The sequence below is a fragment of the Lynx rufus genome, unplaced genomic scaffold (genome assembly GCF_022079265.1).
Source record: "Lynx rufus isolate CCGP_SWC_20201006 ecotype Redwood Valley unplaced genomic scaffold, mLynRuf1.p SCAF_9, whole genome shotgun sequence".
NCBI classification, from domain to species: domain Eukaryota; kingdom Metazoa; phylum Chordata; class Mammalia; order Carnivora; family Felidae; genus Lynx; species Lynx rufus.
Genome location: NW_025814897.1, coordinates 111,694,075 through 111,762,998, shown reverse-complemented (window position 1 = coordinate 111,762,998; position 68,924 = coordinate 111,694,075). Strand labels below are relative to the sequence as shown.

Here is a 68,924-nt window from a genome sequence, read left to right as displayed (position 1 = left end):
GAAAGACTTCCGCTCCCCAAACAACGCCATTAACAAAATGAGAAGACAAGCCAGCGGCTGGGAGAAATATTTGAAAAAATACGCATCTGATCAATATCTTAGGTCCAACATATACAAAGAGTTCTCAGGACTCAATAAGACAAAACAACCCAGTTTTCTAAGGGAGTGTCACCGAAGAAGGAAACTGGGCGTCACATAGGCAAGTGAGCGATGCGGGAAGCATCGTTCGATCGCAGGAGATACTTAGGAAGGTGGCTAAAGTTTGAGGCGGACGACATCAAGTGCTGACAAGATGTGGGGGGAGTGGGGCTCTCAGACGTTGCTGGCGGGAATTAAATGCGGTGGCCGCGTCGGGAGAGTTTGGCAGTGTCTTATCAAGTTGAACATTCATCCCGCCTTCTAGCGCGTACCCGAGAGAAAGGAGCCCACGTCCGCTAAGACCTGGATCCCGATGTTCGTAGCTGCCTTATTCGCATTAGCCACAACTGGAAACGACTCAAGTGTCCAAAAGCAAATTACCGTGTGTTCATATGACTCAGCATCCAGGCAACATTCAGGAATGTTCAGGAATGTTCAGGAACGTTCAGGAACGTTCAGGAATGTTCAGGAACGTTCAGCAGTAAGAGGAACTAAGCACAGACACGAGGACTCAGATGCATTATGCTAAGTGACAGGAGCCAGACAGCAAAGGCTGTGAACTTACACCTGCATGAAATTCTGGAAAAGGCAAAAACACAGACACAGAAAACAGCCCTGTGCTCTTCAGGGGCTGGGTGGGGAGAGGCCTCGCCTGCACCTTTGGGGGCAAGGGTCCGGTCCGATCCCCTGATTGTAGTGGTGTGTACCTTTATCGAAAGTCATCAGGGGCGCCTGGGGGGCTCGGTCGGTTGAGCGTCCGGCGTCGGCTCAGGTCGTGATCTCGCAGTTCGTGGCTTCGAGCCCCGCGTCGGGCTCTGTGCTGACGGCTCGGAGCCTGGAGCCCGCTTCCGATTCTGTGTCTCCCTCTCTCTCCGCTCCTCCCCTGCTCTTGGTCTCTCTTTCTCTCTCTCAAAAATAAACATTTCAGGGGCGCCTGTGTGGCTCAGTCCGTTAAACGTCCGACTTCAACTCAGGTCACGATCTCGCGGTCCGTGAGTTCGAGCCCCGTGTTGGGCCCTGTGCTGGCAGCTCAGAGCCTGGAGCCTGCTTCCGATTCTGTGTCTCCCTCTCTCTGCCCGTCCCCTGTTCATGCTCTGTCTCTGTCTCAAAAATAAATAAACGTTAAAAAAACAATTTTTTTTAAATAAACATTTCAATAAACTTTTAAAAAGACATTAAGCCATCAAAAGGGTGACTTTTCCCCTATGCGAAGTACATACAGCTTGAGAACTTCCCCCCCCCCCCAAAATTCATCGCCCTCTTCACTGGAAGTCATAAAGTCGCGGTAAGAAGACGACCACGTCCCGTGTGGCACACGCAGTGCTGAACGACGGATGTTCTGTGTCCCCAGCGGTCACCTATCCCACGGGGCCCGTGTTCTCCCCATTTTACAGAAGAGCAAAGGGAGGCCTGGGGAAGTGCAGTGGGCGGGCATCACCAGCAAGGATGTGACGGAGTCAGGCTTTCTATGCCGGCCTGACTCCAGTATCCACACCCTAAACCGCTGAGGCCGTCCCCGGGGGACTCCTCCCCTCGTTCGCCAAGCTGCCTGTCAGCTTCGCCCACTTTCCAGACGCAGGGAGGAGGCCTCAGGGGGAGAGAGGGAGCCGGGTCTCAGCCGGGTCAGCAAACACTCTTCCCCCCACAACAACCTTGAGGATGGAAAAGACCCGAGACTCGGCAGGAGTGAGGCCTGGGGAGAGCCAGGCTCTGCCCGCAGGAAGCTCACGGCTCCCTCTGGCCCAAGGTCACATCCTAGACCAGGGCGTGTGGCTGCCCAGACCACTTCCACGGGGGCCCAGTGGAACGGAGGCCGGCGGGGAGAGAGGGGGGTTCGTGGCCACAGCTCAGGTCGGGGGGGGGGGTTGGAAGAGGACAGGGGTGTTGCCTCCACCCTGCACCCCGCGGCGTGGCCGAGGGGTCTGCAGGAACAGGCTAACAGCCCCCAGCAGTTCTGGAAGCCCGGCCACTCGGTGAATGCCCGGCTCGGGGTTCAAAGCTGCACGTGCAGAACGCCCCATCTAGAGGCAGGAATGCGCCGCGTCCCCGTGGCTTTGGGGGGGGGGGGCGTCCCTGGGGGACAAGACCCTCTCCTCCCCAGTTGCCTCAGAACGGCCTCCTCGGGACTCGCGCCCCGGCTGCGCCCCCCACGGGCCAGCCAGCAGCCGCTCTGCGCCTCGGGTCCCTCCCCTGCAAGGTGAGAACTGAAATCCTGTCTGCACCCCCGTGTCTCCGAGCGGCGTCAGGGCGACCGAATGTGCACGGCGCGGTGACGGAGGCCGGGCGCACCTGTAGCCCCAGCTCCACCCCGTGAAGGCCGAACAGCGGTGCCAGGAGGCCGAGGTGGCCCGGCCCGGAACCGCTCCGAGCGGCCGCGGGCGGCCGGACGGCACTTTGCCCCCCTGCTGGCACGTTCCAGGGCGCACACAAGTCCATCTCGGTGGGAGACGCAGGGGACGGCCTCCTGGGTCTCCACGCAGGGCCAGCACAGCGCTGAGCTGACCGTGAGGAGGACCTACAGGGATGGGGACCCCAAGCCGGTCAGGAGGCGGGAGGACATCCGTTCAGACCCGCACAGGTGGAAGGAGGGCGGCTCTCTCCCAACGGGGATGGAAAACGCCACGGGGCCTCCCGTTCCGGCCTCCGATTCCCCCAGCCTCAACCCCGCCCGGATATCGGGGTCCATTCGCTCAGGAAGCCCCCGGCGTGGGCCCCCCCACGGCCCCCAGGCCGGGAGCTGAGTTCCTGGAAGAAGGACGGGGCCGGTCGCCTTGAATTAAGACTCGTGGGCCTTTGGGGCCTTTGCTCTCAAGGGTTCCTTCTCCCATCAAATGCTAACGCTGCTAATAATTTATATTTACAAGTGCATTGCAATGAAGACAAATTAATCTACTTTGCGTTCCATTCCCAGGGGCTGCCGTAACACAACACAGAGACCAGAAATTCATTCCCTCCCGGCTCTGGAGACCAGAAGTCAGAAATCAAGACGTGGGCAGGGCCGCGCCCTTCGAGCTTCTGGGGCTCCAGGCGCTCCTGGGCGGTGGCCGTGCCCCTCGGTCTCTGCCTCCGAGTCTCTGCTGGGCCTTCTTAGAAGGACACCAGTCATTGGAGCAGGGCCCAACCCTCGTCCCCCGTGACCTCACCGTAGCGAATTACTTCTGCAAAAGGCCCTGTTTCCAAGTAACAGCACAGCCTGGGGGCCCCAGTGGACGTGAGTTTTAGGGGGACACTGTTCAACCCAGTACATCCATTAAAACGTTTTCTGCGACCCAAAAGTTAGCTTTCAAAATTCTGACTTTAAAAGAAATTAGGAAGTTTTCGCGGGCCCTCTGGAGACGCCACCTGGGTACCTGGCCACCCCCAGCAGCTGGCACGGTCCCGGTGGGCGTGCGGTAGGACGGGCACTGGCCCCGGGCCCCGGGCCGCGTGGGCTCGGCCGCTGCTGAGGGAGGGGTCAGGCCCGGCCCGCGTTCTCCGTTCTCGGTTAGTCCCTTCTGCCTCCTCCCGGGTGCTGGGTGGATTGCTGTGGTCTGTCCCGTCCCCGGGCGCCTTCCACTGGCCGCCCTGCCCGAACGGCTTCACTCGGGCAGCCACCGGCCCGGCTCCAGGATCCCGATGTGAACGCGGAGGTTAGAGTTTCCTGACACGGCTTTAATTTTTCAAATAGCAATCCGGTTACCAAGCACATTGGCACCTGGGCCCAGTTCCCCCACGACTTGGCAGGGCCCGCGGGAGCCGCTGGCAGTGATGGATGCCGGGGGGCCCCGTCACCCACCCGCCCGGCCACCCGCGCCAGCCCGGGGACCGCGCGCGGCCAGCCCCCGGCAGCTGCGAGGCCTGAGTGCCAAGAGGCAGAACGGCTTCTCCCGGCGTCGGGATCCGGCTGGGCAGGCTGCCTGGCCTGGCCTCCGGGAGCCGTGTGCAGGGAGGGCCTCTCCCCGCCCCCCGCGTCTCACGCTCCCTCAGCCCCCGTCACCGAAGTAAAATCACTTCGAAACCAGAAAACAGGAAGGGATTCAGAGACCCAGAAGTGGAGGGAATGTCACCGTTAGAGGGTCCGATCCTCTCAAAGTACGGGTGGGGACGCCGAGGCCAGGGCCGGGACGGGACCCGGGGTTCTGGCCGTCAGTGGAGACGAGTACTCAGCCGTCCCCAGGAGGGTGGGAGCCAGCCTGGCTGGGGTCAGAGTCCACCTCTGCGACTCTGGGCGATTCTGGGCCTCGGTCTTCCCACCCGCGAAATGGGGGCGGTGCAGCACCAGCTCCCCAGGGGCACCATCAGGATGACAGTGTTCAACGCGAGCCCAGACAGAGGCAAGCCCCGGGGACTGGCCCGCGTCGCCCACAGGGGGGACGCGCAAGCCCGGGACGGGGGAGGTCCCGGAGGAAGGTCGGTCAGGCCCCTGTGGCAGGAAAAAGAAAAGGCGGTGCCAGGCAAGCCCATCTGGTGAGACCATCACCTTGCCCTGTCCGTGCACCAAGCTTCTATTAAGTGCCGTCTGGACGTAAGCCCCCGTCTTGGTGCCACCAGCCTCCCAGAGGCGGTCCCTGGCTAAATCGAAGACTTCGACTTCCGGGAGAGACCCCAGGGGGGACGCAGCCAGCTCCGGGACACAGACCCCACTCGGGCCCGTGCCCTTCTCGTCACACCCCAGCAGGGCGACGGGGCTCCAAAGGGCGACATATCCTCCCCCCTGCCCGCCTCCCACGTAGCCTGGAGACCACCCCTCGGATGCCTCCAAACCTCCATCCTACAACAGGTGGGGCCACCCAGGCCAGACAGGAGGGGACTGGACAGGCAAAAGGAGGAGGTCCAGATGCTTCTAGACCCGGCGCGTCCCCTGGCCGCACGCGGCCGTTCAACGCTGGCATGTGAGACCCCCGAGGTGTGGGGGCTTTTAATGGATTTCACGTTGGTCAGTGTAAATTTAAAAACCGAAGCCGCGTAAAACGGTTTTCTGTTGACCGTAACTTGATGGCTTTGGCGGGACGTTTATTGATTTAGCATCTGAATGGAGATGTGCCGTCAGTATAAAAATAACACCTCGGACTTGGGAGAACGAAGTCCGTGCAGAAGAATGGAAAATATCTTGTTAATAATTTTGACATGGGGGCGCCTGGGTGGCTCAGTGGGTTGAGTGTCCAACTCTTCTGTTTTTTTTAACGTTTATTTATTTTTGAGACAGAGAGAGACAGAGCATGAACGGGGGGAGGGGCAGAGAGAGAGGGAGACACAGAATCGGAAGCAGGCTCCAGGCTCTGAGCCATCAGCCCAGAGCCCGATGCGGGGCTCAAACTCACGGACCGCGAGATCGTGACCTGAGCCAAAGTCGGACGCCCAACCGGCTGAGCCACCCAGGCGCCCCGAGTGTCCGACTCTTGATATCGACTCAGGTCCTGATCCCAGGGTCATGGGATTGAGCCCCACGTCGGGCTCTGGGCTGAGCTTAGAGCCTGCTTAAGATCCTCTCCCTCTCTCTCTCTCTCTCTCTCTCTCTCTCTCTCTCTCCTCCCCCCAAATAAAATTTAGGAAAATAATTTTGATTTGATTGTATGCTGAAATGATATTTGGGATAGATCGAGTTAAATGAAATGTGATTCAAATGCATTTTACCTGTTTCTTTTTACTTTCTTAACGTGGCTACCAAAATTATGTATTTCACCCACAGATCCTATTAACAAGGGCCTCCCCGCAGGTCCACAGGGTGCAGGCAGCCACAAGGGGCCCACAGCTGGACCTCTGGAGTCTTCCTACAACACTCGCTAGTCTGTTCCCCTTGGGGACGCCTGTGAAGTAATGACATCGAGTAATAGGGGAACCTCACCCAGCACCCTTTGGGGACGCCTGTAATGACATCGAGTAATAGGGGAACCTCACCCAGCACCGGGCTCCGTGCAAAGCGCTAGCTGACTCTCCTGCCTGCCCCCAGCACCCTGACAAGATAGGTCCCATCGACCCCCTCTCAGAGCCCAGAGAGTTGAAGTTACTTGCCCTGGGCCACACAGCAAGCCTTCAGGACCTCCAATCCAACAGCCTTTGCGTCGGAAGGCAGGGAAGCTGGTGGTCCTGGCCTCTCCCTCCGTCCAGGATTTTCAGGCCACCATCCGCGCCCCTCAGTTCCCCCAAACCCAGGAGAGTCTCCGCGGACCACTCTCCATGGAGCACGGGAGCACGATGGCGGAACAAAGGGGCCCCTGGAGTCCTTTGGGATGGGGAGAAGGCAAAGGCAAGAGTGGGTGACAGGTGAGCCGGTCAGGGGAGTGAGGGGAGGGGCCGGAAAGCGGAAGGGAGGGCCGTCGGCTCCGAGGGATCCGGGAGCTCGGCTCTTGCACAAGAAAGGAGGAGCGAGACGAGGGGCAACAGGGACCCCACAACACCCACCCGCAGTCGGCAAAGGGCTTCTCCAGCACCTTCCACGCGCCAGGCTCTGAACTCGCACAAACACCCGCGTCCTTGACCCCACGGAGCCGGCTTCCGGCAGGGGGCACGGGTGCCAACAACCTCGTGTTTCGGTGGCAGGGTTGCAGAATCCGGGGTCCTGACGGCCAGGGTTCAAATCCCCGCGGGGGCCCAACCTTGACCTTGCGCTGCAGCGGGGTGCAGCGGGTCAGCGTGGGGAGCGACCTCGACGACTGCCCGCTGGAGGTGATTCAGGGGCCCCGGCGGCACAGGACCTCAAGAGCCGACTCTGCTCTCCGCCAGCCCCCCGCCCCCCGATTCAACCAGAGCGTCCAGCTCAGCCGTCTGGACTGGGACCGCACAGAAGAGGCCAGCAGCAGCGGGGCCCTGGCCACCAGGGAAGCGGCTTGATTCGCCCCGGTCGGTAGCCAGCAGGAGCAGGTGGGGGGCTCCGGGGCCCCCCGTGCCCCACCCCACCGTGGGTCTGGAGGAGAATGGAGGAGAACTTCCAGGGGAGGCCCAGAGGCACAGCCATCAGCATTTCTGAGGGCCCAGAAACGGGCGCACGCCGTCACCACGGAGGGGCATGTGGAGGATGATGGGTGTCTCTTGGGGGCCCCAAACGCGTCCTCCTCGGGGCACGGGGCCCCGCCCTGTCATCCGCCAGCGCAGAGAGCCCCGCTGCGGGGTGAGGGTTCGGAGGGTTTACAGGACGCATGGCAGAGCCGTGAGTCAGCTGAAGCCGAGAGAAGGCGGACTCGGCCGGGCTGGAGGGTGGGGGGCGGACGTGAGGTCAAACCCTCCATGCAGAGCCGGGGTAAACAGCAGCCTGGAGCCGGTCCTCTGGCATCGTCGCCCACAGCCCGGCCAGGCACGGTCTGAGCGGTGCCCAGAGGAGGAAGCGCACGCCAGGAGGGGAAGGCACTCCTCGCACAGTGCTCTCCCTCCGCCACCTAGCGCCGCCCGGGCATGGCCGTCTTTGTATGCAAACTGAACTTTGTACATTAAACAGCATTTTAGCCGCCCAGGGGCGGGGGGGGGGGGGCCGGGCCGGCTGCTCGGAGGGAGTGTCATGCCACGGAACGTGGGGTCAGATAAACCTGTTCCAGGACCTGCCCGGCCTCGCGCCGGCTGCGTGACCTGGGGCAGATGCCCGCCACGTTGGAGACGCGTTCCCCGCTGCGGGGCTCCCCGAGGGCCCCGGGATCACCTTTCCGCCTGTCCCCGAAACCCAGCTCGACTCCTACTTGCTTCCCAAAGCCTCAGAGCCACCTCCTCCCGGGAGCCTTCCCTGATCTCCCACCACCAAAGCCCAGACAGAATCGCTTGAGTCCAAATTCTCCCGCCTCGAGGAATCATTCTTTTCCTTGACAGCCCAGGGGCTGGTCCGGCTGCCGTGTGAGCGGGGACGCGGTCGAGACGGACGGGCGGGGGCTCACTTCCCGCCAGCTGCTTCTTGGCTCCTGCCATGGCCATGCCTCTCTCAGCTGACCTTGCCCCCTGCTGGACAAAAGTCACGAACAGCAAAGGGCAGAGGGCAGAGGGCAGACACGAGGAGCTAAGGACACAGAGAGAAGCTGTGGGAACAGAGGGCTTGGCAAGACCAGGGCGTGGGGGCCTGAGACAAGAGTGTCCCTAAACGTCCCCACGGGGACGGAGATGCGACCGCGAGGTCCAGGCCAACGGAGACGGCGGGGACCAAGCGCAGGTTCGTAGAGCGGCGAGGGCGAGAGGACCAGGGAGAGTTTGCTGATGGAGGAGGAGGGGACAACAGGTGTCTAGGGCAGGGAGGGCTCCGGGGACCGAGGTCACGGCCCAGTGCCGCGTGGGGAGACAGGCCAGGGCCACACGACTCGCCCGAGGACCCTTCCTGCTTGTTCCCTTCAAGGAAGATGAGGCCGCTGTCAGGGAGGAAGGTCACCACGCCCCTGGGGAGAAGCCCCAGGGGTGACGGTTCCTCGGCAGACCCACGGGGCACAACCGCGAAGGGCAGGGCAGAGGGGAAGGTCCCCACAGCCCCGGACCGGCCAACTCCACCTGTTCAGACCTTGGTCTCCCCTCCAGCGAAGCTGCGGGAATGACGCGGCCCTCCTGCCGGCTAGAGTGTCCTTTTTGCATGTTATTTAAAACTGTTTCGCATTTATTTATTTTTGAGAGACGGAGCACAAGCAGGGGAGGGGCGGAGAGAGGGGGAGACACAGAATCGGCAGCCGGCTCCAGGGTCCGAGCTGTCAGCGCAGAGCCCGACACGGGGCTCGAACTCACGCACCGTGAGATCGTGACCTGAGCCCAAGTCGGACGCGTCACCGACCGAGCCACCCAGACGCCCAAGATTGTCCTTTTTTTAATGTTTATGTATTTATTTTTGAGAGAGAGAGAGGGAGGGAGAGAGAGAACCCCAATTAGCACAGGTCCCAATGCGGGGCTCGAACCCACCACCCCGGGATCGTGACCTGAGTCGAAAACAGGGGTTGGATGCTCAACCAACTGGGCCACCCACCCAGGCGCCCCCAGAGTGTCCTTTCGGGGGTCAAGATAATAAACGTAACCTAACTCTGAGAGGGGCCGACCCCCACGACTCCGGCTAGGGTCCACTCACTGTCAGCCACCTGAGGACGGGCCACGTTCTCCGCCCGTGTAGGTCGCCTCATCCCCCCCCCCACCCCAGGAGGCCCCACTGTGACTCACTTGACAAAGAAACTGAGGCAAAGGGAGGGAAGTACCTGTCACTGGCACAGAGCCCGCGAGCAGCCGGCCAGGACCGGAGCCCGGAGTCTTGGCTCCTACGACCCCACCTGCACCAGCAGTCAGGTCCCACTCCGTGCAGCGCTCTGACTTCTGGGGTCTCGGGGCTCGTCCGGCGCAGGCAGGGACTCGGAGACTATCTGGTGGGGGGCAGCGAGCGAGGGGGGACAAGCAGGTGGCGGTGTCCCTCTGCTTCCCCGAGCACGTCCCACGTCCCCAGAGACGGCTCGAGGTCGCGCCCTGTGCCTACGGTCCCCGCACAAGCAGGTAGGGACCTTCCGGACCGTGTTTTGATAGCAAACATGTCCCTTTCCGCAGCCTGACATCGGCCCTCCCGGGAACATGTCACCGGCTGAATTGTGTCTCCCCAAAAATTCCTGTGTTGAATGAAGTCCTAACCCCTTAGTGCCTCAGTCTTTAAAAAGGAAATTCAGGTAAAGTGAGGTCACGGGGGGGGGGGGGGGGCCCTGATCCCACGTGACTCAGGTTCTTATGACAAGAGATCAGGACACCGACACGCGCGGAGGGACGACCCCGTGAGGACGCAGGGGGAGGACGGCCGTCCACACACAGGGAGAGAGGCCTCGGGAGACCCCGGCCCCACCCACGCCTGGGCCTCGGGCTCCGGCTTCCAGGACGAGGGGACAGCCCGTCCCGTTGTGTGAGCCCCGGGGCTTTGGGAGTTCGTTACACTGGCCGAGCCGCCACAGGGCACATGAGGCCAGCGCCCCTCGGAGCTGCTAATGTAGCCACACGAGGAATCCTGGCCGCAGCCCCGTGCAGGGCCCGCAGGTCACGGCCGAGGAACGGGTCACCGCGGGGGAGCGGCCCCAGCACGGTGGGGCACCCGTGTCCCCACTCCACAGGTGAGACCCAGGCCCCGAGCGCACAGCACATTTGCTCCACGTTCGTTACCCAGCAAACAGGTCGCTCACGCGCACGCTGCCCCCGGGGAGACCCCCGGGCCTTCCCAGCAAGGCTGCCCTCGCCCAGTCCTGCCTCGGCGCCGGAGCCACATCCCCAAGGGGCCGAGGGTGCTCGCGAGGGCCAGCCCGTGTCCGAGCCCGTGCGAAGTGCAGAAAGTCTGCTCTGCTCACACCGTCTCACCCCCTCAGCCCCAAGGAGCCCGGCCCCCTTCGAGCCGCCCTCTTCCCTGGCTTCGAGCTCGTCCCCGGGACACCCAGGCAGCACTGAGAGTCAGCTCAAACCCTCACGCTCTGGGAGACGGGAGCCTCTGCCAAATGCGTCAGTTACAATGAAACGGGACCACACGTAACTCTCGTATCCTGTGAGACAAGCCCACGGACAGGCAGGCCAAGGCTCTGAGGAGTCGGCCAGATGCCAGCCTCCTTTGCACTCGCCGATTCGTCACCCCGAGGGTGTGGCTCTCGTCCTCAGCCTACGATGGCTGCAGGAGCTCCAGCCCTCACATCCACATTCCAAGCAGCAGGATGGAGGAAGGGAGGAAAGGGGGAGCCCTTTAAGGACACTTCCCGGAAGTCCCGCTCTGCTTAGACCTGCTTGACCGGAACTGAGGCGCACGTTCAGCGGTAGAATGCGGCTGTATGCATAGCAACTTGACCTTGTCACCTGTCCCGGGAAGGGGTGAAGTCTATCTCTCCAGCCCTGAATCTGGGCTTGGCCCTGTGACCTGCGTCGTCCTACCTACCCCCAGACAGGAAGAGGGATACAAGCAGAGGTTTGAGACATTCTTACGCGTTCAGGCTTGCTCCCGGTGCTGGGACCCCTCTGGCAGCACGTGAACAAGCCCAGGCTCGTCTTCTGGAAGGTGAGAGCCTGGGGGGGGGAGGGGGGAGCATCAGCCATCTCCAGCGTTCCTGCCATCCTAGCCGATGCCCCGAAAATAGGCCATCCTGGATCGCCCAGCCCCAACCAGGCGAGCTCACATCAGAAAAGCCCCCCAGCCAGCTCACAGAACCACAGGAAGTAATAAATCCTTGTTGGGTTAAGCCACACGGTCTACACAGTCCGGGGTGCTTTGTTACACAGCAAACACTAGCCGATACACTTCTCCAGCTGCGGGAGGCTGTTAACTGGGCCACAAAGTCCCACGCAGGGTTTCCGTGTCTAACAGGAAGGACAGAGTGAACATCGGGACGGGCCGGGTAGCAGCCCCTGCGGCTGGCAGAGTGGCCTGCTCCCCAGGGCCCAGAAGACAGGCACGGCCCCACCCGCCCACCTCCACCGCGTTGCTGACGGATTCGGTCCCTGTGCCACCAGGACGTGAGGCCACGGTTAGGAAGGAGGCCCTGAGCTGGCCGGGCCGTGGCCCCGCCACCCGCCTCCCTCTGAGTGTTCGGTGGGGCGGCCGCTCGCCCACAGGTACCCTGTCTGTCCACAAGGCACCGTCCATTCGGGGCTCAGAGCCCGCCCAGGTCCTGCCCACAGCTGTCCCCGACGGCCCCGGCCACTGCCCGGCCGGCCCCGCACGCCCAGCAAGCACCTAGAGCCCCGACCTCCCGGGCAGCACGCGGCAAGCAGCTCCCGGGGCCGCCCGACGCCCACCGCTCAGGGCCGGCCGCGGAAACCCTTCCCACCTTGCGTCTCAGGGTCACGCACGCGACAGGGGCGCGCAAACAGAGGAAACTAGCAAATGAGCTCTGGGGGCTTCGAAGGATGCGTGGGGCGCAGCTGAGGAGGGAGACGGAGCGTCGCGGACGTGTCTTTCTCCGGTTTCCAAAACGTGTCCACGTTCTCTCACTCGGCCTCAGATCAACACCGCTGGGGAAGGAGCGGCTGCGGGACCCCAAAGACACGGGCCCACGCTCGATCACCCTGCGGCGTTACCAGCCCAACGGCAGCTCGCCTTGGGGACGGGGAGCAGGGATCCTACCCACGGAGCCTGCGGTGACAGCGTGGCCCCGACTGACCTCGGAACGTCCTCCCTGACTGACCTCTGGTCTCCAGCCTGGGAAACTCTGACTTCTGCTGTCCTGAGCCACCCCATTCGCGGTCCTTTGTTACGGCGGCCCCAGGACACTGACACATCTCCCGGACACACACGTGCCCTGGCTCATTTCTTTTATTATTACTACAGGAACCAACGTGCCCACATCGGCGGCCCCCTCGCCCTGGGGGCCCTGTCGGCGGGGCCGGGACTCCAGACCACGGTGCCCAGGGAACCGTGTGACCTTGGGGGTAACTCAGTCCCCAGAGCCTCACGCCGCCCTTTCCCTAACGTGGAGCTAGACCGTGGCCACGGCTCCTCCGTGGGGCAGCCACAGGGCCACTGGAGGGGACCCGGCCGCGGAAACGGTGAAGCGCATCTCCCGGTAAACGGCGGGAGTTACAAAAAGGCATCCGGGTCCCTGCGCCTTGAGTGCGGCGAAGCCCCTGCGCCCGCCCCTCCCGCCGCCTCCCCCACCCCCACCCCCCGCCCCGCTCCCTCGACCAGAAACGGCAGGTGTGGGCACAGAGGCCGGGCCCGGAAGGGTCAGCAGACGCGGGCACCCCGCCGGCTGCGCCAGCCTGCCCGGAGCGCAGCGGCCGTCACATGTCCAAGGTGCCAAGCTGGTGAAAGGCCGCCGCCCGCCCCCGGCACCGCCGCCCTCCGCAAACGCCCGGCCCGAGTTGGTGCCGAGCAGCTTGCGCGGTCACGTGCCCAGGCCGCTGGCGGCAGGCCGGTCAAGGGGCCCTGCCCTCCCTCTCCCCCTTGGCGCACCTCTGATTCGAAGGAATGTGTGTGTGTGTGCTTCTGACTCCTTCAAGGGGAAAAAGCTCGCTCTCGGCAGAATTCCTCCCGGGACCCCGGCCGCTGGCCGCCGGTGAGGGATCCTGGGGGGCAGGGGCCGAGGCAGGGACCGCGGCCCCTCAGCCCTCCCGCCAGCGCCCCCTGAAACCACCGGCGCCCTCGGAGGCATCCCCTCGCTCGGGAAGGTGCGCAGGTCGGGGTCACGGGCAGGCTGGAGAGTCGGCCCCCACCGGCTTCAGATGCCACCCGTGGGATTTGAAATCCTAGGAGCCAGCCGTCGACCTGGGGCAAGTCCTCCCCCCCCCCAGCCTCAGATTGCTCATCCACAGAATGGGAACGTTCCCCAGGGCTCTGCCAGGGGCTGCACACGGGGAAACCACCTCCTTCTCCTTCACTCCCCAGGGGGACAGCTGACGGTGACACCAGATGGCGGGTGTCACCGCGGCTTTCGGGCAGGCCCGGGGGGAGTGGCAGCCTCCACTTAGATAAGGTGGCTCTCGGCTCGGGTCGCCTGGGACAAACCCTTGATAAACTGGCACCGGGAGCTCCCGTTTTCTCCAAAGCTCGGCCGTGCGCCCGGCCGCCCCGCAGCCCCGTCAGAAGGGAGCGGGGTCACAGCCTCCCCCCAGCATCGCGTGGAGGTGCGCCCTGCCCAGAGCCGGGGTCCCACGAAGGAAAGACAGCTTCCTTAATTCGGCGTGGAGCAATCCCGCTTTCGGGCCCCCCTGACACAGCCTTTTTGTTTCTGGCACTTTCCCTCCGACCCAAAGTTTGGTGTCATCGACTCCTGTTGGGGCCACGTTCCCAGGTAGGGGGGGTGTCTGTGATCGGGCCATCGTTCCGGGGGACCTGGAGGTTTTGCTGCGGTCACACAGTGGCCGAGGGACTGCCTGACCCGAGACCCTGGAAGGCCCCACCGTGTCCCCGACGGCAGCTCCCAGGGAGCCCCAAGAGCACGGACGCGGCTCCCTCCTGGAAAAGTGAAGACAGAGGCCCGAGGGGCCAGGCTCCGGCCCCTAGTCACCCAGCAACAGGGGGGCAGCAGACAGGAACCCAGTGCCTGACACAGGTCCCCCCCATCCTGTGTGAGGGCTCAAGGGAAACAAGACAGCATCTTCCCACAACAGCGCCCCCCGGGGACTGGGTCTGTCTTTACTCCCATCCTGGGCCCCATCCTCCACCAGGACCCCCGGCCACCACATTCCCTGAGCGCTCGCCAGCTGGGCACAGGCCAGCGACTTGTCAGTCCCTCTGGACGTGCTGCTGTTTCCGCGAGTAAAAAGCCGGGTTCAGAGAGGTTAGGTGACTTGCCCGAGGTCACACAGCCCAGGCCTGGCTGCTCCCCTGCCCGCCTCTGCCCGTGCACGCTTGGCCCCCGGCGCCGGCCGCCTCTGGGTCCATCTCCCCCGGGAAGTGGCACGTGTGTTCCCGGCACCGTAAGCCCGAGGAGCGTCCGCACGCCGCCATGCCCGCGACCACCCGTCCGTCCTCAGCAAAGGTGCTCAGAGCCGACTCTGGCCCCCAAACACACAGAAGAGGAGGGACGCCTGGGGGCGCACAGGCGGCGGGGACGACGGGGCCCAGGGAAGATGCGTCGCCAGAACCCGCTTCCCGAAGAGGGGGTGTCCCGGCCAGGTGGGAGCAGGGTGGCGATGCCATGCCCAGGGATGTCCTTGGAGCCACCTCGTGACAGGGGCGGGGAGAGAAGGAACGGGCTGCGTAGGACCTTTTAGGATCGAACCAGAGGCTGGAGGCTGAGACTCTTCCCCTTGAGGAGCCATAGGAAGTTCCAAGCCCCTGGTGAGTGACGGACGTGCCATCTGGAAGTGTCCCCTGGAGACCAAGGTGCCCCAGAAGGAGAAGAGGTGGGGAGCGGGGAGGCCCGGCAGGGAGCTGAGCCACGGGTGCTTGTCTTGAGGACAGAGAGTTGGTGGAACGAGCCGGGAGTGGTCTCGGGGGCACATTTTTTTAATGCCTGGCAATTGCCTTTGGCTTCTGCAAGAAAAGGACGTTTCTGGAAGCTTGGCAGAGAATTCGGTGAATGCAAAAAATGAGCATCTAATTACGAGTGGGCCCCCCCCCAACTCCCACCTGGACCGATGGCCCCCACTCTGGTATTCAAGAAGCCGTCGGGGAGACCTTCAACCCCACCAACGGCTGCACCGTGTCAGGAACCTTCTGTAGGAGAGAACATCCACACGTGGCTGCATCCCCGGCCAGGCCTGGCGGCCAAGCCGTGGAGGGGAGGGCGCCCAGGCCCCGGAGCGAGCATGGCCATGGCCTTAGGAGGACGGCGGGGCGGCGGGGCTCGAGGGGCGGCGGGACCCCAAAAGGGCAGGTGAGCATTGGTGCCGGGGCCCGAGCCCCGGCTTCGGGGAATGCGCCCCACCCGCCTCCAGCCATGGCCCAATGGGTAGGCGGAATCAGCACGCTGGACTGAGCTATCTTGGGCCAGAATTTGGAATGCCACACGTAGCAAACAGTTAATGATCAACTATCCAAAAGGCCTAGAACTAATAGCACTATAAAATGCGTCAAATATCTGCCCCTGACCAGACTAGACATGACAGCCAGGGAGGGAGCACCTCTGGGTTTCCCCTCCCCATAACCTTGCTCTGCGAGGCGGGCCTGTGGGGGAAGTTCCCCTCGGCAAGCCATCTATCTGGAAACGACTCCCACGTGCTCGGTCACACCTCCCCGCCTCACGGCCGAGACCCCTCTCCCCTTGTGGCCTTCGCTGAGGGGACACATGTTCCTTCCCGAGTTGCATAGCTTGGGAGAAAGCCTGGAGTTTTTCTCAACAGAGCGTGTCTGTGCCCCCTTGAGGGAGAACAGGGGTGGGACGGCGGGTTTGTCCTCGAGGGGTCCCCCACCCCCACCCCCGCCATCGGGCCCTGACGCCCAGGGAAAGCACCTTCTCCAGAGCTGCTGACTTTTGACAATTTATATGCTAATTCCCAAAATGATTCTTCCTACATTAAATGAAAGCTGAGGAATGTTCCAAAGGTCTGAACAGATTGTACCATTAACAGACAGAGGAAAGCAACGCAAATCTGCCCACAGGAGTTGTGAGCGTGTGAACTCGCTCTCAGCACACACACACTTGCCTAATTTTAGGCCCACGTGCTCCTTCAGCTGACTCGGTCCAAGTAAAACTGCTTCGGCATCCAAAGCCTCCCAGTGCCCATCTTGACCTTGACGTCCCCTCCCCGAGCAACCTTTTGAGAGTGCAGAAGAAGGCGGAGGTCCCACATTGAGCCCGCGCCCCCCAGAGCGATCGTCTGCCTTGGATCGCGTCAGTGCCGTCCAGGACCTAGGCCCCCCCCCCACCGCCGATCCAGGACCGAGGCCCCCCGCCTCCTGGCCAGCCTCCTCGCGGCGTCCCACCGCCCCCCAAACACACTGGTTCTCTAGACGCTCCTCCCGCTTCAGCAAGACCTTCTTGCGTCAGAGGCTTTTGCACATTCTGTTCCCCCTGCCGGGGTGGCTCTTTCCCACTCCCTCGAGCAGGTTACCCCAACTCATCTCAGCTTAGAGCAGCCCACCCTGATCATCAGATGAAGCGAGGCCCCAGCTATACACACAGCGGGCACTACATTTCTGTCCCTGGTGCTCCTGACAATTCTAGTGGGATTAGCTGTATAATACTTTGTTCAGGGTCTGTGGCCATCATTCAGGTCTATCCTATATCCCCAGCCTAGAAGAATGCTTGCCATAGAATACAGGGATGGGGGGGAGAGATGGAGGGAGAGAAGGAGACGGACATTTGGATGGATGGACAGAAGGAAGGATGGGTAGATGGATGTTGGCTGGATGGAAGGAAGGGTGAATGGATGGATGGATGGATGGACGGACGATGGATGGATGGATGGATGGATGGGTGGAAGGCTGTTGCATGGATGAATGGATGAATAACACGAGTTATCCTCCAAAAAGACAATTGTCGTGGTGGGGTAGTTTGCATTTTCTGGAGCCAAGCAGACCCCAGGAGGCCACGTCTCCCTCTCCCGACCCCGGAGGCAGACGTTCTGAGCAGGCCGCCCTCTTGGCCTCGTTTCTCCATCGCTGGGCACTGTTCCCATAGCTTCCCCCTTAGAATGTCTGTATCCCCACATCAAACCCCACCTCCAGCTCAAGGCCTCCTGTCCAGGGACCCTGATCTCCCCCAACACCCGGAGGCTGGGGTGCCCCAGCCTATCTTCCTTTCCTGCCAGGACAGGTGCACTGAGGGGGGCAGAGTTGGGCATAGAGACACATAGTAGCTGTGCCCTTGAACACACGCAGGCCCAGCGCCAGGCTCGGCCGCTTCCCAGAGTCGGAACTTTCCTCCCAAACAGTAAGGATTGAGTCTGATAAAGTGTGCGGTACCTGGTGCACACTCAACAAGTACTCGACAGGCAAGTTAACTGACCGATTACTTGGTGCCTCTAAAGGAGCGGCCGTTCTCGGGGGAAACCAAGCCAGATTCCTTTCCAACGGCAGAGCCCTGTGAACAGAGCCCCCTCCGTCCGCATGACCACATCTCCGCTCTTGGCTGGTGGCTCAGCCTTATCCCGCCTCTGAGTGGATGAGAAGGACCACCCCTCCAGGCTTTGTTTTCCGTATTTTATGGTGCCTCATCAAAGGGGGGGTTGCTCTGGTGTCTCCCCGAAATCCCTGCAAACTCTGAAACATTCTGGAGCCCAAGGCCAGGAGTGGTTCCCGTGAATGCTCGTTTCCAGACCGTCTGGCTCAAAGGCGACGGGTGCCACAGACATCGGGGCAAGGCTTAACCACGGGCGTCTCCTCTCATCCCTCCTCTGCTCGAGCCTGCAGGGGCCCAACTCCCTCACACACGAGCAAAGTCCTTACGCCGGTCTACAAGGCCCCCAGCGCCTGGCCACATACCCCCCTCCCCTGAGCACCCTGATGCGGCCTCCCGAGCAAGCCTGAGCACCCAGGGCGGGCTCCCCTCAGGACCTTTGCACATGCCGCTCACTCTGCCCGCAAGGCTTTTCCCCCAGATCCCCACATGGCTTCCCCATCCCTTCCTTCCTACAGGTCTCTGCAGAAATGGCCCTTCATCCAAGAGGCTTTCCCTGACCCACTACAAACGGCAGCTTCCCTGCCCCAACCTGAACCCCCACTGCCAGCACCACCGCCAATCGGCACAGCAGTGACGCTTCTCCCGCTCAAGCTCTGTTCTCTTGTTCTTGGTCCCCAGTGGGCGCCCAATTAGTGGCGATTGAGTGGATGGAGGGATGGGGAGGCATTCATTCACCTATCAATAATAACAATCAACGGTAATCATCATCATCGATAAGTGACTGTGCATGAATCAATACGGGATCAATGAGTGCAAGGTCGTGCGTTGTAGCGGGGTTCCTACAGGGGCAGGAGCAGGCGCTCCGATGGGCGTCGGGGACCTCCTCTCTCAGGAAGCAAAAAGAAGTTGCCGCCTGAAAGATGTGTGAGGGTAGGGAGCACATCAGGCAGAAAGAATGTGTGCAAGGGTCCTGGGGCAGCGGTAACAGATGAGCACACAGAAATGCGTCCTCTCCCCGTCTGGGGGCCCGAAGCCAGAAGTCAAGGTGCCGGCAGGGCCGCGCTCCCTCTGCAGGCGCTGGGGGAGGCTCCCTCCTGCTCTCCCAGCTCCTGGGGCTCCAGCGTCCCTGGGCTCCGTGGCCACGTGGCCTCTCTGTATGTTCTCTCTTCTCCTAAGGACACTTGCCCTTGGATTTAGGGCCCACGTGGGTAATCAAAGATGGTCACATCTCGTGATCTCTTAACTCGATTACACCTGCAAAGACCCTCTTTCCTAAATAAGGTCACACTCACAGACGCTGGGGGTTGGGACTCGGACAGATCTTTCCGGAGCCACGACAAACATCCTGATGGGGTGCTGTCTGGGTGTGACCAGATGGGGAAGCTGGGCGTGAGCGGGTGTGACCGCCCCACCGCGCCGAGAAGTGGGGGCCGCAGGTGCCCTCACAGCCGTGGGCTGACCCGGAGGAGGCTGAGTGGCCTACGTCCCCGGGCCAGCGGAGCGCTCGGCAGGCCCCCGGTGCTCAGCAAACACATCAGCGTGAATCCCCCGGGCCCCGAGGTACGCTCTGTGAGGGACCCGAGGTGCCCCCCAAACGAGCCCAGGGTGCTCCTTGCCTCGATGGATTCCCCAAGACAAGAGGGTCCAGCGTGAAGGTCTCCACGGGCCCTTCCTGGGAAAAGCTCTCCAAACACACTGAGGGGCCTACCCGTCTGGTCATCCGCTCACTGGGCAGCAGGTGCCTCAGCCCATTACCGCCTCTGCACGTCACCACCCCAGCCACACACACACACACACACACACACACACACACACACCAGGGCCCCCTTCTTCCTCTCCTCCTGGACACACCCTTTGCAACATCCCCGCTCCGGAACCCTTTCTTCCGCCCAGAGGCTGTGATCCCTGAAACCCCCAGAGCTGCCATTCGCTGTCCCCGCCTGTCTACGGCCAGGTCCCTGTGTCACCAGACACTGCTCCTGCCCGCACCCTGCCAGCTCAGCAGAGGTCTGGCCCAAGAGAGAGGCGGCCTCCAAGTGGCCCCCAGCGGGAAGACAGAGAGGAGGAGGCCGGTCCCCACCGCAGGCTCAGAGAATCACCCAGAGGCGCCTTCCCACAAACGCCTCCCTAGGCGGACGGGCCCGGGAGGCAGGGCCAGCAGGCCTCGGGGGAGATGGACAGTTGGTTTTGCTCCGCGGATCTAGACAAACTGGAAATGCAAAGGCCCGCGCCGGGCGTCCCTAGCCGGGGAGACTGGAGGTGCTTCAAAGAGCCGGGCACGGCCAGTTCACACGGCCGCGGCCAAGCCCAGCTCGGTCGCCCATGCCGCTCACCCCCGGGCCCGGGCGCCCGCCCCGCCGCCAGCCGCAGCTCCCCAGACCCTGCACGCAGAGCGAGGCATCTGACCGCCAGCACCAAGGCCTCCTTCTACGTCAGATATTAATCAAACGCATCCTGACAACGATCAACGGAGGCGGCTTGGCAGTCCAGCTACAGGAAAGACGAGGCTGACAGAAGCGGTCCTTGGCAAGGGACGGCACATTGTCCCACAGCTGTGGGAACGTGCTCTGTGCGCAAACATTTCCTTAAAACGAGCTTACGAGGAAATGTTCGCGACGGCCTTAGTAGAGACCATCAGCCTGGCTGAGCGGGGCGAGAGGAACGTCAAGCCCCGGCCACGTCCCAGACTCCAAGGGCCATGCGAGCGGCCTGGGGGGGGGATGGCTACACCGCGGCGGCGGCCGGGGAGGGCCCTGCGGCACTCTGAGAGGCTTTGTGGCTGGCACACGCTTCCAAGTTGGCTGGGGGGGGAGGGGGGGGGGGAGGGGAGGGGGGAGGGAACCCAGGCCCCTCCCGCCTCCAGTGCACTGGAAACTCATGAGGACTCGGGGCTGGCAGAGCTGGGGAGTGGGCTGGGGCGGTGGGGGGCCTCGGGGCCGCCCTGCAGGAATGTCGGGGCCTGGCTCGCTTTCTGAACCTGCCATATGGCCCCGCGTCCTGGGACCCAGGCTGGGAGCCAAGGAGAAGCCCTGTGGCTGGGTCCACGGCCCTCCTGGCCGCTGCATGAAGCCATTTGTCAAAGGTGTTTCCCAGAAGCCCCTCTGGAAGGCGCTGCCCTTCGCGAAGCTGGCTTGGGCTTCGGCAAGGCGGAGACGTCTGGGGGCTCTTGGCCAAAGTGCCAGCCGTCCCGAGATCAAAAGTCCCTCTCCTGGTTATGCTTGGCTCTCGGCGGCAGGCGAGCTCGCCGCGGGGTCACCGACGGCTGGGCGAGTCCGGGGCCGCCTCTCCCAGACGACGGCGTGGCCGCGGGGGGCTGACCGCAGGCGTGCCCTGCTGATCCCCACATCGCAAAAGGCCCGCGGCGGGGAGCTCCCCCCGGACACCCGTGTTTGTTCAGGGATCATTAGCTGTTTGACAGACAGGCCCAGAGCAGGGATACGAGACGCCAGAGGGAGGACAGGTCCTGCCAGCTGACACGATGTCGGCACCTGGAAGGAAACAGGGTCCACGCGGGCCCACAGCCGAGAAGTCAGCGCCCCTCCACGGAACCCGCTTTCTGGAAAAGGAGCGCCTTCTAAACAAACGCACGCCTCTCGCTGGGCAGTGGAGGTAGACCGTCTGTCCGCTCACGGCGGGAGGAGCTGGAGGAGGCTCCGTGGGCGTGGGCGTGGACGCCCCGCGGCCCCGGCATCTGAGACGAAGACGCGGGACGTTGCTTTTGCCGTGAAGCCCTGCGTGTCCCAGTCCCGACTCACCCGCCGCCGACCGCGACAGCCGTGGCAGGACATCTCCAGATGCGGCTGATGACCATACCCGTTACGGTTGCCCTCGATGGCAACTGCCGTTATCAAAGCCAAGAAGATGTGAGTTGGGACCGAAGCCGGGGGTGGGGGATGGGGCGCGTGCAAAATCCGCAAGACTTCCCTTGACCACCAGAGCCACGCGCCCCGCGGGGCTGAGCTGCGCTGACGGCCGGCCCCGCACTCGCCTTCCGGCCGGCCTCCCACCCGCCCTCACTGCAAGCTGGCCGGGTGGGGACCACCCTGTTCTGCGGGTCAGGCAGCCGAGGTGGAAAGAGTTTGTGCGGCCGGCGGGCAGCACGGGGACCCTCGGCCGTTCCCAAAGACTCAGCTCCGGGTCTCCCTAGGATGGTCTCTTGCCGGCCCCTCCATCCGCGTCAGAGAATCGGCAACTGACACCGGTGGGGTGCCGGGGAACAACAGACCCATTTTACAGACGCACACGCCAAGGCCCACGTGGCTTCGCTAAGTCGCCTGAGGCCAAACGGCCACCAACCGGCAAGACCAGGACTGGAACCCGAATGGGACACCTGAGTCCCCCCCCGCCGCGGTCACGTCCCCCTAATGTCTAGCGACGGGGCCCCCGGAGACACGGCTGTGTTCAGGCGCCCACCGGAGAAGCCGAGAGAAGAGCTTCCGTTGGCCGGTGCTTGTAGGAGAGAAAACCCCTCTGCTGGGCTGGACTGTGTCCCCCAAAGTTCATGTCCCCCTGGAACCTCAGGGTGTGAGCTCGTGTGGAAACAGGGTCTTTGCACGGGAGTAGGGTGGGCCCTAAATCGAATGACTGGGGAGGAGCCCACGTGACCATGGAGATGGGGTCCATGGGGCCCCAAGACCAGGGACGACTGGGGGGGCGGCCCCGAAAGCCAGAAAAGCAGGAAGGACCCTCCTCTGGAGCCTCCGGAGGCCCTGCTGACCCCTTGATCTTGGTTGGACTTCTCTCCGTCCCTCAAACTGGGAGAGAACTAATTTCTGCCGTTTAAACTCACCTCGCTTGCGGCCCCTTGTTTCAGCCCCCCCAGGAAATTGTTCCAGCCCCCCCGGGGATGGGGTTGAATTTTGTTCTGGGAGCAAAAAGAGAACGGGTGCCAGAACTCTCCGGCAAGGGCACAGACCCCAGAGCCTTGGAGAACGGCCGCTCTGGGGCGGGCTCCCTGCTCGCAGCCGGCCGAGCGTGGCGTTCCCGCCAGGAGGGGCCCCTCTCTCCTCCCCACCCCCCGGCCCCGTTTCCCTGCCAGTGTCCGGCCTGGAGTCCCCGTCCCCTGGCCGCTGTCCACCACCGCGGGGCCGGAGCAGAGATCCTGTCCCCTGTACCTTCACCGCCGCATGGTCAGAGTCACTGCCCTTCGGAAACGTAGCCAAACTATGTGGCCGGTGGAAAGCAAGACCTTTGGGTCCCGAGTGCCCCCAAACACATTCTTTGCATCTCTAAAAAAATGCCAACGGCATCAGATCAGAACGAGACTGTCTGCCAGGCCGATGGCCGGGGCGTGCGAGGCCTTCCTCAAGCCCGAGAGCGGATGATTCTTCCCTGTGTCGGGCCTGTCTCCTGCCTGTGGCCAGCCCGCGTGGGGCCCGTCACCATGTGCCACCTTCAGACACCTCCGCTGGCGATCAGATGCCCCCGGCTCTGAGCTAAAAGCAGTCTCCCCGTCCTCCATCAGGTGACTCTCAACCCCGGACTGTCCCTGAAAGAAACACAATCCCTTTCGTCCATCGGAGGGGCCAGCGCTTTGGTTTCTGGAAGCAGCGAGCACAGACGTGCACGAGGCCTAGAGGGTGGGGCAGGGGTGAATGCTGGGGGGCGGGGGTGTATTCCAGAATGTTCTGAACCTCAGTCGCCCCCTGTGAGACAGAAAAGAGAATGATGAATGTGCATGGCTCACTGCCACACAGAGAGGACAGGAGCAGGGGTCCCTCAAGGTCTGCTCTGATGGTGGCCCCGCGCCCGGAGGTTTATTTGGCCATTGTTTCCAAGGACGTGGTTTTAGGCCCTTCTACCCCCCTCCTTGTGGGTGCCCCTGCAGCACCTGGCCTCAGAGAGAGAAAAGGTGGGATCTGGATGGCCTGCAGAGGACAAGGACAGCAGCCGAGCCAGCCAGGCTACGGTCAGACGCCCTCCCCCAGCGTCTCCTGGACCACCTGTGGTCCGACACCGTCCCTCTGCTAACCAGGCGTGATGGCGTTTGAGCCCCAGGTCCCCTGACAACAAGCCCCTTCGGCAAGAGACTTCGCGGACCCCGCATCTGAGTGCAGGGTGCACAGCCTTGGCGGATGACCAGCGGCCCTCCCTGGGTCAGGTGGCCACACAGCCCACAGTGGGGGACCCGGGAAAGGAAGGTACGGGGGTGGGGGGGCTCTGCCCTCTCACCCCCACCCACTGGCTGCCCAGAGGTAGAACGAGGCCTCGGGGGCTGGGCACAGGGTCGGGCATCCACTCATTCGCCTGTTTACTTAACCAGGCACCTACTACGTGCCAGGCAGTACTCTGAACCCCTGGAACTCAGCAGTGAATCCAATAAAGTCCTTGCCCTCCCGAAGTTTATATTCCAGTGAGGGAAACAGAGCGTATGCTGCACCAGACAATCAGACAGGGAACGGACACGGAGAAAGTCAAGGCAGTGGGTGAGGGCGGGGCGGGGTCTGACCTACCTAGCGTGGGGGGCATGGCACGTGTAAAGGCCCCGGGGCACACGTTTGAGGAGCTGTGGGGAGGGGTCACGCTGAGGAGATGTGGGCTGGCGGGGTGGCCCACTAAGAGTCAGACTTCCGGGGAAATAGGGCCATGTGAACACAGCATCCATAGAAGTGCAAGGTCTCCCGGGCCACGCCAGCCACCCCAGCACCCAGGTCCTCGCTGTAGGCGTCAGATGTGGACACATCTTGTGCCCAAGGAGACGGAAATGTCCCCCCATCCTGGGAAGAAGGGACCCCAAGCTGCCTTCGTGGCGGCCAGCAGGCGGGGCCGGGACGGAGACCACTCCAGACCCAGCCGGAAGGGTCCCCCCAGCCAGACAGGGCCAAGCCACGGCTCTGCCCCGAGAAGCTCTGCTGGCTGTCTCCATGGGGACTTGGCCCCCCGCGTTAGCGCTGCCACACCGCCTGCCCACCAGGCCGGGCTGTCTTCCGTCCCAGAACCTACAGGTCAGCAGAAGCCCGTGCGAACTCAGCAGCCCCAGGGCACTGCAGGCACACAGGTCTCACGGCAATGACGGAGCCCTGCCGGAGGCGACCCGAGGAAGTTCCCTGCACCGGCCTTGGGGTCTGTGGGAGGAGGAGACACCTTTGCAGAGAAGGGAGGGACGGGAGTTCCACGGGGGCGACTGCCCACCCCCACCCCGCCCTCCGCCTGGCCTGGTGTAGGAGCTGGGAGGGAGGGTAGGTCCAGGCTGGGCCTAAGGGGACACCTGCTGCTGGAGCTCTGCTGCCCCCCGCTGGCTATCCCCGGTACTGCATGTGCGTGCCGGGCAGCCTCCCTCCAGGTGTGTGCGTCCCACCCGGCCCTGCCTCCCGGGCACCCAGGCACCCAGGCCTTCAGTCTTGGGTCCTCACCTGTATGCAAATCAGCTCTGGGGCCCCCAGCCCACTGCCAGCAGGGGCAGCGTGAAGAACCCGCATCCCCTGTCCCCGAGGCCGGCCGGCAGCTGTCCGGTGGACCGACAAGGTGGCCCCTCCGGGACCCCAGGAAGCCCGTCAGGTGCCGCCCCCCGCCCCCGTGCACCCCTCCCCCAGGGGCGTGTGAGTGGATGTTGCTCGGAGCCAGCCCAGGGCGTCCTCAGAAGGCGCCACCTCGGCCTGGAAACAAGGAGAGCACCAGGGCCGGGCACCCAGTGGGGAGGGAGACCAGCCCGTTGGGAAGTGCAGGGAGCCGCGCAGGGGCACCCAGGAGCCTGTCGGTAGGGCCGGCTACTCCCTCTGCACCAGCACGTCGTGGGGAAATGCCAGGCACGGCACGAGCCACCTCCACTTGTCCCCAACCCCTCTAAGTCCTGCAACCCCTCAAGGCTGCTTCCGTCCTGTGTCACACACCGGGACACTGAGGCCAGAGGCGAGAAGGGGCCGCCCCCCTAAGCGGGGTTCTGGAGAGCTGGGGCCAAGCCCATGTGACCTCCAAGCCCACTTGCCATCGCTCCGATCAATCAGCAAACCTGTTAGTCAGTCAGTCAGTCAGTCAGTGGCCTCCCGGGAGCCCGCCAGGCCACCTCGGCTCCCGGGGTCACACCAGGATGGCCGGTGGCCCCAAGGGGGCTGGACCACTCCCCACCTTGCAGCCACCTGCCTCCCCACGGACCCCCGCCCTCTGGGCCCAGAGCAGGCTGTTAGGATCGTGCCACGGCCCCAAGGAAAGTCACCGCCCGGATGGCATCCCCAGCACAAACCCCCCCCCCCCGGTAGGCATCCCCAGCACAAACCAAAGACGGATGCCCTCTCCGGCAGCCCCGGACCCAGGCAGCAGGTGCCTGGGTGTGTTCCCGAAGCTGCTCGGGGTCACCTCATGGAGGACAGCAGGAAACAGGAGCACGACCCCGTCCACACTGCTTTCTCCCTGGAGCACTGGTCCCACTGGACGGGCCTGGAGCTTGGCAACTGAGGCCCAGCTGGGCTCCGCAAAATCAAGAACCACCACTAATCACCACTTGTCAGGGGCTGTGTGAGTGCCCTGGGGCCGCTGTGACCAATGACCACAAACAGGCAGCTCTGAACAGCAAATGGATTCCCTCCCACTTCCGGCCCGAAGTCAAGGTGGGGGCGGGGCGCTCCCTGCAGGCTCTGGGGCAGGGCCCTTCCTGCCCCAGCATCTGGGGCCTCCAGGGTCCCTGGACTCATGGCCACTCCCCTCCAACCGCTGCCTCCGTGGTCACGTGGCCCCTCCCGCATCTGTGTCCTCTCCTCTTCTTACAGGGACACCTGTCATTCTATTTAGAGCCCACTCTAAGGACAGAACGATCTCGTCTCAAGATCCTTGACGTAATTGCACCTGCCGAACCTATTTCCACGTACGCTCACGTTCAAGGTACGGGGGTTAGGGCCTGGACTTTGGGGGCTCCCATCGATCCCCCACAGCGGCACGAGGGGAGGGGCACCCTCGGTGACTGTCACCTAGCCAGCCGTGTGAGCCTCACCTGCGGACGGGCTACAAATGCACATTCCCAGGCTGGCCCCCCGGGCCTGCTGTTTCTGAACCTCTAGCGGGGCCCAGCCACCTGGGTTCCCCAAGCCCTCCAGGGGCTCTGATGCAGGCTCACGTCTGAGAGCCACCGAAACGATACCAGAAAATGTCCCTTCTTGACTCCCACATCCATATGTACTATGGGCTCAGTTTGCACTGGATGGGGCATCACATCCATGGGGATTGATTCATTTATTGGGGTTGAGGAGGCCTGAGACCCTCCGGGATGTTGGGCGCTCATAGGCCCACCCGCCTGTGACTCAGCGCTAAAGCAAATAGAGAAGGGGGGGATGGGGGCCAGCAGGGGCACCAGGGAAGCCTCCTGGGGGTGAGCCGGCGCCCCCAGCCTTGGCAGAAACCAGAAGTGAGCCACTTTACCCTAACTCGGTGAAGGGAGGGGAGAGCCCGCCAGGAAATCGGCAGGGGACCTCCACGCGTGGGGGGCGGGGGGTGCTGCGGTGCTGGGGACTCGGGTGAGAAAACCAAAGCACGCACGAGCCAGGCCACAGACCAGGGCATCGGTGAGGCCTCTGGCCCTTCCCGGGCACGTAACTTCCTGTCAAGATGCTTCGTCTCCAATGGTGCTTTGAACGTGGGGCAGGTGGTGAATCTCCTGTCCCACATTTATTCGTTAGCATTTTTTTTTTAATTTTTTTTTCAACGTTTTTTATTTATTTTGGGGACAGAGACAGAGCATGAACAGGGGAGGGGCAGAGAGAGAGGGAGACACAGAATCGGAAACAGGCTCCAGGCTCCGAGCCATCAGCCCAGAGCCCGACGCAGGGCTCGAACTCACGGACCGCGAGATCGTGACCTGGCCGAAGTCGGACGCTTAACCGACTGCGCCACCCAGGCGCCCCTATTCGTTAGCATTTTGTTGGCAGTTTTTCAATATAACTATTCTATGTTTCAGGTTATGGCTTAAGGACAGTTTTCTTTTAAAATACTTTTTTTATGTTCATATTTATCTTTGAGACAGTGAGAGACAGAGCATGGGTGGGGGAGGGGCAGAGAGAGAGGGGGACACAGAATCCGAAGCAGGCTCCAGGCTCTGAGCCGTCAGCCCAGAGCCAGACGCGGGGCTCGAACTCACGAACCGCGAGATCATGACCTGGGCCGAAGTCGGACGCTCAACCGACTGAGCCACCCGGGCGCCCCTTAAAGACATTCTTCTAAGAAGGGTCCACGGATTCAGCAGACAGCCAAGGGCCACTGGCACCACAAGGGCCACAGTCGCCAACCCTCTGCCCAATCAAGAACCTTCCAGTGTATTTGAAAGCTGGTCACGCCTTTTTCCACGATCCACCTTCCGCCAGGGGGTCCCGTCCTTCCCCGAACCCTCTCCTCTTTCTCAGCGTAAAAGCTCCGGACAGGATAGTCTGAAACATCCAACACCATCAGAGGGACGAGCCACCCACGTCCACGCCATCGAGCGGAAGGACCCACAGGTTCGAGGTTTCCGGGTTTGTTTCGGCGCAAACGGTCCGCGGCGGGAAGCTGCAAATGAGCTTCCGCCCGAACACAAGGGGTGTGACAACCCAAGGGGGAACCCTTTCGACACGAACGGAAGTGACGAAGGAAATGGGTGAAAACCAGCCCCCCCCCCCGCCCTGGAGCCCCCTCGCTCACAGTTCGGGAAAGGAGCACCGAGAGGGGGAGGAGGCGGGACGCTCACCGCTCTGCCGTGCCCCCCCAGCTGCCAACACTACGCGCCGTGCGGGGCTCAGGGTCACCTGGGGGGCTGACGGGTGTGCCCCCACGACTGAAGACGGTGGCCCGAGGATGCCAGGACAGCAGGGCAGCAACCCCAGCCTCCCCGGTCAGTGGGGCCGGATGCGGGTCACGTGCGGGGCAAGAGGACGCCGGAAAGGAGACCTATCCGGAGGGGCCCCTGGGAGGACAAGCTGTCCAGCACGTGTCACACCTGAGGACAGGCCTGGCACCTGTCACTGGAGGTGCCGGGCCCGGGGGAGGGAGCCAGCGGAGGAAAGGCCGAGAACCCCAGCGTCGGCTCCAACCACACGTACCTTCATCCTCCGGGGAAACCGTGCCTGGGCCCCGAATCTCCTCTCCCCGGGGCCCTGCTGTGGGGCCGGCCTCAGGGGGTAAGACGGGGAGCAAGATTCAACCCCGAGTTGTGGCCAGGGCCCCACAGGGCATCGTACGGACAGCCCCAGCCGCAGCTCATTTGCGGTGACCACCCCCCCCCCGCACCCCACTCCGCTCTGCGCACGAGTGAGCCCTGGGCCATCCGCCACCTCCACCAGAAGGCCCCCGGGGTTGCCCCTCGCGTACCCTCCGTCCTTCCCTGCGCGTGGCTGGCGAGGACTTCCAGGCTGGCAGAGCAGATCTTACCTTCGTGGTTTGAAACGGGGCACCGTGAGAGCGGGGGGGCCAGAGCCCACGCGCCTGTGCGCTGAGCGAGCCGCACGTGAACGCTTGTCGTACAGAAGCCAGGGGTGCCTCCAGGCCTGGCGCTAAGACCCACAGGGCAGGCCGAGGGCACCGGCCTTCGTGACAGAGCTGGGCTCACCCTCCGCCATGCCACCCGTCAGCACGGGCTCCTAAAAGAGAAAAAGAAAAACAAACAAAAAAAAAAAACTTCTTGTGCCTCAGTTTCCCCACCTCCAAGGAGCTCCGAGATTGAACCACAGGTCTGCAGTTCGACAAAGGGCCGGGGGTCAGCACATCAGCTTCCTCGGGTGTCATTACTTCACCCACCCACCCACCTCCCTTCCCAACCGAGGGAGACGGGGCTTTAGAAGGTCTAACTGCACGTCAAGGTCACGGGGTGCGGCAGGTGGGGCCCAGACGCAGGCTGTGGACTCCGTGTGCCCCGAGCCTCTCTGGATAGTGGCTAAGAGGGGAGAAAGTCGCAAGGAGCCCAGCCTGCCCCCCCCCACCCCCGAAGCATGCCTCTTCAAGCCGGTCACCTCCCACTTCCCTTGGGGGCTGTCGGGACCCTCCTGTGTGCGGGTCACACGTGATGTCACAGCACTGTCTCTACAGACACCTACCCCAGGCCCGCGGCACTCACGTCCTCGTGCTGATGTGCTGCGGGGGGACGCAGGGAAGAGGCTGCACCGTTAGCAGTCAGGTGGCCTTGAACAGGCTTCCTGCCCCCTCTGCACCTCAGTTTCCCCATCTGTCGGCGGCGCCCCAGCCCGTGACTCCACAGGATTCAACAAGCCAACACCCTGCTTCGGACAGTGCTCAGAAAAGCACCACTCAAATGGTGACTCCTAATTATCGCTGCCCCTTCGGACTCTCGAGAGACCATTTACGTGCCTGCTGCTTCAAGGACGAGACGGCGCCTTCGCATCCTTCACCTCGTGGGCCCTCACGAGACCCGGAAACGAGATGACAAAGCCAGGGCCGTGGGTCACACACAGCTCACATCCAGGGGGCGTGTCCCGGCCCCGCCCAGCACACCTCCACCCCCACCAGATCTCCCACCAACAAGCAGCCCGCTGCCTCCCCTGGCAGAAACCTGGCGCCTTTTTCCCTAGGGCTGCCAGGGAGCTCCCAGCTGGCCTGCCACCATAGTGGGTCCCCGGGTGTATGGGCAACCTCTTCCTCCTGCTCCCGGCCCCAGCCGTTTCCGTTTTTACCCCACTTTACAGCGGTGCCTGGCAGCCTGCAGAGCACACTGACAGAGTGGACGTTAGCATCTCACGTGAGCCACCTGCCCCTCGGCATTCAATGGCAGGACTAGGTATGCAGCACTAGCCACACACAAGCACCACCAGGGCCTGGGGACGGAGGAAGGAATGGGAATACCCAGTGCCCCACAGGGCCAGGGAACAGCGAGGGGAGAGTAGGATCACGTTGCTGGGGGAGGGTGGCCGGGCCCCCGTTCTGCCCCCTTTGTGTCCAGGGGCCCGGGAGCTGTCCTTGCCCAACGCGCCCATCGGGACCCAGCCAGATTCCCTATATGCAGTTAGGCAGTCTGCGCACAGACCTGGGGCCCAGGCGACAGGAAAGGGGTCGTGGCGGCCGGGAGGACCCCGTCCTGCCTGGACTCCGCCAGCCCGGAGAGACCAGGGCGGCGGCTGCAGCGCGAGAAGCCAGCACCTTTTCCAGAGGGGACCAGTCAGAAAGAGGTCCTCTCCGTAACAGCCCCCCACCAAAGTATTATTTACAGCTCCCCGACGGCAACAATGGGTGCTCAGTGAGTACTTCCGGAAAGAAAGCCGCCGGGATGGGAGGGAGAGAAGCTAACTCTTTCCCGAGCCCGCTGTTCTCCGGCTCTGGTCTCTGGACGCGCAGCAGCACCCCCCCTCCCCGGGAACGAAGTCGAAATGCAGGTTCCCGGGCCCCGCCCCAGCCAGCGTAAAGCAGACCGGCCAGGGTGGAACCCAGAGCTCTGTCTGAGCGAGCCTCCGCAGGGGATTCCGGGAGCTGCCGGCCGGCGCCTACGGCCAAGGATGGTCTCCTCCGCCCGAGTCTGGCGTCAGCGGGCCCCCATCCACCTGCCCGTTAGCTGAGAGGAGAAAGCGAAAGCCAGGGAGGCGGGTAAGGCGGGTCCGGCTCACCTGGCGACAGGCGTTGCCGAGGCCCCCCACGCGGATTAGCCAACTGCTCTATCAAACCCAGGGCCGCAGCCGGGCCGCCGGGGTCCCTGCAGGTGTGGGCCTGCCGTCACCAGAATGGCGGGGGCCCCGGGCGCGATCGGTGGGCCGGGGTGGGCCGCCCGCTCACTGCCCACAGCGCCTGTTGGCCACTTTGACGTGAGGAGCATTGTGGAGCCCCACGGCCCCCTCTTACACGGTAAGAGCCGCGAGGTGTACCTGCCTTTCGCTCTTTTTAAGACAACGAATCGTTCGACCCTTTTCACAAGCACCGCCGATTATCTCTGAGGCAGAAAACCAAATCCTGGCTGTTTGGGTGAAAGGCAAGATTCCTCCCTGCTGTGCTGAGGACGTAACCACACGAAAGGCCCCCGAACCACTTGAACCCCCACTCCCAGGTCCCAGCGACAGACTGCTCCCAGGTCCTGGACCCCATCCAGCCGCTGGCTCCGCACCTGCCAGCCGGACAAAAACCCACAGATGCTGAGGCCACGCTGGCCCCGGGGGGCGCACAGAGCCTCCCAGCGGCCCCAGCCCCTCACCGTCGCCATCCTGGGCTCTCCCTTCTACGTCATTCCTCCACCTGCCCCTGCGCTGGGATCGTGCTGGTTGGTCTTAGTTACCGCAGCTCCACGGTAAGTCAGGGACACTGGCGAGCAAGGTCTCCAACCGTATTTTTCTACACAACTGACCTAGCTATTTTTGCACGTAAGTTTCCGGTAAATTTTTCCGCTCATCACATTTTGTGGAAGAAATGAGCGTTCTGTTTAGAATCTCGACAAATCTATGGATTAATTGGGGAAGGCAGACGTGTTGACGATATCGACTCCTTCTGGCTACGAACAGGAAGACTGTGGTAGGCGGAATTCTAAGACCCCCCCGTGAGCCTCACCCTCGGACACCCTTGTGGACTTCAAGAAAGGGGGAGTATCCTGGTGGGCCTGACCTAATCAGGCGAGCCTGTACGTAGTGAGGGCCGGGCACAAAGGGTAAGGGGATTCGATTCACAGCAGGTTCTCCGTTGCCGACTCTGAGGACTGGGGGGTTGTGGAGCAGAGAGCGAAGGCAGCCTAAGAGCAGCCCTCTGCTGACGCCAATAAGGAAACCGGGGAACGGGAAGGACCATCACCTACGGCCTCGGAACAGAACTCGGCCGACAACCCGAACGACTGCAGACCTGTCAGGCTCTTCCCGGAGAACGAGGCGGAGCACGGGCTGAGCCCCACCGTGCAGAGGGCCCCGCGAAGCAGCGCCTGCCCGTCTGGCCTGCCGAGCTGCGAGCGGGTCAAGTGTGGAGCGTCTGAGGCCGCTGTGTGGTAACAGGTGCCCAGCGAGAGAACGCGACTGCATTCTCGCTCAAGGCCATTCATGGGGTTTAGTGCGGTTTTATGGTTTCCTGCGTATGGGGAATGTATTTTTAAGAACCTTGAGGATTTTTCTCTCATGTGAATAGTTATTTCTTCCGATATCCTTCAAAATAAACTTGGGGCAGCTTGTCGCTAGTGTTTAGAAAAGCAATTGATTTCAGGGTATTAATCTGATAGCAAGCCATGTTGCTGAATTATGAATGCTCTCAGCCCTTCGGTAGGGACCACCATGTTATTTGTGAATAAAAAGATACGTTTCTTCTAATGGTTTTTTTTTTTTGTTTTTTTTGTTCTGTGGTTTGTTTTTTTTGTTTTTTTTGTTTTGTTTTGTTTTTTTTACTTAATTTGCTTTTAATAAGCTGGTCAGATTCTAATTCCGCTATTCCTAACGGTAAAGGGCCGGGCGGTACTCTCTCTCCATCTGGAAAGCTCTTTCCCGGAGGTCTCTGGCTGGAGGGCATCCGCAGGGGCGCCCCTGCGGGGTGAGGAGGGCATCTCCATGGGGAGGATGAGGCAAGTTATTTACAAGAGAACGGATCGAGTCAGTGCCCAGGCTACGGAGAACGCAAACCACTCAGAAAAGGGCTGAGAGCCACGGAGAGAGAGAACCAGCTGTGCCCTGTGGTGTTGGTATCAGGGTGATCTCACAGTTGTCCACTGGATGGATGGATGGACGGACGGACGGACGGACAGATGCATGCATGTACTCCCCAGCTCTGTCTACAGAGAGAACCTGGGTAAGCGGCACCCCAACAGCAGGAAACGCACCTCACGCCCACATCTTGGTTCCCAGATGCTGTTGTTGCTTAAAGGAGCACAAGTCCTTGGAGAGACGGCTGTTTCCAGGGCTGGGGTGCAGGAGGCGTGACATGAGGCCTCGAACGTCTCTTCACACCAGAAAGCAAAGAAGCACTCAGAGGACGGCAGGTGCCTGGCAAATGGACACAGAAATCGAGATGAAGCGGCTCCCACCGGCCAAATGAGAATCTGTGCGTGAAACGGAACGGACTAAACAGAACACACGGAACGGAGGAAATGATAATGCGCGCGGAGGAAGGCAGGGAAGAAGTGACTGAAGCCTGGAGAACTGGAGCCTCGCCGAGCTTCAAAGCACCTCCCAGCCCTGAGTTACCAAGGGAAGAAGAGCCACCTTACGCTGGGTGACCCGGCACCACCGACGGCAGATGACGGGGTGGGCAGCGGCCGCGGGGCAGACCATCACCATCACCGGCTGACCTTCCAAAGCGCCGAGGTCACCTGTCCGGGGGAGATCACAGACGACCACGGAGCCCGAGGGTCCGGGCTGGAGGCTCCGAATGGCCACGCATGGGGTGAGCACCAGCAAGCAGGAAGCCGTGGGGACCCCATCCCAGTGTCCCCGTGTGTTGGAGACCCTCCCTCAAGCGCGGAAGGCGAAGGGATCGGAGCTACAACTGAACTCGCCAGTGATCCCGGGAAAGCTGCACTTGTGACGTTTCTCTAAGTCTGCGTTCACTTCCACGTTATTATCAAACGTGAGCAAGACTATGCTTTCGGGGATCATTTCTATAGTTCGTTATTATTAAACACGAGCAAACTCACGGCCTCCCCTTGCTCCTGCCCCTCCCTGCCCTCCCCCAGCCTCAGAAACAGCAGCTGTGTCCTTCCTGGTGCCCCCCCCCCAGTGGGGACAGGGGCCTGGGGCCCCCATGGGGAACCCCCATGGGAGAGGAGACAGTCCCCGCCCACTCGCAGCCCTTCCTGGTCCCAGTGAAGGCAGGCAGGCGACCCCAGGTCCTGGAGGAAGTCACCTTCAGAGGCCCAGGCTAGCTGGTGGCCCCGATCTGGGCAGGTACGAAGCAAGTCCCCCGCAGCGTGAAGGACTCAGGCCTCCCAGGCAGGTGGGGGCTTTGGTGCCCACCCAGGGCCCTGCCTTGCCCGCACCCAACTCCAGGCCCATCGGCATCTGGGACCAAAGGCCCCGCTACTTGGTGCGTGTGGCTGCGAACCCACCACTCTGCCCCGCCCCCTTCCCCCTCCCCCCCGGGAGACCCCTCCACTGGGCCAGCCGCCTCCGTTCAACTTCTTGCCGACACCCAGGCCACGGCTCCCCGGGCCGCGGACACACGGGCCCCTCCTCGGAGCCTGACCCGTGCCACGGGGCTCCCCGGGGCCCAGTGACGTCCTGCGCCCGCCTCCACCCACCTCCACCGGGGCAGCGACACCACTCCAGGTGTCCCAGACTCCTGCATGCGACTGGGGGACTCCGGGGTCCGGCAGGGCTGAGCCCCCTGTACCTCGCGCCCATCCAGAGTGCAGAGGGGTGACCAGGACCACGGTAGCCACAGACAACAACAGCGGTGCCCGCCAGAGCCGCAAGGGGCTGAGAGATGTGAGCACGTGTCCTCCTCAAACGGGTCCTCCCCAGTGCGGCCCCCGGACGGCACCGGGCAACCCCCACCAGCTCCCCTTAACCGAAAGCGGAGCCCCAGCTGCCCCGTGAACGCAGCCCTCGTTCTCGCGGGGACAAATGTTGGGAGGCCGGTACCATTTGAAACTGAGGAAGGAACAGTCAGTGCCCCCAGAGCACCCGAGAGACACTAGCTTGTGGACAGAAGTCACCAGCTTGAGGGCACCACCTTCGGCTGGCCCATCCTGAAGGCGGGGCCAGCCTCTCCGAGCAGCACCGTGTCCCAGACTCTGGCGTGGGTCACCCGAATTCCGTGCCACATGACAGTAATGACCAGACAGGGCTTCTCTGCACACGGGCCGTGAAACACAAGGCAGGGGACCTTCCGAGTGGGAGCTGGAACCTGCACACGGGCGGGGCAGAAGGAAGGACGTCCCACCTGGCAAGCGTCCACTACGAGGCTCACTCTGGGCGGACGAGCCTGCAGCCCAGGCCTTGGATCCCAGGAGGAAGCAGGCCTCTGGCCAGCCTGGGAAAAGCAATGAGCTATCCCCTGGGGGTCATGGGTTCCAGCGTGCGTGAGAGGGAATCCAATCCCGCCACCAGATGGCGCTCAGGCCTCGGACGGAGGGGGTGACGGGGTGGCGAAACAGGAGGTGCAGAGGGCAGCTGACCGGGTGGGCCTCAACCTTGTCCCCAGAGAGAGCGGGGCTCCGCCAAGGCAAGCCGGGTGCAGGCTTCTCACCCCACCGCTCCGTGAGGGGCTCCCCGCCCAAAACCAGCCTTCCAGAAGGCAGCCCGCAGAGAAGACCAGCCTGAAAGCATCTGAAGAGCCCCCAGACCTGAGGGGTGTGGCCCGCTGATGCCCAGGATGCCAGGTCGACTCCAGGATCAGAAGTTGCAGCGTACAGGGTGGGTCCGTAAAACCGTGGCCAGCCCTCCGCAGCCCCAGGCACCGGGGTCTCTTGACGTTTTACAAGTTTCTCTTTTGTTTTACTTTCCCTTCACCCACTTCTCAGACAAACAGGGAAGAAGGACATCACTTCCTGCAGTGGCGTCAGCGCCTGTGCCCTCGCTTCCCCCTTCGGTGCCCACAGCAGACGGCACTAATCGGTCCCGGCATTAGTTTCCAGGATTCCAATCCTGGTTGACACAGACCTGCAGGGGCTCCCGGCAAGCACTCGAGTCGGCCCTTGAAATGAGAACACTCTTGACGGTTTTCCTGGATGTACGGTGGCTCAAGTGGCAATATGGCCTGTCACACATTACGCACTTCTGCCCCCTGGGCCACACGCCCTGCAGACACATAAAGTCCAGCTACCATTGGGGCACCTGGGGGCCCAGTCAGTTGAGCGTCCGGCTCTTGGTTTCGGCCCAGGTCATGACCTCACGGTTCGTGGGATCGAGCCCTGCGCTGTGCTCCGTGCTGACGGTGTGGAGCCTGCCCGGGATCCTCTCTTCTCTCCCTCTGCCTCTCCCCCACTCACTCGTACATGCGTTCTCTCTCGCTCTCAAGATAAACTTAGAGGAAGAAAAGCAGAGCCGCTGGCTTACACATGCCTTTATGCAAGTTAGAAAAAGGTACCCGTCACCCTGGGGAGACATTCCAGTGCCTGGACACACCCTCGCAGCCAGGTTTACAGTGCACAACCTAAACAACCCTACCTGGCCACCCTGCTCCAGAGAAGCAGGATTGGAGCTGTGTCCACGTAAGAATGACAACCTCACTCTTCGCAAGGATAAAAACTATGGGCATTCTGACCCGTAAAGAAATCTGTCCAATCAATACTCATGGGAGCCATAAAACAATAAAACCCTTAAGATTCTCTTCCTCTAAAACCACCCAAACTGAATGCCCTGGAAAGCTGCCGGTTGGCCCGTGCAGGCCCCAGGAGGGCCCGTGGTCCCTGAAGGCCACCGGCAGCGAAGGCACCACGGAAATCGCAGGGCCCACGAGGAAGGCCACTGCCTCCTGCTTTCCAGACTGTCTCAAAGGTCCCGGGGAGTCACCCTCCACCCGGGTGTAGAAAAGTCAAAGTCTCACTGCAGCGGCCGACCAAAGAAAGCGGCCGGGCGCGGAGCCCAAGGCGCCGCGAGGAAAAGCCGCTGGTAGGTGGTGGTTCTGCCGGGCAGCGAACAGGGCCCTGCTCTCCGCTCCCGCCTCGCGTGGGTGGAGAATTCCGGCCACGCAAAGTCTCTCCTCCTGGGCTGCTGCCTCGATGGGCGTCCGTCTCGAGGCCACACGGCCACCTGCCGCCCGTGCCAGGACGGCACACCTAGGGGTCACCTGCACAGCCGCAAGTGCGGGTGACAGCTCAGCCTCTCCAGCAGCTCCTCCTCCGTGGGTTCCTCCAGGACGTCCCTGTGGAGTCGGGGGGAGGGAAAGACGTGTGGGGAGCTCCGGAGAGTGACCCGGGTGCCTCCAGAAGAGCGTGAGCATGACTCGGAGAGGCCCTGCTCCCCGCTCAGGAATCCTCAGGCCCGTGCACAGCTTGGGGAGGACCGCGGACACGAGGACGCGTTTCCACGTCTGGGATGTGAGCACGGTGCTGAAAGCCCGGGAGGAAGCCCCTCCACGCCAGCCAGCGGCTACAGCACAGCACACGCTCACGGGGGCGGGGGGAAGGGTCGCCCCCGCTGGCCTGTCCCTGGGAGACCCCCGCCTTCCTGTACCGGCAGAGGATGGCTTCCACCGTGGGGAAGGGCGGGCAAGCATTCCTAGGGCCACCTGCCTCCACCCGCGGGGAGAATCGCTTGGCGACTAAGGGAAGCTGAGCCTGTCGCCTTACACGCCCACCGGACAACAGCACAGAGCTCACGGCCCCGGCAGCAGGAGCAGAGGAAGCCCACGCCCTGGTCCCGGCTCGGAAGTCGGTGGGAGGAAGGCAAGGGACCGGGGGCTCGTGGGGAGACAGTCACAGAGGACGCCCGCCTGCCGGCCACCTCCCGGCCTCTCCCCCTCCCCGCCCAGAAGCCAAGCAGACGCCCCCTTCCTCATCCACACACCTGAACAGGAGATCCACAGTCACCTGACAGCACGTATCTGGGTCCCCAGCGAGGGACTGCAGGTGAGCGCGGCGGTCCCACTTGTGGAGGAAATTCTGGGGAGCAGGCGGGGGGAGAGGGGGCCCAGTGGGCGTGCGTCCCACACGAACCAGCCTCTTCCCCTCCGGCGTCGGCCAGGCGTCCACGGCAGGGAGCGGAGCTCACCCCGACGCTGGGATCCAGGGCCCACGCCTGATGGCCACCCCCAGCCCACCCGGCGGCCGAGGACCCCCACACATCAGGGGTCGAGGGCATTCCAAGGGGCTCCCGGCAGCCAGGGCGAGCAGCGCCAGGCCCCAAGGGCAGGACGGAGCCTCGGCTGATACCTCCAGAATCAGAGCCAGAAACAGGTTGACCCAGATGACAGATGACACCAGCCACCACAACACGAAGTACATCTTCGACCACCTGTGGAGGAGGAAGGCCGCGGGGGCCACCGTGAGCCACCCAGGCCACACGCGCACGCGGGGGGCACCGTGCACCTGACGGCGCGTAAGCAGCGGCTCTCAGCGAGTCCTGCCGTTGACTCTGTGGCGCCACCAGTCCTGTTTTCCAGCCGCCCAACCAAGGCTCCCGGAAGCGGTCAACGAATCGCCAAGGCAGCACGGCCAGCAAGCGATTTGGCTGGGATTCGAAGCCGGGACCCTCCGCTGGGGCCGTCTGAGTCCCCCAGGCTCCAGGCTCTCCTCCCCTCAGCCTGCCCCCAGGGCTCCCAGCGGCCTGAGGAGCCTCACCCCCCGGCGGTCCCCAGGATTGGCGAGCCCAGGGTCGCACGGCCCAGTTACACGGCGGGGGCGGGGTCACTCACGGGCCCGAGAAGCGCCGATAGGCGTCCAGAAACACCTGCCAGTTGTTCACCACCATCACGTTCCACAGAGTGATCAGGGCGGCCTGCGGGGACGCACACACGGGCTCCAGGAGGGCAGAGGAAGGGGGTCGGGAGGGCAGGGGTCCCGCGGAGCAGGGCGTGAGGGGCTCACCGCGAAGTCATCAAAGTTGTTGGCCCAGTACTCCAGCTGCTCGAAGCTTCCGCAGGGCGCCGAGCTGTTGTCGGGGGCCAGGCTGCAGGGACACGACAAGCTGGGTCAGGGGTGGGGGTGGGGACGGGGACACGGACACGGGGGCCCCGGCACTGCCTCAGCCCCTGCACGCCTGGAACCGGTCTGGGCCCGAGAAGGTAGAGACAGAAATGCCCCCATCTCCGGAGGTGCCGCGAGGACGGCCAGGGGCCGAGAGCCGCAGACAAACAGGGGAAACCGAGCCTCCCAGACAGCCGGCTCTAGGTCTGGCCCCGCGCTCCGCTCCACCAGGGCATGGCCTGGCCTGAAGCTCCCAAGTGGGGCACAGGGGTGGGGCCGCTGTGCTGAGCAGGCTTCAGACACGCTCTCAGTGCAGAGTCTGGGTGAGGGAGGGGAGGGGGCGAGGGGAGGGGAGGTGGGGAGGCAAAGGAACGAGGACCAGGAGGCCCGCCCCCCGCACCACCATCCAGGCTCATGCTCCTCCACACCCCCAGACTCCGCACCCCAAGACGCACTCCCTTTGGCACCTTCAGGCCCCACTCACCTGCCGTTTCCAGGCGCCACGACGACACCTCGGAACAGGTTGATGCCCAGGATGGCAAAGACGTAGTACACGACCTAGGGAGGCGGGGCCGGGCCCGGTCAATGCCACCGGCACACAGAGCCACAGGGCCGGGCTGAGCATGTGAAGGCCACCTGCCCCCAGCCCCCAGCCACGGGTACGGCTGGCCTCCCCCAGGAGCACCAGGACTTCCCCTCCCGGGCACCCTCTCCTGGCCACCAACCTGCCCCCCAGTGAAGGAGCAAGGAGCCACCGCTACCAGGGGAGCCACAAAGATGAACTGGGGGCCCAGGGGAAAGACCGAGGCGGCCAAGTCGAAGCGAGGCTGTGCGCCTCTTCTCTGGGACAGGTGTGGCAGGAAAGAGGTAAGAAGGACCCCTACCCCGGGCTCCACTGGAGGCAGACGCCAGTCCTAGGGGAAGGGGGCCCCGGGGGAGGGGTCCCCAAGGGAGGGGCAGGTAGGAACCGGCCAGGCTTCTCCAGGAGGTGATGAGGTCCAAGGAGCACCACCCAGCAGGCTCGTGCCACAGAGGGACGAGGCCACCAGCGGCCCGACCCATCCCCACCTGTCCCCAATGAGCCCAGCAGGAGAAGGAAGGGGCACACAGCCCAGCCTAACCCAGTCCCCACTGCTGGGCTCCGTGCCGAGAGCAGCCTTCGGTGTCCCCCCTGCCCGCCAGGGCGGGGCCACAAGGCAGAGCCAGCAGCACCTCGGGCGACACGGCTGGGGGCTCCCGAGACCCCCCTCAGCAAGGAGGGAGGACTAAACCCCATCTGGGCTCTCCGGGGGCTGCAGGGACCCCTAGTGCCTCTCATACTTCTAAAATCAGCGTCTCGGGGGGCGCCTGGGTGGCTCAGTCGGTTAAGCACCTGACTCTCGATTTGGGCCAAGGTCACGATCTCGCGGTTCATGAGACCAAAGCCCCACGTGGGGCTCTGCGCTCACAGCACAACGGCTGCTTGGGATGTTCGGTCTCCCCAACCGCCTTCTCTCTCTCTCAAAACAAACAAACTTTTAAAAAAAGAAAAAAAGAAAAGGACACCAGTGTCTCAACGCGGCCCGCGATCCGAGAAACGTGAGGGATTCCAAGCGGCCGACGGGATCTCTGGCACAGAGAGGGAGCGCGGTCGGGCAGCCCTCCCCGCAGACCAGCCCTGAGGTCCGCCCTCTGCACTGGCAGGAGGCGACGCGGCTTCCCGGCCCGGACACACGGCCACCTCACCCAGGGCCCCCCTTCCTCCGGAGGGGCCGGCCAGCCCCGCGCTCACCCGGCCTCCGGCCGAGCTCAGGCTCACCCCCACCCCCACCCCCACAGCCACACTCACCACCAGGATCCCGCCGAAGGCCCGCATGTTTTTGATCAGGTCCAGGATGGTACTGGCCACCAAGGCCATCAGCTGAGGACGAGAAGAAGGCACGGCCCTGCTCTCTCTGGCCCCACTGAGGTGATGCCGACCCTGCCCGCCACCCAGACCCTGGCCCGGAGAGGCGGGACGCGACCAGTGGACCACCAACCTACCCACCTGCGCACGCACACAACTGCATGCACACGCACACCCCTACATAGCGCACAGCAGGACAAACGTCCCACAGCCGCCCATAAACACCCGCACACGCAGATACATCCACGCCCGCCACACGCACTCATACTCAGAGACGCACGCCCAGATACGCCCACGTGCCCCCCACCAATGCCTCCAGCCGCCCAGACGCAGCTGTGTCTCGATCCCGAGTCCTGTGGCGAAGCCACGGCACACGGGGGCTCAGATCACACTGCCCAGCGACCCACTGAGGCTGGGTTGGCTGCTCCTCTCTGGTCTGGAGGCTCCACACAAGCACAGGCCCACGGTGGCCAGGTCAGCCCCAGGGACCAGGTCTGAGAAAGGTCAGCCCCAGGGACCAGGTCTGAGAAAGGTCAGCCCCAGGGACCAGGTCTGAGAAAGGTCAGCCCCAGGGTCCAGGTCTGAGAAAGGTCAGCCCCAGGGTCCAGGTCTGAGAAAGGTCAGCCCCAGGGTCCAGGTCTGACAAAGGTCAGCCCCAGGGTCCAGGTCTGAGAAAGGTCAGCCCCAGGGTCCAGGTCTGAGAAAGGTCAGCCCCAGGGACCAGGTCTGAGAAAGGTCAGCCCCAGGGTCCAGGTCTGACAAAGGTCAGCCCCAGGGACCAGGTCTGAGAAAGGTCAGCCCCAGGGTCCAGGTCTGACAAAGGTCAGCCCCAGGGACCAGGTCTGAGAAAGGTCAGCCCCAGGGTCCAGGTCTGAGAAAGGTCAGCCCCAGGGACCAGGTCTGAGAAAGGTCAGCCCCAGGGTCCAGGTCTGAGAAAGGTCAGCCCCAGGGTCCAGGTCTGACAAAGGTCAGCCCCAGGGACCAGGTCTGAGAAAGGTCAGCCCCAGGGACCAGGTCTGAGAAAGGTCAGCCCCAGGGACCAGGTCTGAGAAAGGTCAGCCCCAGGGTCCAGGTCTGAGAAAGGTCAGCCCCAGGGTCCAGGTCTGAGAAAGGTCAGCCCCAGGGACCAGGTCTGACAAAGGTCAGCCCCAGGGACCAGGTCTGACAAAGGTCAGCCCCAGGGTCCAGGTCTGAGAAAGGTCAGCCCCAGGGTCCAGGTCTGAGAAAGGTCAGCCCCAGGGACCAGGTCTGAGAAAGGTCAGCCCCAGGGACCAGGTCTGAGAAAGGTCAGCCCCAGGGTCCAGGTCTGAGAAAGGTCAGCCCCAGGGTCCAGGTCTGAGAAAGGTCAGCCCCAGGGTCCAGGTCTGACAAAGGTCAGCCCCAGGGTCCAGGTCTGAGAAAGGTCAGCCCCAGGGTCCAGGTCTGACAAAGGTCAGCCCCAGGGACCAGGTCTGAGAAAGGTCAGCCCCAGGGTCCAGGTCTGACAAAGGTCAGCCCCAGGGACCAGGTCTGACAAAGGTCAGCCCCAGGGTCCAGGTCTGACAAAGGTCAGCCCCAGGGACCAGGTCTGAGAAAGGTCAGCCCCAGGGTCCAGGTCTGACAAAGGTCAGCCCCAGGGACCAGGTCTGAGAAAGGTCAGCCCCAGGGTCCAGGTCTGAGAAAGGTCAGCCCCAGGGTCCAGGTCTGACAAAGGTCAGCCCCAGGGACCAGGTCTGAGAAAGGTCAGCCCCAGGGACCAGGTCTGAGAAAGGTCAGCCCCAGGGACCAGGTCTGAGAAAGGTCAGCCCCAGGGTCCAAGTCTGAGAAAGGTCAGCCCCAGGGTCCAGGTCTGAGAAAGGTCAGCCCCAGGGACCAGGTCTGACAAAGGTCAGCCCCAGGGACCAGGTCTGACAAAGGTCAGCCCCAGGGTCCAGGTCTGAGAAAGGTCAGCCCCAGGGTCCAGGTCTGACAAAGGTCAGCCCCAGGGACCAGGTCTGAGAAAGGTCAGCCCCAGGGACCAGGTCTGAGAAAGGTCAGCCCCAGGGTCCAGGTCTGAGAAAGGTCAGCCCCAGGGTCCAGGTCTGAGAAAGGTCAGCCCCAGGGACCAGGTCTGACAAAGGTCAGCCCCAGGGTCCAGGTCTGAGAAAGGTCAGCCCCAGGGACCAGGTCTGAGAAAGGTCAGCCCCAGGGACCAGGTCTGAGAAAGGTCAGCCCCAGGGTCCAGGTCTGAGAAAGGTCAGCCCCAGGGTCCAGGTCTGAGAAAGGTCAGCCCCAGGGACCAGGTCTGACAAAGGTCAGCCCCAGGGTCCAGGTCTGAGAAAGGTCAGCCCCAGGGACCAGGTCTGAGAAAGGTCAGCCCCAGGGACCAGGTCTGAGAAAGGTCAGCCCCAGGGACCAGGTCTGAGAAAGGGAGCTCCGGACATGCACCAGGCACCCCACCCACAGAGGGCTGCTCCCCTCACATGCAAGCCTGAGCCCCAGGGAAGAGCCCTCCAATTAGTTCATTTTCCCCACGTGATGCGTTAGATCCTAACACTGGATGCTACACGACAGAAAGCACCGTGTGTGTGTGTGTGTGTGTGTGTGTGTGTGTGTGTGTGTGCAAGCGATTAAGCGTGGCTACCGTGCTACACGTGCACGACACGTGCAGTTACACGTACAGGTGTGTTACCGCGTGTGGTCACCGTGTACTTGCACGGGCGTGTCAGCACGGGAATATGTAATGAGATGCGCGGTGTAGTTACGAGCACATGTGTGATCACGTGCACGCAGGGGACCGCGTGTGCACACGCGTCCCCACACGCATGTGGGCGGCGGCCCCCAGCTGCACCCAGGGCCCCAGGCCCCCTTCGGATGGGAAGCTCTGCTTGGAAACAGGTAGCCCCAGAAGGGACAGGTGCACGGCGAGGCAGAAAGAAGAGACGAGCTCAGGGGGAGGGACTCGGACACGTGGAAAGGGCGTGATGTCCTTGGATTCTTCTCTCCCGAAAAGTTCTTAGGAAAGCAGGAGGAGCAAACTCTACCTCTGTGCCGGGTGGGCGCTGGGCCTAGATCCCCTCCTCGCCCGGCTCCCCTCCCCTCAAGGCTGGTGTCCCTCCCTGTGGGCACGTTAAGAGAAAACGAGGCTCGTAGATGTCACAAGCCACCGGGTTCCCGCATCGGGGTCCCAGAGACTAGCACCCCAGCCAACCCCACGCCTGCACTGGGGGTCCTGGAGAGGAGTACCCTGGCCCATCCCGCCTTCACCCCTCATTACTAGAAGCCACTGAGAGCCCACGCCCACGACCTTCTAGAAACCTCAGGACTCCTGGGAACATGCGCGTTCCAAGAGCTCCAGACCCTGCCCCTCACCAACGCCAGGGGCCCCAAAGAGCCCAAAGCTACCGCCGCAGATGGCCGCGGTGCCCCACATGGGTCCACCTGCGCTGGCCTCCCTCTCCTCATGCATAAAAGCAGGGCTGGAACTGCCCCCAGCATCACCCGGCTGCAGTGCAGGGCTGGGGACACGCCCCAGGGAGACCAAGGGGACGACGGTCCTGCTCTCGGTCCCCCCCTGCCCAGGCTCACCGACTCCCCAGAGCAAGGCCACAGCAGGGGCAGTAAGGCAGGGTGGCGAGGTGAGGGCGTCAGGCACACACGTACCTTCATGCTGGGGATGATGCGCAGGAACCGGAACACGATGAACATGTTCACCAGCCGGGCCATGTCCCACAGCGACAGCAGGCCCAGCATCTCTGGCTTCCTGGAGAGACACACAGGAGACGGTCGGGAGGGCCTCGAGACGTCGGCGACAGGAAGACCGGGAGGTGTGTGTTCAGACACAGAGAAACAGAGACGCAGAGAGCAACGGGGCGGGGGGCGCGGGGGAGGGGGGCCCCGTCTTGGCACACGCTGAGCCCGGACTGCCCACACCTGCCGGCCCAGGACAGCACGGGTCAAGGCACAGCCCCTCACACTGGTGCCCAGCCATAGCACCCCGACCTCACACGACAGACACTCAGGTTCCAGAGGCCGGAACACCCCAACTCTGGTCCCAGCCCGAGTGGAAGAGACGTGGTCCCTGAGCCGGTCCCGTCCCTCTCCGCTGACCCTAACCACCCTCCTATTTCAACCCCTCCCTCTGACCTCGTCCCCTGTCCCTATCACCCGACCCTGTCTCCTGACTCCACCCCCGTCCTGACTCTGCCCTCTCCTGTGATGCCACCCTGCAGCCTGACCCCCTAGGTGTCCCTCGGAGCTTACTGTGCTCTTGTCAACTCGAAACTCACGCTCACGCAAAATGTTCCCCTGTGATTCTCGGACAAAAGCAGGTTTTCACTGCACTTGAGAAACCAGGCGGCCTGAGCTCCTGCCGGGCCCCGGCTCACCACCACGGACAGCACCAGCCCCCGCCCAACCCATGTCCCCGACGAAAGCCCTTCCTGGCTGGCCCTGCGGCAGCTAAGCCGAGTCGCTGGCACTTCCGGGCCACTCCACTGGCAGACAAGCAGCCCCCGAGACACTGAGAGGGCGGGGCCGGCACAGGCCCCGGCTGCGGCAGCTGTGTTCCGGGCAACGCAACCCAACGGCCACCGCAAGCCACACTCCGAGGCGCTCTGGGACCCCCCGGCCAGACAGCCACGCTGCTGTGCGGCCAGAACCAGGGTCGGCGGGGCTCCAACAGCCGTGGGGATTCAGCAGCCCCCGCTTCCGCCATCCCACAGGGTGGGAAACTGGCGCTCAGAGCAGGAGGTGACAAGCCGAGGTCACACGGCTCCCAGCCGCACGCGGGGCATCTCCGGGGGCCGCACGCCCCGTCCTGGTGCCGGGGCTGAGCCCACTGCCCGCTAGCGGCTTGTCACAGCTCTGGGAACCCTATCAATCTGACGGCGAGTTAGGACATGTCACGGGATCCCCAAGAGCCACGAGAGACCTGCTCCCACAGTCCTAGCGGGCCAAGTTCTGAGCCACCTGCTTCCCTAACACTCGGGCCATGGGCCCGGGCCACCCACCCCTGGGGCCTACAGGGCGCTGGTTGCTGTAGCCTCCCTCGGTTCTCTCCAGTCACATACCAGCCTGGGTGTGGGAATCGGTACACAGCCAGAGTTGAGATCTCCAAAACCTTTAATCACAAAAGAAGAGAAGGCATCGCTACAGCAACCTAACCTAGGGGGCTTTCAAACGAGCTCTAAAGCTCGTGTCTAACATGCTCCCCCTCAAACGGGGCTTTGGGGGGAAGTCAGAACTCCGTCCTTGTCCCCGTGGGTTGGTTCCAAACATGGGACTTCCTGCGGCCGAGAAACACACTCTAGTCTCAGGAGGCGGTGGCCTATACACAGGGAGGGCGGGACACCGGAAAGGCTGGAGGAGCCCAGGTCAAGGACAGACCACCGGAGGCCCGGCTCTCAGACCGTCTTTGTTCCTGTCCCAAGGAGCCCACACCTCCGATCAAAGACGAACAGATGTCGGACCAATATGGCTGCCACGACGCACACCTCACGCGTGACCCTCCACTCCCACAGGTTCTAGGGAAAGGGTGCCTGACCCCCGCGGCCCCTCCTGCCACCCACGTCAAGGTCCCACTGTCCTTAGTGTCTGTGGCCGGGGCCGGCTTAGAGGGCGGGGACCGTGAGCTCCTCTGGGCCCCCCCGCAGGGGTCGGGCAGCCTGCCCAGTGACACTCAAGTGCAGCGGAAACCCCGCCTCCCGCAGGCCCCCACTGGCCGCCCGCCCCCCCCCCCCCCAAGCAGCGCACCGGGGCGAAAGCTGGCCCTTTGCCCCTGCAGGCCGGAGCGCGGCTCCCTGTGGCCCTCAGCGCCCGAGGGACGGCCTGGGACGGGACATGGCACAGAGCCAGACGCAAAGAGCACACCGCCCGCCCGGAGAGGCCAGCGGCCCAGCCCGTCTCAGACTTTACCAGCAGGACGACGGTGAGGAGCCCGTCAAATACGTTGCTGGAATAGGACAGGTACCTCCGCAGGCCCAGAGCGAACGCCTTGAGCAGCAGCTCCAGCACGTAGTACAGAATAAAGACGCAGTTGAGAATCTGCAAGGGACACACACAGCTGCCTCGCGTCCAGCCCGTGCCACCCGCCCTCCGCTCGCCTCCCCTCTTCCCACACGCCCGCCGCTCACACCCGGGGCATCTCCAGCACCCCAACCTCCTGCCCCACACCCTCCCCTCAGGTGGCCTGGAACCCCACGCCGGCTTCCAGAACTCGCACGTCTGCCGCCCCACGTCTCCAGACCCCACATCCTCTCTGTGCCCGCAAGGCCGGGGTCACACTCCACCCCCCACCGCCCCCCGAGCCTGCGCCCCCGGCTGTCTCTGCCCTGGCCCCTCCGGTCCAACCTCCAGGGGACCTCTAACAACTCCTGTGGGCAGCGCCCTCCCAGCCTCTGGGGGTGTGTCTGAGACACTCTTCGCATTGAACGTGGCCTCAGGCTACTGGGTCCCGGTCCGTGTTTGAAGCCAGGAAGTAAGACACAGGAGTCCCGAGGGTGGGGAGGCGTGGTGAGCACCGCGGTCACCCCACCTAGGTGTCCAGTCTAAATGCCATATTCCTAGGGCACGTGGGTGGCTCAGCTGGTTGGGCGACTGACTTCGGCTCAGGTCATGATCTCACAGTTTGTGAGTTCGAGCCCCACATTGGGCTCTGTGCTGACGGCTCAGAGCCTGGAGCCTGCTTGGGATTCTGTGTCTCCCTCTCTCTGCTCCTCCCCTGCTCATGCTCTGTGTCTCTCAATAATAAATAAATGTTAAAATTAAAAAAAAAAAAAAATTCCATATTCCTAGTGCTGCCTCGCTCACCCGTGAAGAGATGCTGTCAGACCCCATCTGACCAGAAATCTCTCATAAGCTACCAGGCTGACTCTAGTGCTGAACAATTACCGTTACAAGAGAGAAAATACAGGGCACCTGGGTGGCTCAGTCGGTTAAGCGTCTGACTCTTGATTTCAGCTCAGATCATGATCCCAGGGCTCAGGTCGTGGGATCGAATCCTGCGTCAGGCTCCACACTGAGTGTGGAGCCTGCTTAAGATTCCCTCTCTCCCTCTCTCTCCCTCCCTCCCCCTCCACCCCACTCCCCTTTTCGAGCCAGTGTGCTCTCTCTTTTAAAAAAAGAAAAAGGAAAAAAGAGAGAAAACATAGATCAAGTGTATCCAATTTGACTTTTGTCAGGAACGAAAACCAGCCACCTCTGGAATGTGTCATTCACGAGGAGGAGACTGAACCTTTCTGGGGTCATCCAGAAAAAAAATACAACAGAAAGAAGAAAGAAGAAAATCTGATTTTCCTGAAATGCAAAATGCAGGAATTTCAAGCATTTCAGGTCAGAAAAGCCGTTGTTTCGATTTTTAAACTTGGATAAGTTTTGCTCCACATCTAACACACAGGACACAATCTGTCCTGGCACATTAAACCAGATAAATCAAACAGCTTCCTACGTAATTAGAGAAGATGTAGTCGTTTGTGTCAATTTTAACATCGTTCACGACGCCGTGAAAACACCTGCTTTGTTAAGAGTTCTGGCGTCAGGTACCGTAGGGGCGTGGCTGCTACTTTGCTTAACATCCAACGTGGGAAAATTGTTTTTAAATTCCTAGAGAGTTTGATGAGACCATGTAACATTAAGAAAGGAGCTCACGGTTCCAAAAAGGGCTGAGAACCAGCCACGGAGAAGCTCAAATCCGAGGGCCAGACAAGGCGGCAAGACAGGGTGGCCCCACCCGCTGCCTTGCCCCCCACCCCCACCCCTGCCCCCGGCCTCGCCCGGGCCAGCACCCCTCCTCTGGGGGCGCCCCGCGACGGGAGGAGCCGCTCTGCAGCAGGAGGGCCCCGGGGCAGGGAGGCCGTGCACACTCACTCCCTCTGGCCGCTGTCACCCCGGCCGCACGGCCCCAGAGCTCACCCCGAGGACGAAGTCATCACGGTCCCCGGGCAGCACGTCGGCATCGAACACCAAGAACACCTGCGGAGCCAGAACGGGAGGCGGCTCGCCGGCCGGGCCGGGCAGAGACCTCGGGCAGAGGGCCGGGAGGAGGGGCAGGGGCAGGGGCAAGGCGGGGGGGGGGGGGGGGGGGGGGGGGGGGCGGGCGCGAGGCGCCTCCCGCATCCACACGAGGGCAAGGGCACACGCACAGAAATGGACACGAGGTTCCCAAGGGCGATGAGGTTCCCCAGGTAGTCAAAATAGCGGTGGCTGAAGAGGAACTGAGCACTCCGCAGGAAGGGAGACCGGTACTCGGGCCGCGGCGGGCGCTGGGGAGGGAACACGCATGTGCTCAAACACACGTGCCTACGGGGGGGGGGGCACGTGGCCGCTGGGCGCCCTCCGGTATCCGCACCCCCTTATTCTGGGATTCAACTTTTCCTACCTTCTCTCTCATCCCAGTCTATCCAGCCTGAGAAAATAATCTCAAACACGAAAATAGGGGCACAAAGACATTCATCCCAGCAGTCTTTGAACACCAAAAGAGAGGCAGAGAGAGCCTAAACGGTCACTAAGCGGCTTAAGTAAACCACGAGGGACTATCCGGGGGGGGACCCTGGACACACGCCAGGTGTTACCACCAGACACAAAGTGTTCTGTGAACAAATGTACGTAAATTACACGCCAGTAACTGACACGGGACAGTCTTCTGGACACAGTGCTGAGCTGGATGCCAAGGCCCGTCTGGGGACTTTACAAATCAGGGTCAAGGACAAAGGACAAACGCTTTGGACAAACTCAGGAAGCTCCAGAGAAGGACACACAGGAAGTAGGTAAGAGTCTGTCATGCAGACAGGGAAACCCATCCAGAAGGTTCCCCTGAGTCAGGCTTGGCCCAGGCCAGTCCCTGTGGTCTGCGAATTGCATCAGGTTAACAAAACCTCCTCGGTTTCCAAGAGCCCAGCAACCTCTGTTCCCGTTCCCCATCCTCAGGGCCAGAATCCCTGGCACTGACGCCAAGGGTCACCCGGGTGATCAATGCCAACACGCACCGTAAACTTCCCCGTTCACCCCGGGTGGCCTGGCCCTAAGCAGGTGGCTCAGTTACCTCTTTAATCACCCTTTTGTCAAACTCGTTGAAGAGCTTCTGAAACTCCTCGGCCGACAGAAGGTCACCACCGTAGGAACGCACCTTCTACAAAGGACAGAAACACAGGTCAGCAAGGGTCAGCTGGGCCCAGGGGAGGAAGGGCCCAGGAGAGGAGGGTGCGCCGGGCCCGGCCCCCACCGGCCCCCGGGCCAGCCCCGGCCGATCTGAAATGACGCCCTGTGCGGAAGCGGGGTTGCTGGCCGACGTGACCTCCAGGGGGAGCCCAGATCACAGACCGAGGAGGGCAAGGGGAAGAGGGGACTCCGATACCTCCATGATGACCGGTTTCTGGTGGCTGTCCAGCTGGACTCTCTGGAGCACCTGCAGGAAGTCCTGGGGGTCCACCCCGACCCTGGGAAGAAAGACACCGCGCCCCAGTGAGCCCGGCCAGCGCAGCGCACCCGGCGCCTGCCCCTCTGGCCTGGGCTGTGCGCGTGCGACTGAGCCGCCCTGGGCGATGACACGGGCCTCCGTGAAAGAGCCGACCACAGGCCCTCCAACGTCCTGTCGTCTAAAATGCCCAGAGACACTACTGTCGTGCCCCCGAGAGGAGCGCGCTGGCCCTCGGAAGCGGCAGGCGGGACGACAGCAGCACCACGGCTGACGAGCCGTCCGAGCCAGAGCCTTCCACACCGACACCACCTCCAGACCAGGTCCTGCTGGTTCGGGCGCCCGAGCGCAGGGGCGCAGGAAGGGCGCAGTCGGGGGAGAGGGCCAAAGCGCCTCGGCCCCCGCCGGCCCAGGGTCTCCGGGGCTCACGAGGACGACCCCGCGGCACCAGAGAGGCGGTGTCCTCAGGATGCCCAGGCCCCAGCCCGCAGGGAGCTGGGCAGAGCGGTCCCCAGGAAACGCCCCACAGAGCACGCCACCCCTAAGGCGTTCCCTCCCGGCAGCAGGCGCCCCCACTTCCTCGGGGAGAAGGGGCTCCCGGGAGCCCCGCCACTCACCCTCGAGGGTGGGCTTCTCCCCGTGTGCTCATGGAGGAGAGGACCTCGTAGGCAGCCCGGGCCCCCAGCCGCCTCCGGAACAGCGAGGTCTGGAAGGACTTCTGCAAGCCAGGACGATGGCTCTGAGTGGCAGGGTCGGGCCTCTCCCGGCCACACACCCCCTCCTGTGCAGCGGCCTCTGGGGGCACCCACCCGCCCGCGGCTGGGAGTGGCCCTTGCCCCCTCGGGCCCCAGGGGCATGGCCAGACCCCTCCCGGCCTGCGGAATTCACGCAGACATGCTTTTCCGCTCTGCGCGCCTGGGGCCCCCAGCTCTCACACACACATGGTGGGGTCGGGGCCGCCTGCCCTGGGAGGGGCGACCTCGAGGCCTCCCTCTAGAAGCGGCCTGGGCGGCAAGGATGTGCCGTGGCTCCCGCTTCCCCACGGGAGGCGGCGCCAAGACCAGCAGGGGCCGCCACCCCACCCCCGGCCGGCCACCCCTCACTGCGGGGACTGCCTGGCCGGTCAGCTCGGTCGCGCCCCGCTTGGCCTCCAGGGGCAGCTGCTCAGGCGGGAACAGGGACAGCGGCCTGGCTCACCATCAGGTAGCCCCGGAACTGGTTGTAGATGATGGCCGTCAGCAGGTTCATCAGAAACAAGCTTCCTTCGAGTGGGAAAAGCCGCAGTCATCGGGCAGAGTCTAGAGGGAGCACCCCGGGGGCCCAGGGCCAGGCCGGCATCCAGGGGCACAGAGGGGACATGGGCACAGCAACCCCCGGGGGGGGGGGGGTGGCAAGAAGGGCAGGGATGGTCACAGAGCAGGGCGTGCTCGTGGTTCCCATCAGGTGCCCGGGGCACACCAGTCACCCCACACGTAGCCTTGTCCTCATCCAATGAACACGCAAGACACCAGGCCTGCCCAGCCACGGGCACGGGGGCCATCGGTAGTCACAGACCAAAGACCACGAGATGGTCACACTGAGAAGCCACGAGGTTGGAGGGCACATGAGGGGAGGTCATGGGGTCGGGAGGGCACAAGGGAGGAGGTCATGGGGTCGGGAGGGCACATGGGGTGAAGTCATGGGGTCAGGACGGCACATGAGGGGAGGTCATGGGGTCAATAGGGCACACTGGGGTGAGGTCATGGGGTCAGGAGGGCACATGGGGGGAGGTCATGGGGTCGGGAGGGCACATGGGGTGAAGTCATGGGGTCAGGAGGGCACATGAGGGGAGGTCATGGGGTCGGGAGGGCACACTGGGGTGAAGTCATGGGGTCAGGAGGGCGCATGGGGGGAGGTCATGGGGTCAAGAGGGCACACTGGGGTGAAGTCATGGGGTCAGGAGGGCACATGGGGGGAGGTCATGGGGTCAAGAGGGCACACTGGGGTGAAGTCATGGAGTCAGGAGGGCACATGAGGGGAGGTCATGGAGTCAGGAGGGCACATGGGGGGAGGTCATGGGGTCGGGAGGGCACATGGGGGGAGGTCATGGGGTCAGGAGGGCACACTCACACCTGAGCATTCGCAATCTTGCCACTGGGGGCAGAATCTTGTCCTGAGCGACCCCTGCAGACCCACCGGAACTTACCTATCAGGGTGAAGACTATGAAGAAAATGGCATAGGCCCGGTTCTTGGAGTACGCAGGAGTCATCACTAGGAGAAAGAAAGCGGAGAGACTGAGCCCTGCTCCCACCTCAGCGTCCCGTCCGATCCCCTCACGGCCCCACGCCGTCTGCCTCCCAGAGGAGAGAAGGGCTCGGCTGGGAGACCCAGGAGGCCTTCTGGTCCAATGCCGACCCCCGGCTCTGCCGGCACACCCTCGGAATGGAGGGCTCACTACTTCTCAAGGCTGCTCCTCCCTTCCGCTGAGATCTGCTCCCCTGTCAACTCCCCGCAGACCGGAAGGTCAGCTCTCCCTCGGGTGACTCGCTAGGACTCAGGGGACGCATGGGCACAACGCTCGGGGTCCCGCTGCACAGCTCTCCCTGGGTGTGGAAGCCGGGGGCTGCCCTCCCGGGAAGGTCTCTGTGATGGGGGGATCGCCCCCGCGCCCAAGACGAAAGTCACCAGCCAGGGGACCAGGCCACGGCCAAGCCCTGGAGGCCTACGGCACCCCACCCTGGCCGTACCGCTCGCCCAGACAGAGAGGCCCCGGCAGCCACCGCCACCTGAGACCCAGGGCCGGGCCCGGGGGGCAACAGGGAAAGCGGTCAGGCCTCAGAGAGGAGGCCACCGGGGGCCCCGCCAGACACACATCTCATGCGTTCTTAGCTTCCCGGTGAAGTCAGGAGACAGGGGAAAGACAAGGCGAAGGGAACAGACGCGAAGGGAGGAAGCGAGCACAGGAGACGGGAAAAAAACGGAAGAAAAAGGAAAAAGGCAGGAAGAATGAGGGAAAAGACAAACAGGGAAAGAAAACCAAGGGAGGGAGAGAAGCCAGTGTCATCCTCCCCCGGGCGATAAAAAGGCCTTCGGCACCCCCGCGGCCCGGAGCCCGGCTCTGCGGCCCAGCGACAACCAAAGCTGCCCCCCCCCCCCGGGGCCTCTCCCCACTCCTCACACACCGTCAGGGTTGTTGGCCGTGGTCAACAGCACCAGGAGGGAGGTCAGGGCCTCCGGCAGGTTGCGAAAGTACGTCAGCCTCTCCCGGTCCTGCCCGTCGTCCTGCTGAGAGTGAACGTGACAGCTCTGAGGCGCCGTCGGGCCTCTGCCCCAGCGGCCATTGAGAGGTCAGCATCCCCTGACCTGCCATGTCCCCATCACTCCCCAGCAGGCTCTGCACTCACAGACAGGACCTCACTCGCGGCCTCTGGGCCCAAGAGCCAGTGTTCAGGGAGGCCGTGCACCCACAGGGACACCGGCCACCAAAGAGGGTCTGCTGGGAACCACGGCGAAAAGCTCTCAGCCGCCCTGGCCGAGACACACGCAGACACAGCACACACGACCACACAACCACATGGACAGACACACACAGACACACACACACACACACACACACACACACACACACACACGGCAGCTCCAGCTCTCCCGGAGTCAGAAAGGACAGTTTTCAGTCCCCCCTCATGGACAGCACAGCCTGAACCCCCAAATACCACAAGTTCAATGAAAACCGGCCTTGGCTGACCATCGGCCACGTTCCCAGGACAGAGGCAGGACAGCTCTAGGCCTGAGGACAGCAGCCCTGGCCGGGACATGAGGAAGGACACGCCGGACCACAGATGCATGGGGCGGGGGGACCGGGGCGACAGGTGGGAGACACCTCCACACAGCAACAAGCCACTGGGGGCCAAGGAGCAGTGAGGAGCTGGAAGAAGGGGACAGGGGCGGGGGGGGGGGGGGGGGAGAAGAGCTTCTCCACAGCTGGAGAAGAGGAAGAGGGGACAGGCAGGTGCCGTGACAGGGACGGTGGTGCAGTCCATCCCGAGGGCCCCAAATGCCAGAATGAGGGGGCCTCCGTCTAACAGGGGTGCAAAGAAAGCCGGGTGAGTGACGGGGCAGGGAGGGGAGACGGAAGGAGGGCCACCAGGCAGACCGGCCCTGAGCCCGCGAGGCAGGGGGCACCCGGGGGCCCCATCAGGGGTGCACGGAAGACCGGCCACGTAGAGAGACCCCGGAGCCTGGGTGGGCCGACACTGACCCTGGTCACCAGGCTAGGGCAGGCAGCCTAACCGGGCCCCAGAATGACCCGGAAGCTTCCCCTGGGCCGCCCTGTCCACCCAAACCCCAAGGCCCCGGGCCGGGTCAGAGCAGAGCACCGTACCTTCTCGCCTGTGAAGAGAAGCATCCCAAGCATGGTGAAGACGCACAGGTGCAGTGCCAGCAGCAGCACGACACTGGGGAGGTGGGGAAGGGCGCTCAGCACGGGACACGCACCCCACGCACCCCACGCACCCAAGCGGACAAGCGACTAGGGACAGCCAACCCGACCGCACGGGGAACTCCCTGCCCCAACAGAGCCCGCCGTGCACTCAGCTACTGGTCCCGCCCTAAGGGAGCCAGCCCTCTTTCCCTGGCAGGGACGATCGGTGACCCCAAAAGCACTTCCTGGGGGTCCAAGGACCCCGTCTCCCAGAGGGGAAGGCCACGTCCAGCCATCTGGGCTGGAACGTGAGGGGTCACCCATGTGAGCCGCAGGGGGAGGGGACGGAGAGAGAACCGGGGGAGGGACGGGAGGAGAGCGGGCGGGGAGGGGTCACGGCCACAGCGGGGCAGAAGGGAGCACCCGCAGGGCTCTGCAGCTATCAGGCAGGGGGCACAAGGCCGCTAAGGGGCTGCCGGGAGGCCCCAGCACCCACCCACCGGCCTCCCCAGGCCGCAGTCCCGGCGCCCCGACGGCACAGCAGGGAGCAGGAGACCCCACCCGCCCGGCGAGCCCACCTGGCCATTTCCGGCAGCGACGACCTGATACACTTGAGCGTCTTCTTCATCATGGAGGAGTTTTGCATCAAGAAGAAGGGGCGAAAGAGCCTGCGAATCCGCAGGGGCTGAAAGACGGCAGAAAGGGGCCCCCGTTTCCACCCAGGCCGGGGGCAGAAGGCCGAAGAGCCCCGGGCCCCGCTCACGCCCCTGCCCCTGCCCCTCCTGCCCCTGCACGCCCCAGCTTCCACCTCGGGCTCCACACCCTCCTCCTCACACCCCTGCCAAGGGGCCATCCCTGCGATCAGAGCACCCAGGGGCCGCGCCCCGCGCCCCACCCCCCCACTGTCCTCGGGACCCCCCGGCCTTCTCGAGGGCCCCCCTCAGGCGCCCCTTCTCCCTCATCTGCTAGCAAGACACCACGTGTCCCGACACCTTCACTCGCAACAGAACCCTCGCCCCCCCACTCACCCCTCCACCCGCCCCGCGTGTCCCCGCTCCCGACCCAGCCGGTCCTCCTGTCCGGTGACCTCCAGGCCTGAGTCTGCCCAGTGCTTCGGGCCGTCTCCCGGGGCCTGACCCGAGTGCTGGCGCCCAGGGCCCCTCCTGCCCTCTGAGGCCTCGCACTCTGGCGAGCTCATCAGGCCTCTTGGTTTTCAGGCTCACGGTGATGACTGTCCCTCCCACGTCCACCCGCCCCTCCCAGCTCTCAGCTCCAGACTCCGGGCCCCCTGGGCTTCTTGTCTCAGAAGCACAGCTAGGTCAGCCCCAGGCCCTACGGACTGCCCGGAGGCCCACTCTGGCCCGCCCAGGGCCCGCCCCTCGCCGTCCCGCTGGCTGCGGCCTTGGCCCCCCTCTCTGCTCAGACCGCTCTGGAATCCTGCCGCGCACCCGCAGGTGTCTCTCGCGACCGAATGAGCTCCCTCCAGCACACGGCAGACCCTCCGGATCGTCTGCACCACAGGTGATCCCAAGGCCTGACTCAACCTCCCTCGGCTACTCGCACCCTCGGAAGGGGCCCAGCTCCCGGCTCAGGACGCTCAGGGCCACGCCCCCAGCCCTGCCCCGTGGGCTGAGGAACCAGCGTCCCCAGCTCGCCCATGATCCTCTCGCCGCCCCTGGAAGGAACCTTGCCTCAGGGCCCGTATCCCGAATCTTCCAGCCATCCCTCTAGGCCAGGCAGGGGCTGAAGGCCCTGCTGGCACCCGCACCCGGGGTCTTGGACCCTCACCAGTAATCAGACACGGGACAGGGTGCGGCTTCTCCCCGGGTGTAGTGACCCGACCTGCCAAGGGCCCTCCTGACACGGGGGCCACGTCAGGTCATGGACACGGAGACATGTGGCCTTGATGAAGGATGGGAAGGTTCATCCACAAGACTCAACTCTGATTAGACGCCAGCCTAGGGCCAGGGTGGGGTGCCCCTGGGAGGCCCACACAGACTCACAGCTCACCACTGATCTGCAGATACCTAGTCCCCCGTGAGAAAGAGGCACGGCAGAGTCGTGACCATGGCCCATCCGGTCACCGGTAGACCACGAGGGATGTGACCCTCCTGGCCACAAAGTAGAAATGGACGTGAGAGACTAGACCGGAGTGGGTGGGATGCCCCTGGTTCTCCTGCCCGCCCTCCCCGCCCTGGTGCCTGTGTGAGTTATGACTGGCCAGCTGGCCACAGGGAGAAACCTGGGGCCTGGTTTCTGGACGGTTCTGGGTGATGGGCTGACTCTACCCAGTGGACCACCTGTGGCATTCCAGCCTCAATCGGGAGAATCCCCCCCGAGACGGTACTGAAGGGAAAGCTTTGCGGCAAGCGGGGTCCGCCCCGTCTATACTGGGAAACGTAACGATTCCTGGGATCAGGGCACGGAAAGAACAGGCCAGACCACAGGGGATGGGGTCCAGGAAGCGCATGTGTGGATGGGCAGAGTGAACACCCACAAGACACGGAAGGACGCGTCCTGTAATGTGCAAGCCTCTCCCCCCAGGGCACCACTGACACCCTGCCCTCCAGAAGCAGAGCCCGGTTCAATTCGGCTCACCCAGCCCGATGCGGCCCCCTGGCAGGGGGTGGGTGACTGCGATATGCCCCTTCCCCAGGCAGGGGCGCTATCCTCACCGGACAGACAGGCGTGCGGGCTGGGGCTCTGCCTGGGGCCACCCAGGGGCCACCCTCTGAGCCTCAGGGGCCCACGCTGCTTCAGGGCAGCCCCACAGCCCCCCCTGGCCTCACGATGGCCCTCACCCTGAAGTGCCTGGCCCGCGGGAGGGCCCAACGGCCCTAGGCAGGCTCAGTGACCCCAGCTGTGGGGCACAGCCCTCTGTGGGACCAGAAGGCGCATCACAGGCTCTGAGCACCAGGACGTGACAGGAACAGCAACTCCTCCCCAACCCCACGATTCAGTGTCCTGCTGCTCTGGGGGGGGGGGGGGGGCGCTCCACCAGGGACACACGTAAGAATTCATGCAAAGCAGGGTGCCGTGCCAGCAGGGGTGTCCATCTGCCAAGGACAGCCAGGAGTGGAGGCCTGGGTCCCCATTTGAGGGGAAGCGCCCCGAGTTGCTGGGGAGCTGGCGGAGGCAAGGGCCGCGGGACGCAGAGGGAGAGGAACTTGTAAGTGGCAGTGAGGGCCCCACCGATAACAAAGCGAGGTCTGAGCTGTGCTCGGTCTTCCTGGCCTGTTGCGCAGATGTGGGTTCGTAAGCTAACGAGGCTCTTTCCTGCTAGGAAGCGGGAGGCGGGCCCTGCGCCCTCCCCTTGGCGCCCTCCCCTCGTCAGCCCTGCAGCTCTCTCTCTCGGCAGCGGCTCCCCGCTTACTTCTGCCAGCGAGGGCGTGGACAGAGGCTGGGACACCGGAGGGGCAGACGGACGGCTCCCTGCTGTCCCCTTGCTGTCCCTAGGGCAGGTGCCCACGCCCTGGGACTGCCAGCCGGCCCTGCCTCCGGCACTCCCAGAACCAAGCAGTCTCCGCAGGGGCACTGGTGATCTGCACCCCTCCAGATGCCAGGGGCGGGGCGCCAGCTCTGGGGGCCTGTCCCCCGAGCTTCCTGCAGTTCTGTGTCCCTCGGGGCCCCGTTCTGCTTTGTCGGTTACTCGACACCTGTTTAAGCCCCTATGTAAACTCTCTTGGCTAAAGCACCCAATGGGCTTGTGTCCCCGACTGGCCCTGAGGGACACGGATGTCCCCACACCCACTTTCCCTGCTTCTCCTCTATCCAATCACGGGGCAGAGCATCCGGGTGGGGGGGGATGGTGCAGCCAGAGAGGTTTGGGGACCGGTGGCCAATGTGGGCCTTCTTACCGCAGGCCCCAGAGCTCTGGGCGCGAGGCCCTGGATGTGCTTTCCTGGGGGACCCAGGCGGGCAAGAAATTCAGCTGACAAGTGGGGAGGCAGGAATTAGCAATCCCTGTGCCCTCCCCAGGCCTCAGGACGGGCCTTCTTCTACAGGACGGGACAAGGCCAGCAGCCGACTGAAATGCTAGGAGGGTGGGAAGAGACGGGCAGCAGATGGGCCACCCAGAGCTCCCCGCTCCCGCCTCGGAGCCACCGCACCACCTACCTCCTGGCAAACCAGACTCAGCGACACGATCCAGTCCGCGAGAGACACGACCAGCACTGCGAGGTAGGCCAGCAGCCAGGGGTTCTTCCGGAACTGGGCCCATCCAACCAGATAGCTCTGCAAGAGAGGCGGTGGGTGAGCGGGCGAGCGGGCAGCCCCACAGACACCAGCCCTGCAGCCGGTCCGAGGCCGTGGACGCGCAGGGGTGAGACCGGGGCGCCCGCAGCAGAGACCCCCCCCCCCAGCCCGCTGGTGACCTCGGGCACTTTAACCCCTCTGGCCCGCCTCCCCATCGGTCCTGCCCGCCCCGGCCGCCAGTCTGGCTCGCACACAGAAACCACTCTGGAAAAGAGCCGTTCTGGAAAAGGGGCAACGGCACTCGTGGTCCGCTTCTGGTTAGGGCCGGCCCACACCCAGAACCGTCTAGACCAGGTCTTCCTCGGGGGCCCACTGGCCAGGTGCCAAGAGCCCCACCGGCAGCAGGGGCATCCAGAGGTCACGCTGCGCAGACAAAAATGTACGCTCTCTATCTTTCAAGACTCCCCAACCGTCCCAACCGTTCGGAAGACGCTAATGAGAACCGCTCCCCAGTTTCAGTTCCAGTCTGAAAACCCTCAAACCCATAAACACATCGTGGGCTAAAAAAGAAACAATGTGAAGCGGTCCGGGCCCTCGGTCCCCCACGGCCCCCAGCGCCAGCAGCAGGGGCCCGAAGCCACCCCCACAGCAGGACAGCCCGGCGGGCACCAGACCAAGGCCCTGCGGGGCTCTGGGGACAGTCTGCCGCACTACCTGGGGCTCCGTGGCCAGCTGCGTGTGCTCGGCTGGGCCTGTGGCGCTGGGATCACTACCGTTCGACCAAAGTAACAGGACGTGCGGCCCACAGGAAGATCTCTCGGCCCCTCCGCATCGTGCTGGGAAGCCGCTATGGCTCTGAACCCCTGACGTGGCTCAGAAGTTCACATGAGGAAGGCCGGACCCACCTCCAGCTTCCCGAAGGACTCGGGTCAGACCGCGCGGCAGCCGGTCCTTTTCCAGCCCACACCCACCTCCTCCCGTGTTCCTCCTCTCATGGGGGCGGGAGGGCGGCCCACGAGCGAGACCACCGGTCCTCTCTTGTTCCATCGGGGTCTCTCCTCACAGAGGCACTGCCAGACCCCGGGCCACTCCCGGAGGCCCCGCGAGGCCGTGCACCCGGCAGGCCCGAACCCAGACTCAGTTCAGTCCGGAGAGAGAAGAGCTGACGGGGTCTCTTGTCCTCCAACCAACCCAGGCCTTTGCTCACAGGGGGAAGGTACAGTCAGAGAAAAAAGGCAGCCAGCTCCGGGAGCGTAAAGATTAATCCGGAGGGCAGCACGCAGGCTGGGGGGGCACCGGCCCCCGCGCTCTGGCACCTGATGGCGCCCAGCTCACCTTCACAGACACGTCAGCCACAAAGACCAGCAGGCAGAGCGCCTCGACGCTCTCGGTGAGGCCACAGGGCGGGTCCCAGGGGGCCGAGCGGAAGCGGACGTCCGCGGTGCTAGTGAGCGAGGAAGGGGTCTCGATAAAAGCCAAAAGCAGGATCAAGGAGATGGTGAGGCTCAACGTCCTGAGAAAAGAACCAGAACTAATTGAAACGCACGAGCCAGCGAGGCTCTGGGCCGCAAAGCACATCGGCCGGCAGAGGGCCGGGCAGGACAGCAGGCCACACTCGGTGGCTTCCAGAAGCAGAGCCCCCGCCTCGCGGTCTGTGCCCACTCTGGAGCGGTCAGCTGACGGTGCCCAGGCCAAAACTCAGTGGCGTGGCTGGACCTCATCGCCGGGAGGGCCCTGCTTTCCGTGGGCTGGGCCCCGTGGCCAGGAGAGAGGGGAGGGGGAGCCCGCCTGGACCCTGAGCCGGCCTCCCCCCACCCAGCCAGGCCGCAGGCACCCCGCGCAGCGTGCCCCTTCTCACCACTGGAAGGTGTTGGAGTAATACAGTCGGTAAAGCCACATCGACCTGGCGTCCATGCGGTGGTTAATGGAGCGGTACTGAAGGTCAAAGACGCACGGGAGAGCGTGAGCGGGGGCCCCTTCGGAGCCACGCAGCACGGCCAGCCCCGTGCAGGGCCCCCGCTGACCCCTCGACGGGCCCTAGGCGGGGACACAGGCCGTGGACCGGAGTCCACTCGATCGCACACGTGGAGAAAGGGCTCTCTCGTGGCCCAGCAGGGGCACGTTAGCAGGCAGACTCAGGACACCCTGGGCATCCATTGCCCCGCGTGGATACCTGTTTCTAAGCGCACAGCTGTGCCCTCTGCCTGCCTGTGACGCTGTCCCCTCTGCCGTGCAAGGCCCTACAACGGTGCCGCTCTCCAGGATGCCCCCCACCTGGCACACTGCTCCCTTCCATATTCTATTTCCCGAATTGAGCCTCAATAGCATTTTCCGGCAGGGGATGGTCTGGCCATCTTGGAGCATCTTTCCCAAGACCCGGACAGGCCCTCAGTAGGTGGTAACTCAACGAAACGAGCGTTTCCAGGGTTCAGAAGAGCACCCAGTGCCCACCTGCTTTAGGGAGGACTCCAGGCGAGCCGTGCCCAAAGTGCCCATCATCACGGTAATCATGGCCACACGGTCCAGCGACCGAGGCCCTGGCCCCAGGACAGCGAGGAGGGGCCCATGGGGGCAGCCGTCACCCAGTCCCCACAAAACCTAGAGGCGGGCCCAGGCCCAGCCACCGGGAACGGGTGCCACCCACCTGGATGGCATCTTCGATGAAGACGGCAGCCTGGTCAAAGCAGAGATCCTGCCTGGACGCAGCACCTGCAGGCAGAGACACACATCAGGTGACGTGGGGGATCACGTGGCACTCACCTGCTACAGGGCCACTGAGCTCAAGGAGAGAACTTGGAGGCATTCTTTCCTAAGGCCCTGGAATGACCGGCCTTTCGCCCTGCCGCGAGTTTGCACACAAGAGAGCCCCAGACCCGGGCTGGCACAGGGAGGACTGTGCGGCCGTCACTGCCCTTCTGCCGCCTTCACCAACCAGCAACTTGGGGCCTCAGGGCCCAGGAGGATGGACGGAGCCTCCGTGGGCCCCAGGAAGGCTCCCGACTGCAAGGGGCCTTGAAGTCAGGCGGCTTGAAGCCATCCCAGCACCCCTGTCCCCTGCCCATCAAGGAGCCATAAGCCGCAAACGAGATCAGTCCCTGCGGCCTCGGGTTCTGTCCACTGATCGTGGGGCAAGGGCCACCTCTGTGGCTCTGGTGCAGAAGCTGTTGCTGGACACAAAGGGAGAAGGCAGGCATGAGGAGCCGCGGTTCGCAGCAACGGAGGAACCTCACTGCCCGGCGCCCAGGAGAGAGGGTGCAGCCCAGGCAGCCCGGGCCCCGGGGGCGGGGAGAAGAGCCCGCACGCAGCCCCAGCAGCTCCCGGATCCGGGAAATGACACGGCAGCGGTTCCTGTTGAAGATTCTATTTTCACACGTGGCCCCTTTGGGCCAGCAGCTTCTGAAAACTGCCCTTAACCGGTACAGAGAACACACAGACGTGTGCACGGCTCTAGAGCAGAGGTACCAAAGCCAGAAGCGGAGCAGGCCGTGGACCACTGCCCCACTCTGCCCGCCATCCCCAGGGAAGCACATGCACCTGTCCTCAGGGCTCCTGCAGCAGGGTCCGGGGGCCAAGCAGGGATGCGGGGGACCCTGGACACAGGTAGGAGACTAGACACGGCACGCCGTGTCACCCAAAGCGAGCCCCGCCCTCCATCTGGGCCTCGGTTTCCCCCCATGTATAACCTCCACGCCCTGGAAGTTCTCCCAGGGAGGCTCTGAGGGTGGTGACAGCCTGCTTCCCCGACAGCATCCTGGGAAGAACTGTGATCAGATGGCACTCTGTTCTATCCCCTGCCGTAGGGAGCCCCGGACAGTGCAGGGCTCGGCACGCGGCAGTCCTCAAAGCTGCTTTATCGCGTGAATGAGTGAACAGCGAAAGAGGGGAGCCTGTGAGGGCAGGGTGGTCTGAGGGCCGGCAAGAGGCCCCATGTTACCAAATCCCCGGATAAGAGATGGGATCTCAGCCTGGAGAGATCTAAGGATACAAGCTTCCTGGACAAGGAGAGCCTCCGGGCTCACTCCACGCCCAGGCGTGGGGTGCAGCGGAAGGGGCTCACGCCCAGACAAGCCATCACTGGCCAGGGGTGTCAGGCACCCGGGGACTGTCCGGCACTCATCACACCTCTCGCCCGGGCCTCAGGACACCAAACCTCAGAAGGGCCACGCCACCTGCTCTGCAGCCCCCGACACCAGCGGCCAGGGGTATCTCGTCACAGATCCTCAGTCATGAGCATGTCACAGCTTCCCACAAGTCCCCAGCGCTCCAGGAGGAAGTCCACACTGCCCTCAGCCTGGTGCGGCCGACGCCCCCCTTGCCCACCACCCGTCCCGCCGCTTCCTCCACCCTACGCCCTCCGAGCCACTCATCTTGAACTCGGCCCCACCAAGGCCAAGCTCTCCCAAGACTCCATGCCCTGGCCCTACCCAGAGCACTGTCTCCCAACGTGGCGGTCTAGGGACCATCACCCCAGGTGGCAATCGCAGGGCACACCAGGTTGGAATGTCAGCGTAGAATGTCTGCCACAGAGAGCAGAGGACAGCAGGGGCTCCAACGCTGCTCCCACATCAGCCCTGGACCAGTCTCTCTGCCTCTGCCCCAAGCCCCCCGCCCCCCACCATCCCCAACATCCAGTCTAAGCCCCCTCTCCTGTTCCAGGCTCCACCCTGCCCTGCCTGCCTGGGACCCCGACCAGCTCCCTGAGGACCCTGGGCAAGCCCCCGCACCTCTATGCCTCAGTTTCCCCTTACAGGTCAGATGCGACGGCACGGCTATGCAGACTGAATGGGCTGCTGTAGCTACTAGGTATTATTCTAAAAGCCCCTTCCATATCACGACAATCCCTCGGCCTCTGACTTTTCCGTAGCCAGAGGCGGGGGGGTGGGGGGGGGGGGGCGCCCCGACCAGGAACAAGAAACCAGCCACCCTCTCCCTGCAGCCCGTGAGGTGAGGCTGGGTCAGAAGGACCTGACCGCAGGGTCTGTGGGGCAGCACAGTCCCCGGACCCCGGTTGGCAGGAGAATCCGACTGCAGGACGAACCCCACCTAGGAGCCCCGCTAGGGAGCTGGGAGGTGACCAGCCGTTCTCGGTCCCCCCTGCCCCCGGGGCCAACAGCCTAGCCGGGGAGACTCAGAACACAGAGCGTCCCCTCACGCTCTCGGGAAGCCTCATCGAGGCATGGCGTCGGGACAAAGAGCCCTCTCTCATGGTCCACGCCGCCTGGCCCTGGCTCCTGGCTTACAATGCAGGTCTCAGCGGCCTGCCGTCCACTCTGCCAAGACTAGGTAGGACCTGCACAATCAGGCCCAGAATGGCCATCAGCACCGACTGCCCCATCTCCGCCACCTGGCCGGGCCCCGTGCAGAGGGCATTCCCAGCAATCTCTCCGAATCGTCACAACGCCCCTCAGGTCAGCCCCTCCGACTCCCTCCCTTTTACTGAAGCTCAGAGAGGTTTTACTGAAGCTTGGAGAGGTTAGGCAACCTGCCAAGGTCACACAGCCAGAAGTGACAGCAGGAGAAAGACACTCCGACCTCCAGACACAAAGCCTGCAACCCCCCCCCCCCGACACCCAAATGCCGCCACGTCCTATGTCCCTTGTCCAGGGATCCGTGCTGGATGGAGACCTTTCCTGGGGGACAGCCTCTGAGATGGGCAGGCAGGTGGCTGCCTCGGCCTCCGGTTTTCTTGTCTGGGGTCAGGCACCCATCCCCCCAGTCCACGGATGGGCGCACACCACAGGCCCCTCCTGGACCCAGGAAGAAAGTTAAGTCCGGAAAAGGAAAGTGGCCCTGGAAGGAGCACCCAGCTCGGCACTAGCAACAGATCCCAGGGCTGACCTTGGACAGATCCGGGATACTCTCCGGGCCGGGCCTCGGTTTCCTTCTCTGCAAGATGAGGCTGAGGCCCTTCCCAACCCCCCGGGCGTCTGCCAGAGACCGCTGGACTCCACCCTCCCGCCCTCCTCGGGATTCGGCAATTTCTCTGCCGTAAACAGGAAGGACAGGAGGGAGCTGCAGAGGGCAAAGGGAGGAAGCTTCCTCCCTGGCCCCGGTGGGGGGTGGGGGGACCGCCCCCGCCCCAACCCCAAACTGAAGGGGGACCAGCCCCTGGGGAGCCTCCGGGCACCCGGAATGAGAGGGCAGACTGAAAGGACTCCCAAGTCTACTCCCAGCGGGGTTCGAATCCCACCTCAGCCACCTCCCCGCTGGGTGACCCGGAGTATGGGCCCGCCCCTCTCCGTGCCTCAGTTTCCCCCATAATAACCGGGAGGAAAACGGAAGTGCTGCTTCCTAGGAGTCACCAAGGCGATCCGCGAGGCGTGGGTCCACCCGAGACGCATCGAGGGGGCTGCACGGCGCTGGCTGCCCCGGGCTGGCCGAGGCCGGCTGGTCGGAGGCAGGGCGCGACCCTGCAGCGCTTGGCCGACTCCGCACCCGCGCCAGTGCCCGGGTCCGCAGGGCGGCTCCCCAGGCGCCCCGCGCCCGCTCGGACGCCGGCCCGGGGGTGGGCGCGACGGCAGCGGATGGCGCGGGGCCGGGGCGGGGGGGAGGACCCCACGCGCCACCCCTGCGGCCCGCTCCCCTCGCCACGCCGCCGCTCACCAGGCCCAACGCGGACGCCGCGGGAGCCGGTCGAGCCCGCCGGGCGGCCACTGCCGCCCCGGGCCCGGCTCAGAAGGGGCTCCGACTCCTCCCGTGGCTCCTCCATGGGGTCGCCGCGCGCCGCCGGACCTTCACCGGAGCGCAGAACTCCGCGCGCGAGCTCCACTGCGCAGGCGTGGCGTCCCCGCCCCCGGAGGTCGGGAGGAGGAGCGGACCGCGCTGTGACACAGGGGATGCCCCTTCGCCACCGGCCAATAAGAACGGAGGATTCGCGTGAGGAGGCGGGGGCCTTCCTAGGCCCCGCCTGTCAGGGGCGGGGCTCAGCTTCCTTCCCCGCAGGGAGGGGCTCTAAGGACCTCCCAGGGCTGGGCGGAATGCCTCCGGCGACCGCGGTCCCCGGGCCGGGTGCGTCAGCAGCACCTGGGCACTGGGAAAAAGGCCGATTCCCGGGCACTCCCCGAATCAGAAACTCGGAGCAGGGCCCAGGACTCTGTGTTTTGCATGTTGAGTGTTGGGCACGCGGGGATCACCCCAAAGGATATCCCCCCAAAATGGAACTTGAGATTAAATATAGTTAGGGGTAAACTTTGAAAAGACCAGTAACACTCTTGAAAAATATTTACAACATGTATATGAAGTCTTTTTAACGTTAACACATAAAGCTTGTTTCCCATTGCTGTGGTGACACATTTCTGCAAATTTACCTAAAACCACTCCCATTTATCACCTCTCGGTCCTGGAGGTCAGAAGTCCAGCGGCTGGATCGGGTTCTCCCACCAGGGCCTCACAAGGCCAAAGTCAAGGTGTTGGCTGGCCTGAGCCAGGCTCATGCACACGGTTGGCAGATTCACTGCCGGGAGGCTACGACGGCAGTCCCTGTTTCTTGCTGGACGTCCACCAGGGATCATTCTCAGCTTCTAGAGACTACCACATTCCTCCCCTCATGGCCCCTTCCATCATCAAAGCCAGCAAAAGTGCACTGAATCTCTCTCATGCTTCAAAATGCAGCAGGATGCCTCCAGTCTCTCCAACTTCCTCCTTCTGCCCCATCTCTTTCTTTTAAGGACTCCTGTCATTACATTGGGCGCATCAGATAACCCAGGATCATTTTATTTTAAGATCAGCTGGTTAGTAACTTAAATTACATCTGCAAATCCCTTTAGCCAGCTATCCTACCTTAACCACTAGTGTGATGCCAGGAGGTGAAGGTCAAGGGAGCCAAAATTCTGCCTCCCACAGAGCTCTTAAAAACCAGCAAGGAAGGGGCGCCTGGGTGGCGTAGTCGGTTAAGCGTCCGACTTCAGCCAGGTCACGATCTCGCGGTCCGTGAGTTCGAGCCCCGCGTCGGGCTCTGGGCTGATGGCTCAGAGCCTGGAGCCTGTTTCCGATTCTGTGTCTCCCTCTCTCTCTCTGCCCCTCCCCTGTTCGTGCTCTGTCTCTCTCTGTCCCAAAAATAAATAAACGTTGAAAAAAAAATTTTTTTTAATAAAAATTAAAAAAAAAAAAAAACCCAGCAAGGAAAGGGGGCGCCTGGGTGGCTCAGTCAACTGAGTGTCTGACTCTTGATTTCGGCTCAGGTCATGATCTCATTGTTCCTGGGTTCGGCCCCGAGTCAGGCTCTGCACTGACAGCATGGAGCCTGCTTGGGATTCTCTCCCTCTCCACCCTCCCCTGTTCATTCGCTCAAAATAAATAAATAAACTTTTTTTAAAAAAATCCATAAGGGGCGACTGGGTGGCTCAGTCGGTTAGGCATCCGACTTCGGCTCAGGTCATGATCTCACGCTTCTAAGTTCGAGCCCCACATCGGGCTCCATACTGACAGCTTCAGACCCTATGTCTCCCTCTCTCTCTGCACCTCCCCTGCTTGCACTCTGTCTCTCAAAAATAAAAGTGCTTCAAAAATTATTTTAATTAAAAAAATCAGTAAGAAAAACATTAGATTCTCCTTAGGTGGAAGGGGAGCAAAGGACTGGAACAGGAAGTTCACCACAGAGGAACAACAGATGTAGGATGCTTGAAACAAACTTCGCCTCGGTGGGATGCAAATCAAATCAAAATAACAATAAAATCATTGAGCAAATCAGTGGGCACATTTTTAAAAGTGCTGGAGGTTAACACTGTGGTTATCTGAGGAGGTCAGAAAAATCATAGACTGTTTGGTTTTGTTTTTTTTTTTTTAACAAGAAGCATGCATTTTAAATTTTTTTTTAATGTTTATTTATTTTTGAGACAGAGACACAGCACGAATGGGGGAGGGTCAGAGAGAGAGGGAGACACAGAATCCGAAACAGGCTCCAGGCTCTGAGCTGTCAGCACAGAGCCCAACACGGGGCTCGAACTCACAGACCATGAGATCATGACCTGAGCCGAAGTCGAACACGTAACCGTCTGAGCCACCCAGGTGCCCCGAAGCATGCATTTTAAAACCTGGAAAAAGTAAGATACTTTCATTCTGAAAAAAGAAAATAGATGCACACAGAACTTGGTAAAAATGGCCCATCCCCCAAGGATTTGTCTTTAATTGCGATTAAGGAATTCCCTTTAGGTCTGAGTACAAACTCACGGAGGCCCAAGTGGAATGCAGGGCACTATAAGCATTTTGTGAAAATTAATTAAAGGAAACCTCATTTAAAATGGAGTTGGGAGGGGCCCCTGGCTGGCTCAGTCCGTGGGGTATGCAATTCTTATTCTCGGGGTTGTGAGTTCAAGCCCCACACTGAGTGGCTTTATTTTTAAAATAAAATCTTTAAAAATAAAAGGAAATGAAATGGAGTGGGGAGGACAGAAGGAGGGGACTCTCACGCACTACCACTCCCGGCGGTCAATCATAGACCCCAACAGGAAGAGCGTGTACCTTACAGTCGCAGCTGGAACTTACCTACCCCAGCGGGAGGAAGACTTTCTCCGCCCCCAGCGACAGCCCAGCCAATGAGAGATAGCCCCCGCTTAACCAATGAGAAGCCACGACACCGGGCACTTGGAGTAAAGTGCTCCAATGAACTTTCTCTTTACAGCGGTCCCACCCAACTCCCGCCGTCCTCTCTAAAGGAGGGGTCCTCTCTGCAGAGTTGCCTGTGGCCTTGCTGTGGCTCATCTCTCCCAGGTTGCAATTCTCTGCTGTTCCCGAGTAAACCCACGTTTGCTGGGAAAATAACGGGCAGCTTGTTTATAGGTTCACGGTTTACACGGACTCTATGGTGTGGAGCCTGGCTTGGATGCACGGCTAGTAGAAGGCGCTCTCGGTAAAGGGAAGACCGGAATAAACTTTCTCAGATGCCAGGGTACCGTACTGTCCCTGGTACAGCCAGGCTGTCCCTGCGGTGCGGACGGGCAGCATCTGGGCTGAGTTTGTCACTAGTATTCGGTAAGCACTCAGGGGTGCCCACGGAGAGAAAAGTGGCCGGTAGGCCCTCTGGGTAGCCGGGTCCTCACGCCAGCCTTGTGGTCCCGTGGATGGGTCTCCTGGGCCTGGGGACACCGGCCGGGGGGCACAGGGCGGAGGGAGCAGTGCTAGTCTGGCAGTGAAACCA

At 62.9% G+C, this 68,924-nt stretch overlaps 1 protein-coding gene across 7 annotated transcripts; it reads right to left on the bottom strand.

Moving 5' to 3' along the window:
* Positions 1 to 36,362: 36,362 nt before the first annotated feature.
* TPCN2 (two pore segment channel 2) lies at positions 36,363 to 65,528 on the bottom strand. Of its 7 annotated transcripts, none has more exons than XM_047070721.1 (25): positions 65,393 to 65,528; positions 61,434 to 61,498; positions 60,648 to 60,724; positions 60,125 to 60,302; positions 58,712 to 58,828; positions 55,174 to 55,280; positions 54,557 to 54,629; positions 53,358 to 53,460; positions 52,381 to 52,446; positions 51,393 to 51,457; positions 50,813 to 50,913; positions 50,136 to 50,217; positions 49,824 to 49,910; positions 48,925 to 49,044; positions 48,695 to 48,754; positions 46,700 to 46,828; positions 45,856 to 45,905; positions 44,447 to 44,546; positions 40,769 to 40,840; positions 39,425 to 39,498; positions 38,842 to 38,923; positions 38,670 to 38,752; positions 38,188 to 38,269; positions 37,823 to 37,917; positions 36,363 to 37,178 (listed from the first exon to the last, which is right to left on the bottom strand). In XM_047070721.1, the coding sequence occupies exons 1-25, from the start codon at positions 65,496 to 65,498 to the stop codon at positions 37,100 to 37,102; spliced, it is 2,253 nt and encodes a 750-aa protein (XP_046926677.1). In that variant the 5' UTR covers positions 65,499 to 65,528; the 3' UTR covers positions 36,363 to 37,099. The 7 variants fall into 7 exon arrangements, with proteins under 7 accessions (XP_046926677.1, XP_046926675.1, XP_046926676.1 ...); XM_047070719.1 differs by lacking the exon at positions 65,393 to 65,528 and adding an exon at positions 61,929 to 62,334; XM_047070720.1 differs by lacking the exon at positions 65,393 to 65,528 and adding an exon at positions 61,929 to 62,334 and having other exon boundaries at positions 53,358 to 53,457.
* Between the last annotated feature and the right edge of the window lie 3,396 nt (positions 65,529 to 68,924).

Coding starts and splice junctions, on each gene's coding strand:
- TPCN2 (XM_047070719.1), bottom strand. CDS start 62,319: ATGTGCTTCCCTGGGGATGGCGGGCAGAGTGGGGCAGTGGTCCACGGC. Junction 53,461..54,556: donor TTCTCTTCACAGGCGAGAAG/GTACGGTGCTCT, acceptor GTTCACTCTCAG/CAGGACGACGGGCAGGACCG. Junction 37,179..37,822: donor ACTGTGGATCTCCTGTTCAG/GTGTGTGGATGA, acceptor CCGACTCCACAG/GGACGTCCTGGAGGAACCCA.